This window comes from Cibotium barometz, chromosome 44 (genome assembly GCF_041138505.1).
Source record: "Cibotium barometz isolate CiBa-2024 chromosome 44, ASM4113850v1, whole genome shotgun sequence".
NCBI lineage: Eukaryota > Viridiplantae > Streptophyta > Polypodiopsida > Cyatheales > Cibotiaceae > Cibotium > Cibotium barometz.
The window spans coordinates 8,179,310-8,251,398 of NC_141089.1; the positions used below are offsets into that span (position 1 = coordinate 8,179,310).

The 72,089-nt window shown below is 39.2% G+C and overlaps 1 protein-coding gene across 1 annotated transcript; it reads right to left on the minus strand.

Moving 5' to 3' along the window:
- Nucleotides 1-24,642: 24,642 nt before the first annotated feature.
- Nucleotides 24,643-29,548, minus strand: LOC147612918 (cytochrome P450 90D2-like). Its single transcript, XM_086782189.1, has 9 exons — nt 29,094-29,548; nt 28,640-28,964; nt 28,251-28,400; nt 27,776-28,057; nt 27,213-27,299; nt 26,266-26,344; nt 26,009-26,115; nt 25,756-25,874; nt 24,643-25,641 (listed from the first exon to the last, which is right to left on the minus strand). The coding sequence occupies exons 1-9, from the start codon at nt 29,342-29,344 to the stop codon at nt 25,551-25,553; spliced, it is 1,491 nt and encodes a 496-aa protein (XP_086638315.1). The 5' UTR covers nt 29,345-29,548; the 3' UTR covers nt 24,643-25,550.
- Between the last annotated feature and the right edge of the window lie 42,541 nt (nt 29,549-72,089).

Here is a 72,089-nt window from a genome sequence, read left to right on the forward strand (position 1 = left end):
TGATATCATCAATGGTACTACTACCCATGCTTGCAAACTCCCACATTGGGGTAACACTTGTATGTAAGAACAACGACGAGGGGAAACTTTAGCATGATCCATCTACATGTTAACTAAAAGAAGTATGAAAGCTATTATGGATCTTGCATGAGCTACAATCATAGAGCTAGGTATCAAGATCCAATCCTAGTTTTGTTGTGCACAAACTACAGTTAATATCTAAGCTGCTTACGCATGCCTAAACTCATTCAAACTCAAGATATCATTCAATGCCAATTTTGAAACACATTAATTAAAACACATTGATAAGTATTAGTAGAATTATCTATAGGGAAATAATTATTTAGCTATACAATTATTATAAAATTCCTTTCTAGTTCTAGGTTGACCCTATATTCTGATGTTAATGCTTCTTAATTGTAGAAAATATTTCAAGTTACAGAATTTCTTAACATTCAAAGTTTTATCATATGGAGAAGTGCCAAAGTTAGTTCATATAGAACTAATGAGTTTTCAAAGCAAGCAATCTTACCTACACTTTCAACATTGGAAAAATTTGGAAATGGTCTTTTTATAATGCTTAAAGCCAAATTTTAATGGTGTTAACAACAAATGCTTGAAATAAGCCATGAAAAAAAGCATCATTATTTGTGGTTTCATACTTATGCCGGCGTGTAAAGTTACCCAGAGGATCCCCACATCGAAAAGCAAGATGTGAAAGAAAGACATGGTAACAGGAGCAAAAGGTGTCTCCTAAATGTGGGCTCATGTTGTGCATGGCTTTCGCGGGTGTAATGTCTCCATGGGCAACCTTCTCGCCAACTTTACAAGCCGTGCCATCTGCTCAATATGCATGAGGAAAATATTTGCTCACTAGTATATGCTTTATGATGAAAAGCGATCAAATAGGAAAACGCTAAATTCAACACTCACGACGTTGCCCTCAGTTTGTCTTCTGGCACTATGTGCTTTCACACCAAACCTTCAAGGGGGTACTTTATTTGGTAATCCAACATACGGCTCAAAAAGTTCCATGTATACAAAAGGCAAGACATGTGTTGCCCTACAAGTTCCTCATAAAAATGTGGTATCACTTGAGTGTATCGGAGATGACTTTTAAATTAGGTATACCTACGCCCGGTACACACTGGAGGGGCACCCACGTTGAGTGCCTAAAGCATGGGCATACAAAAATACAACCCCAAGGATGGGCACCCATGTCACACACTCACAGTTGCCCATCCAAAAAGTGTTGTTTCACAAGAAAAACAAAAAAACTGAAAAGGCTTTTTTTTTTGGTTGGGAAATGGGGTGCCCACCATCTTTGGGTAGCCTCAAGTGTGGATGCCCACCACAATTTTGAAAACTTGGGCAATAGGTGGCAGCCGACTAGGATTGAAGTCTAATATTCAAACTTGGCAGTGTGTAAGGGGAGGAGTGCCTGTCAAGCCTTTTTTTGAAACCTTATTGGCTACATCAAAAATTTCTTTTGGCAGGCACCCTCCAGTGTGTATCGGGCCTTACAATACTTATATAAGAGATGTCTTGACGTGGCCAATGAAAACCACAAGAAAGAGGTTAAACAATTAATCCAAAAAGTCAAAATAAGGAGACATCTTGGCATGCTTTTCCTTTCAAAAATTTACACTTGATTTTGTAACTAAAGTTTCCAAAATCTCAACCATTACTTTCAAAGTAAACCAAATTTTTGGCTTGCTTTTTTCAATCTTATCATTAAAAAATAAATTAAAGGACAATTTTTTTCTAAACTTTTCAAAATCACAGCCATTAATTTCAAGGCTAGCCGAAATTTCAATAGGTTTTTCTTAATCTTAGCCTTTAAAAATGTGCAAAATATCATTTTTCTTGCATTGCTACCTATCATGATCAAATAAAAGTAATTGTTCCCCTACTCTTTATCATTTTGGTTCCCACCACCAAGAAACCCTCTCTCTTTGCCCGCACCATCAAGAGATGAACTTTGCCCTTTTGACTTTGCTCCAACCATCATGAGATGAACTTTGCCTACATAATGTTTAGAAAACACGAACAACCTTTTTGGCCTATGTTTTTGGCCTACCATGTTGGACCTTTATAGTGATGAGTATCATTTTGTGCTAGGTCTCTACAGACTACGATAAAGAAAAATGTTTGAGCTAAGATTTCATTCTTAAGGGAAAGAGGACCACATGGCTCGTTAAGAACTTTTTTTTATAAAAGAATCGTCTCTCTCTCTCTCTCTCTCCCTCCCCCAAACCCACCTCCAATTAAACCTATTTTGTAGCTTTTTCTATTGCAGAGTAGGCTAAAATGAAACCATCCTACCTTTGAGTTTTTACCCTATGCACTTTCTACCCTATCTTGAGAGCATTGAGAGCATGAAAGATCATTATCATTTCCTTTAACGTCCACAAAGGGTATGCAATATGTATCATTTAAATATCTAATAGTGGCTCCACACGCGGGTTGGGGGGTCACTAAAAAATATGTAAGATAGCATGTGAGGTCAACAAAAGGGTTTTTTTCTCTTGTGGAGTTATAAAAAAATTACATACATGAGGGGATTTTTAATTGAAATGGTGAAATGTTTGGTACAGAACGGAAGGGGTGTTTTTAAAATTTGAAAATCCGTAAGTAGGGTTTGTTTAATATCCCTTGAGTGCAAGTGCTACATACAGGGTTAATAGAGTGACCCCCCTGAGAATAGTGGTAGAAATAAACATAATAAAAGAATTTCACCACATCAACATCTTGATTATAATAAGTAATCAATAGATCTTGATTATAATGAGAGTAATTTTATTTGAGTTTATGAAATGATATTCACTTTTGCACGTGTTATAGGCTTGCCATTGAGCCATAACATATGGGTTAAATGTCATTATATAGTTTAACATACAAGGAGACATGTAATGCAACAAATTACTAAGCTACTCAAGTGTATAATGACATGAGCATGCATTTTACATAAAGTAATTGTGTTTTTTTAAAAGCTCCATGATGAAAAAGTTTGAGATCAAAGTATTGAAAATTTGGCTTTTCAATTAACCACTCAAACCTAAGTTGAAGAATCAAGAAAACTTTTCTATTGTGATAAAGATGGTATTTGCGATATTATTCCATGGATGTGAGATCATCTAAGAAAAATATCTCTTGAAAACCTAAATCAAATCACCAAAACTTACCGTATCATAAGAGAATTCTTAAGAGAAACTCCTTAATATATAGTATACAACTTCAATAATAATAAAGAAAGATGGTTTTAGCACAAAAATCTATAAAGCCAATAAAAAATTAAGTGAGACATTTTTTTGAAATCACTGTAATTGATAGTAGGCTGGGCCATGATATAATGATGAAAGTGGATCGCTTAGTCAAATTGGTCTCTACCTTGTTTTAATACAATTTTGACATGTTAATCTTAGGCGCAGGATTGAGAGGATTTGTAAAGGATTATTCTCAAATATTTTTAAAAACTACAAGAAAAAGTTGCAATAAGGGTGGTCAAAAACCACCCTTCTGACCCACTCAAAAGGTGATTTCATGGCTACTCTTTCAGACCATTAGTTCTTTTTTTTAAAATGGCAACCTTTGATTAGCTACCATTTTCTCCCTTTAAAAAAAGGATGGCCAATGCAAGGTCACCCTTTCTACTTACCATGAAAAAAAAAGAAGCAATGGCCACCCTAAATATTCATAAATAGGTGATGTAGTTATGTACACAGTTTTGAGTGCAAGCCAATTAGCACTAGCTTCATCTACCATAAATCCTCTGAATTCTGGTATTAAATAATCATTCTTCAATATCTATGCATTCAACATTCTCCAAAAATACACCATGCCTCTTTATGCTCATATTTGAATTCACATGTTTGAATTGTAAGAAGTTCCCAAATGAAAGGATCATAAACATGGGCTCCCATTGCTTACCAACGTTTCACATGATGCACATGATCAAAACGCACCCATTAATCTCCAAGGATTCCTCCTTGATGTATTCTATTAGCTAGATCAGCCCCAGAACCAGGTCTAATACTGGACATCTTAAAAACATGGGGTTGGCCTATCATCTCCTAATTGCTTAATAGTGTGCTTTGCAAGAAAGGATACTTACACCTTTTCTTCAACTCAAGTAATGAGTCCAAAACGAGTGTCATCCCTCTCTATATCTATTATTACGAATTGCACAGCCCTTTGAAGTCTTCTTCTTTGAGCTAAAAGTGTGATTTATCCCAGTACCTCTTAAAGGCGAGTGCCATCTAATTCCTCCAATTTTTCATCATTATTTTCCATTAGCAGCATCCCCATCACCAAGTTGTTTATAACATCAACCTCAATGTTTTTGGTAGTAGTGTATGGGTTTAGCACGTGTTGACACCATACCATTTAGTTGCTTTACTCATACCCTTGAAAGTCCTATGCTGATACCATACCATTTACTTGCTTTACTCATACCCTTGAAAGTCCTATGTTGATAGGGTGGTCATGGACCCCTAAATGTAAGCACACCTTGTTGTGTGAAATCTCTCATTAGGAATATAGTAATATATTAATGCATGGCATGACATAACACACTCAGGCATTTCACCACAATGAAAACACACGAGATAATTGGACCAATTACTCATATGTAATTGGTCCTAGTGGTGGGCACATTCTCCTTAACTTTCCCTTCCAATGAGTTTCATTTACTAGCCCTACCAGTTCAAGGAAGGAATAATCAACATTGATACACCTTAGGTAACCACCACATCTACTCATTGTTGATACAACTCAGGTAACCACCACATCTACTCATTCTAACCACCCCATTGAATGTATCCATTGAAGACGTGTATTTTGTACACACATGGACACCATCAAATGTCTAGTCCATTCCCAACATGGGAGACCCCTTTGGTGTGGAAAGTAGCTCAAAAACAATTCATTGTAGCTCATAGGTATTTCTATAACTCTCTCCCATTGACTCAGCTGAAACATTACATTGTGTGTTTGTGTTGTGATAAAGATAGTTTAGCAAGGGAAGTGTTGCTAAATAAGATTAAGAGGAATTCCATTGCCTCTTTGGAAAACAAGTTGGAAAATCTATGTGGAGTTCTTTTGGATGTGTGTCCATTAGTGACCCCAAGGGATTAATCCCTTTTATATTACATGAATGACATTAAACTAGAGGGAAGAAAGCACATGTTCACTACTTTGAGAATGAAGGATATACCAAGGCATAGTCAAAGAATGCAATGCAAGGTGATGCATCAACTGTGAAGTCAAATGTTAAGATTATACAAGCAGTAAGTCAAGTTATATAAGTGTACACAGTGTCACATGGGTTCTACTTTGAATTATGGTTCCAATATGCATGAATGAAACTATGGTTGAATTATTGAATTGCTTTTTTGTTGATGTTAGATATCTCTCTCACTTGTTGGGAAAAAAAGGATTTCTGAGATGGCAAAGCAATGCACATGGTGGAAAGAAATATCTAGGCGTTGACTTGTTTGTATCCTACAAGCATGCATGGTCTCTCCGAATGGGAGTTGGGAAATTTTCCTTGGGTGGATAGACTTTACCCCATGACATGTGGAGAGGGGGACATGTACAAGTTGAATGCTACAAAGAAATGGGCCTCAATGGAAACTCATGAGAAGTCAAGAGAAATAAAAGGAGGAAAGGGGGCAATAAATAAAGACAAAATAGAACGTACTGTGTGCGTGCCATATAGTAATCCTACACAAGAACTTTAAAGTATGTTGCATATATTCAGTGTGGTGAGGAATGCTATATTCATTTTTTATGCATAGCTATTGAGGATGAGGATGCCCTAAATCACCCCTGACACATCAATCCATAGCATTAGTATAGGAGCTACTCAACAGATCCATGGGAAAGGAGATGGTATGTATTTCTTTTATGTCCTTTATTTGAGCATTATACATGTATTATGTCTTTTGCTAAGTTTGAAAATCTTCATGCATGCCAATTGTAAATCGTGTGGTATTGTCTTGAAGGTCCTTACCTTACCTAGGTGGAGCACTACATTAGAGTGCAGGACCTTGAGGCGGCTAGATAAGTTGTCATGAACGATAAGCTCCCTTTTGGATATGCCACATGCATTGGAGAGCTCTTGACAATGAGGACCCTAACATTGAAGCAATGTATTGTAGATGAATATGTTGAAGTAAGTGGCCTATTTATGAATACATGGGACCCTAAGACATTGTCATGATATGTAGTTGTGTGCTTCATAGTTATTATTTGTGAAGCATTTTTCTATGGAGGGAGGCCTGCCATGTTTATTGTAGATAGTTATTTAGCATCTATTTAACATGCATAAAATCATCCCATCAGATGATGTTTGGACACATTATATACTAGATGTCCACAAGACTACTGTACCATCGTCATCATAACCTGTTCAAAGAAGCTTAGAGAACTTTGCTAGTTTTTTTTAATGCATCCAAAAGTTGTTATGTGTGGTAGGTGGTCATGTGCTGGACATGGGGTGTGGGATAGCTCCCCTCATGAGAGCTTGCCAGACCTTTGGAAGGCATTGTTTATCCTTCAACTTGGATGCCTCTATAGTGTATGCCTTAGTGCTGGACATGGGGTGTGGGATAGCTCCCCTCATGAGAGCTTGCCAGACCTCTGGAAGGCATTGTTTATCCTTAAACTTGGATGCCTCTATAGTGTATGCCTTAGTGTAGGTTGTAGCTAGGAAGAGGGCAAGAGTTGAGGATAGGCAAGTGGATGAGGGGGATGAAGACTGTGAGAAGAGGCTAGTTGTTAGACCTTTTGACTAGTTAGACACATCTTCGCTACACTCACTTTTTTTAGACAATATGTTTATAGATTCTATTTTAGCTTGTGTGTTTGTTTACATTTGAAGTATTGTAGTGCCATTGAGGGCTACACATTTTGTATTGGTGCCTACATTGGGGGCTACACATTTTGTATGTCATTTAGTTTCTTGGATTGTAGATTGCAAATTAGAATCTTTTTGGAATGATGTAAGGAATGACCACTCATTAAATTATAAAATTCATGTTTTCATGTAGCAACCTCCAATCTATGTAGAATCCATGGGGATAACGAAATGGCCAACAAATAGGAGATATAATGCATGGAAGGGAGACCGACATCGAGAAAATTCATGTTTTCATGTATCTACCTGCCAATCTATGCATAATCCATGGCTAAAGAAATGGCCACCACGGATAGGAGCTATAATGCACGTGGAAAGGAGACCGACATCAAGAAAAGAGTGGCTTTATAGATGATGAGTGTGAAGAGGATCAAATGTGTTTTACTATTTCTTATTGATCATGAGTTGTATAATTTTGAAAACAAACATTTTTTGTTTATACTACACCTATGATGGTGTTACAATAGTTCTAATTTTAGTTCAAAATTATTGGAGAATTGTGAATATTTGTGATGACCGCATTTGCATGATGGTAGTGTGACATGAAAAATTGATATCTTTCATTATCAATTTTTTGCATATTTTGATGGTTTCTTAATGGTAATAAGGTGGAAGCTTGTCCAAGAAGATTGCAGCGCCCACAATGGAATAACGACGTGGTGATGCGGCGGCTTGGCGGCTATCCCAATAACAACATTCTATCTTCAAATATAATGGTTTTACTTGATTTAGGGTGCACACCTTGTAAATGCCACAAGTATGCTTGATAAATACTTTGGTATGGTCGATAGGCTAGTGATGTGGAAAATAAAAGTGGGCCTTCATGCTCACATGGATTTTAATTATATTATTAATATAGTATTCACCATAAGGCTACAAGTTGGGGAGTGTGAAAGGCATGTGGAGGAGTGTGTGTAGGTGCATAATTGGGAAAGATTCTTCTAGAATGCCTACATGGAAGAGGAGAATTCTGCCATGTGTAAGTGGGATCTCCACCTACATGCCACTTAGACTTGGCTATTATCTCATCACACTCTCAAAGTCAAAAAGTCTTCAATTTAATAATCAATAGAAGACTTAGCCTAAGAGGACAATTGATGGTGACATCTACCCTTATGTCACTGAAGGGTTGAAGATTTTTATGTTGTAATTTGTAACAATGGAAGAGAGGGTGATTCTCTACCTATAAAAGGAGCCCTCCTCTCCCTTTCAAATCAAAGGAATGAGCCTCCTCAATTGAGCATTTTGTGTCATTGCCATTCTCTTATCTTTCAAACCCTTATTCAAACACTCTCTTTACATGTGAATGTCTCATTTAGCATTAGCTCCTCATGCTTAACCATATTTTGGACCTCTTTGATGATTCATGATAAGTGGGATAAGGAGTTATTATCTTGGCGGGCCTGTGACTTCTCAAGGTAGCCCTTGCTTTATTGCCGCCCTCCTTTGGAGGTACCAATGGTTTTAGCGGTAATGAGCATGTGGAAAGACTTTGGAGACCATAGGTAAATCTTTACGATTGTCTGCTGAGCAATGTTAACCCTTACCCTCTAACTTGAATCATGAAGGAGATGAAAGGCAAGAGGCTGTGTTAAAATTGAGGTTTCATGCAAAGAGAGAGAAGTGCAGTTTTTGTGGTCCAATACCCAAATTTCAACCGGTAATTACTCATCACTCGGGTGTTGGTTTCTTAAATTGATTATATGGCTAGGAAGCTCTTTCTATATTCTTTCCATTCGTGTAACTAATTTCTTAATCCCTTACTTCATTGATGATCAGAATTTCTCCCAAAGTTGCTAATTTTTAGGCGAATTTTGGCAGTTTTATAGTCTTGTAGTAAAATGCTCATAACTTTTTGCTCGGTTGTCCATTTTTGAAAGTTTTATATGGGCGCGAAGCTCTCTTCAAGCTCTATGCACTTATATAATCCTTTTTTGCATAGCCTATATGGATTTAAAACTGCAATTCTCTGTGTATCTCTGTTTTTATAGAATTTTGGCAGTTTTATAGTCTTGCAGTAAAATGCTCATAACTTTTCGCTCGGTTGTCTGTTTTTGAGAGTTTTTATATAGACACGAAGCTCTTTTCAAGCTCTACGCATCTATATAATCCTCTGTTACAGAGCCTATATGGATTTAAAACTGCAATCCTCTGTGTATCTCTGTTTTTATTGCTTTTTGGCTATTCTTTCTTCTTAATCATGATTAATTTCTCCTAATCTCTTATCAAAAGGCAAACCCCATGTGTCTTATCGTCTTGTAAGTGATTGTTATATTTATTTTCTTTAATATGTTCCGTCCAAATCGCCCAATTCGAACGGATGAACCTTACCAATATTCCCCGTATGTTTCCGTTCACATAATCCTGAGTCGGAAGATTTTCTCCCAACAAACAATCGCCCTCTTGTTTGGAGCTGCAAGATTGGCAGAAATTCTTACTTCTCCGGAGCCTTTCATCTTTCCTTCTATGAATTATGATCTCACCTTTGATGTGTATATCTTTATCTTAACCTAGGGAGAGAAAGGGAGGTGAGGAGGCTGTGAGGTTTCATTCAAATGTGTTTTTGATTCTAAGAAGTGACCGAAGTCCAAACCCCAACTTCATGTCAGATCTTTTGGTGGAGTTGACGGGCAAGTTTTACTTAGAATTATTCTATTTCAACCTCAAGGTCCCGCACGATTAAAGGAAAGTTATTTTGAAACAAGTAAATTTCCCTTGTTGCTACTCATCTTTTGGTGCAAGATGTTCAACATTCCGGTGTTCCGAGGATCGAAAGAAGAAGACCCGGGGAGTTATCTCTGAGAGTTTAACCGAGCATGCCGCTTGATAGGTTGGTCTATGAAGGAGAGGGCAGAAATACTTCCAGATTTCTTGGAGGGTGTGGCCTTAACTTGGCATGAGGCTTTGCCAGAGGAGTCCAAGAATGATTGGGAAAGGTTGACCAAAGCAATGAAGGAGAGATTTGGGACAGTGGAGTCACCAAATGCTTTACTATTGCAGTTGGATCAGATTTTCCAAAAGGATGGAGAGTCAGTTTCTGCCTTTTCAGTGAGCTATGAAGCCTTATTCATCAAATATCAACAAGCTGCTTTACATGTTATTGCTTTTTCTTCTTCACCTTCTATGGAAGATTCAAAGAGTTCTTTAGCAATGGAGCACCTTAAGATGAGCAAGTTTATCAGGGCTTTGGATCCCCGCTTGCATGGAAAAGTTCTTAGCAAAGATCCCACTAGTTTTAAAGAGGCCCTTCGTATTGCTTTGAAGAAGGAGGCCACTCTTCATATTGAGTCCACATTCCAATCTTCTCCAAGTGTGCCAACCCCACCACGAGTAGAGATAGCCTCAACATCTCAGGTACAAGCTCCATCCTTGGATCATAACATTGCACAACTTATGGCAGAATTTGCTGATTTGAAGTTACACTTAGTCAATGCAAGGCCATCTAGGGTTCCACGAGCTGAGGATAAACCTAGGGATAGAAGTAGTGTCACATGCTATGAATGTCAAGAGAAGGGGCACTATCGCACTGAGTGTCCAAAGTTGAGGAAAAGTGAGGATAAAAGTTTAGCACTTTCAGAGGAAATATGCTCAGAAGAAGAGAAAACATTGATGCCATTAATGGCAAAAAGGGGTCGTAAAACTAGAAGCCAGGAAGAAGAAGAACAAGAAGATAAATCTGAAGAAGAGGAGAAAAATAAGAAGAAGAAGAAGTCGTCTAGGAGAAAAATTGGACAATCTGACTTTCCTCTTGGACAAGGATCTCTTAGTTATGACCTCTTAACAGATCTTAGGGAGAAAACAGCACAAATCACATTTGGGCAGCTTTTGGCACTCTCTCCAAAGCTCAGAAAGGAATGGGGTAAGCTGGCTAGCACAAGGGAATCTAAGAAAAAGAAGAAGAGGGATAATGGGACTCCTATGGTTCAAAAGGTGGATATTGATGTAGGAGATGACGTGCCTGTGAGATTGATGTCATCATTGAGGGGTAGACAATTTCTAATGCATACATTGATGGAGGTGCATCAATCAATGTCATGAGTGAAAAAACAATGAAAGATGTTGATTTAAAGTTGTCTTCTACTAACTCTCCCTATCGCATCAAACTTGCTGACAATACTAGGGTGAAAAACTTAGGAATTGTCAGGAATTTGGGAGTGGATGTATGTGGTATTTCTGTGCCTACAACTTTTTTGGTCATTCCTACAAAGCCTAATGCTAGGGCTTACCCATTGATATTGGGTAGGCCATGGCTTCGCCAAGTGAAGGCAATTCAAAAGTGGGAGACAGGTGATCTTATTCTACAAGGTGAGAATAAGAAGGTCCACTACAACATCAAGAGTCGTCGCAAGAAAGTGGTAAGAGGTGAACCTTCAACTTCCGAAAGTTCAGAGTCAGAGTCATCCGATGAAGAGGAGACAAGTGGTAGCTCCGAGGATTCCATCTCAGAAGGAGAGGTGGAGGGAGTTACATTTGGTCTTTCCCTGGGAAGGGATCGAGGGGATGCTGAAGACAATCGAGCCTTGGAAGGGGAAGCTTCTTCAACCATGTGCAAGAAAGGAGATGTGGACCTCACTAGTCTTCACCAACAGAATGAACTTCTTCTTGATGAGTCCATAGCACGTACTGAAAGGGAGGATTACTTAAAAATGTTGGATGGATTTCCTAACCTTTTTGCAAACAGCTACTCACAAGTATGCCAAGTTACCCTAGTAGAGCACAAGATTGATCTCAAGCCCCAAAGTAAGCCAGTGGTACAGCGGCTAAGGCATTTGGGAGTAGTGCAAGCGGAGGTGCTTAAGAAGGAGGTAACTAATTTGCTTGAAGCTGGATTTATTTTTCCAGTAGAGAATTCAGAGTGGATTTCCCCAGTTGTAGTCACTCCCAAAAAGGGTGGAAAATGGCGTGTGTGTGTGGACTTTCGCCCTCTGAATGCATGCACAAAGAGGGATTATTATCCTCTACCCTTTCAGGATGAGATTTTGGACCAAGTTGCAGGTCATGAGTTGTATTCAGTGTGTGTGATGGATACTCTGGATACTTTCAAATCTGGATTTGTGAAGAAGATCAAAGGAAAACCTCATTTATCACCCCTTGGGGAGTGTATGCCTATAGGGTGATGCCATTTGGCTTGACCAATGTACCAGCAACTTTTCAATGCTTCATGAGTCAGGTATTTGCACCTTACTTGGGAAAGTTTATAAGGGTCTTTCTGGATGATTTTTGCATTTATTCAAGCCGCATGGATCACTTGGAAAAGTTGAGGTTGGCCTTGCAAAGTATTGATGATGCAAAAGGGTGTCTTAATCCTGGAAAATGCCGCTTGGCACGAAGGAAGGTGGTTCTCTTGGGACATGTTATCTCAGAAGAAGGCATAGAGATGGATCCTGAGAAGGTGCAGGCAATTGTGGCCCTCCCACCACCTACAAATGTACGGGAGGTAAGGGGGATTTTGGGTAAAACAAAGTACTACCAACGCTTTGTTGACATGTTTTCTGAGAAGATGTATCCTATAAATCTGTTGACAAAGAAGAATGTTTCTTTCCAATGGGGGCCCGATCAAATTCAATTTTTTTGTTTGCTCAAGGAATGCATGAGTCAAAGTCCAATTGTGCAGCCTCCTCCTAGGTGGGGGGAGGACTTTTATGTGAACCCAAGTGTCTCATCACATTCAGCGGGTGCTATACTCTTGTAAAAGGGAGAGCAAGGGTGTATGCAACCAGTGTATTATGCAAGCCGACAACTCACTGATGCCAAGGAGAGGTATGGTGAAATGGAGAAAGGTGGTTTGTCTCTTGTTTTTGCAGTAAAGAAGTTCAAGTCATACTTGTTACCTCGCCCTTTTTTCTTCCTCGCATCTCAACCTTCTTTACAATTCTTGGTTCGTAAACCCAATCCTACAGGAGAGAAGTTTGCAAAGTGGATTTGTGAGCTTCAAGAATTCTCTTTCACTTTTATTACAGAAAACACCACTAGGGCCTCTCTTGCAGATTTGCTTACCAGGAAGGAAGAGGAAGAAGGAACAGGAGCAAAGGAAGAAGTGTCTGAAGATTTGGAGACACCACCAACTGCTTTCACTATGCATTTTGATGGAGCCTTTAGCCCTTCCAGGCAATGTGGGGCTGGGGGGATAGTTTTATTTGATCCAGGAGGAAAAGAGGTATGATGGCCATGTGGAGAAACCCCTCGATAAGAAGCTTCTTCGACGTTGGGAAGGCCCCTTCAGGATAAAGCAAAAGTTCAAAAATAACACCTATCTTCTAGAGGATGCAAGTGGCCAGGCGGTTCCCGGACGTGCCAATGAGTACCGACGGCGGCTAAGATATTTTACCCTCAAGCACCATGGCCAGCAGATCCCCAAGGCAAGTATGGAGGATCTGCTGGGGGGGAAAGATGTGACATGAAAAATTGATATCTTTCATTATCAATTTTTTGCATATTTTGATGGTTTCTCAATGGTAATAAGGTGGAAGCTTGTCCAAGCAGATTGCGGCGCCCACAATGGAATAACGACGTGGTGATGCAGCGGCTTGGCGGCTACCCCAATAACAGCATTCTATCTTTAAATATAATGGTTTTACTTGATTTAGGGTGCACACCTTGTAAATGCCACAAGTATTCTTGATAAATACTTTGGTATGGTCGATAGGCTAGTGATGTGGAAAATAAAAGTGGGCCTTCATGCTCACATGGATTTTAATTGTATTATTAATATAGTATTCACCACCATAAGGCTACAAGTTGGAGAGTGTGGAAGGCATGTGGAGGAGTGTGTGCAGGTGCATAAATGGGAAAGATTCTTCTAGAATGCCTACATAGAAGAGGAGAATTCCGTCATGTGTAAGTTGGATCTCCACCTACATGCCACTTAGACTTGGCTATTATCTCATCACACTCTCAAAGTCAAAAAGTCTTCAATTTTATAATCAATAGAAGACTTAGCCTAAGAGGACAATTGATGGTGACATCTACCCTTATGTCACTGAAGGGTTGAAGATTTTTATGTTGTAATTTGTAACAATGGAAGAGAGGGTGATTCTCCACCTATAAAAGGAGCCCTCCTCTCCCTTTCAAATCAAAGGAATGAGCCTCCTCAATTGAGCATTTTGTGTCATTGCCATTCTCTTATCTTTCAAACCCTTATTCAAACACTCTCTTTACATGTGTGTCTCATTTAGCATTAGCTCCTCATGCTTAACCATATTTTGGACCTCTTTGATGATTCATGATAAGTGGGATAAGGAGTTATTATCTTGGCGGGCCTGTGACTTCTCAAGGTAGCCCTTGCCTTATTGCTGCCCTCCATTGGAGGTACCAATGGTTTTAGCGGTAATGAGCATGTGGAAAGACTTTGGAGACCATAGGTAAATCTTTACGATTGTCTGCTGAGCAATGTTAACCCTTACCCTCTAGCTTGAATCATGAAGGAGATGAAAGGCAAGAGGCTGTGTTAAAATTGAGGTTTCATGCAAAGAGAGCGAAGTGCAGTTTTTGTGGTCCAATACCTAAATTTCAACCGGTAATTACTCATCACTCGGGTGTTGGTTTCTTAAATTGATTATATGGCTAGGAAGCTCTTTCTATATTCTTTCCATTCGTGTAACTAATTTCTTAATCCCTTACTTCATTGATGATCAGAATTCCTCCCAAAGTTGCTAATTTTTAGGCGAATTTTGGCAGTTTTATAGTCTTGTAGTAAAATGCTCATAACTTTTCGCTCGGTTGTCCATTTTTGAAAGTTTTATATGGGCGCGAAGCTCTCTTCAAGCTCTATGCACTTATATAATCCTTTTTTGCATAGCCTATATGGATTTAAAACTGCAATTCTCTGTGTATCTCTGTTTTTATAGAATTTTGGCAGTTTTATAGTCTTGCAGTAAAATACTCATAACTTTTCGCTCGGTTGTCTGTTTTTGAAAGTTTTTATATAGACACGAAGCTCTCTTCAAGCTCTACGCATCTATATAATCCTCTCTTACAGAGCCTATATGGATTTAAAACTGCAATCCTCTGTGTATCTCTGTTTTTATTGCTTTTTGGCTATTCTTTCTCTTAATCATGATTAATTCCTCCTAATCTCTTATCAAAAGGCAAACCCCATGTGTCTTATCGTCTTGTAAGTGATTGCTATATTTATTTTCTTTAATATGTTCCGTCCAAATCGCCCAATTCGAACGGATGAACCTTACTAATATTCCCCGTATGTTTCCGTTCACAAAGAATCACCCTCTTGTTTGGAGCTGCAAGACTGGCAGAAATTCTTACTTCTCCGGAGCCTTTCATCTTTCCTTCCATGAATTATGATCTCACCTTTGATGTGTATATCTTTATCTTAACCTAGGGAGAGAAAGGGAGGTGAGGAGGCTGTGAGGTTTCATTCAGATGTGTTTTTGATTCTAAGAAGTGACCGAAGTCCAAACCCCAACTTCGTGTCACAGTAGTGAGGATTCAATATGTCATAATATATTCTATATTAGGTAATTCTATTAATTCTTGATCTGGCAATGAAGTGGATCAAGAATCTCAATATTTATAAGGCTGAACAATAGTCTTGCTAGCTCTAAGAAGTGAAATTCCAATGCTCTTTTCTCAATTTTTGGGGTCGCTCGATTTCTATCACTCGGTTTATGATTGCATCATGAAATTGTAGATGCCACTATCATAAATGCAAATACAGAGACCACAAATGGTGGCCCAATAATGACCATGGAGGCCATAAATTCCATTGTTGGGCTAAAACCACATGCAGAGATCCCATGCCATCACATGCATGTGGAAGCAATTAGATACTACCCGACAGTCAAACTTAGGTAAGACCTTTGTAATGGCATCACGAACTATCATGAATATTGAGAAGTTATTTGGGAAAGCATGGCCACATAAATGAAGTAACTTCTGATGTATAAGAAGATATGGAAATTAATTAAGGAGAATGCACCCGCTGATCCATCTGAGGATTGGACTAAAAAAAATGAACAGGCACTGTCATTAATTGGATTGCACTTGGACACTAACCTTCTCTATCACATTGAAACAATGGAAACATAATCATGGGATGAGTTAAATCTTATATTTGGTTCCAAGGCCAAAAATCAGAAAATCCATTTGAAAATAGAATTTTATGGCTTAAAGATGGAATTTCATGAGTCACTAGAACAATTCATAAGACTCGGGGGGTTCACTATATGTAAACTCTCTATATCATGTGAGTTCAAGACCTAATTTAAAAACCACTTATATGTAATGTTTTCATGAATAAAACATACCCTTTTTATATTCAATCTGTAAATACCTCCTTTAAATGGTACCCTTATGTATGTAAAAAATTTTTATTGAAAAGGGATTAAAAAACCCCTTCTGTTGAACCCACATGCTACACTTACATATTTATGAGTGACCCTCCCTCCCCCCCCCCCCCTCGAGAGTCATAAGAAAAATGAGAAGCATCATGACCGAGTTGGATGGCATTGATGTAAAGATAGGTGAAAAGGATGCACTTGCCATACTTATAAAAAGCATGCACAAATGAATATGGTCCACTAGTGCCCACCCTAAAGAATTTACCTGAACCAATATTTGAGGGGTGTATTTTATCAATACTTGAAGAAGAGAAGTGGCTAAAGAATGGAACACAAAGTATATCAAAGGAACAAGTATTCTACACCAAAAAGGGCATAAAAGAATGCTACCACCACTACGAAAGGAAAGGACACTTCAAAAACGAATGCAGACTTAAACACATACCCAATTGTAGACATTGTAACAAACTTAGGCACAAGGAAGAAGAATGTAGACCGAAGAACCAGGAGGCCAACTACGTGGAGGCTTCATCAAGCAAAGAGAAGATCTCTGACAAGCATCTCTTCTAAACCAAAGCTACATCGACAACCCTCACCACCTTAGCCCATGATTTATAAAAGGTCACTGATGAGTAGACCTAGTTCTTTGTATTGTATTTTCTTATCACACCTGACCACCTTGAGAATATCAATTTATGCACCTAGGGGAGTGATAACATCTTGTAATACCACACTTGATCACCTTGATGAGTAGCATGTTACACTAAGGAGAAGTGATGGATCTTTTATAATTCACATCCAATCACCTTGAAATAGCCTACACTATTGAGATATTGATCTCAACTAGTGCTACGTCAGACATTGATGACCCGCCTAGGTGACAGCCACTAGCATGGCTGATGAGATTATGGTTGATATGCTGCTAGTGTGGATGACAGGCTATGTGACAACCACTTTGGAGTACTAGAGTTATGGCATAGTTATATCGCCAGCTCATATAGTCAGGTTCACACTATAGACTGACCATTTTGTATGTTGTTGTAGGAGAGTACTTTCCTATTTATGTATGTACTCTTATCTTTTAGTTATATGATTGTAGAGAAGAGAAGAAGATAGAAGCAAATTCTACCATCCATCTCTCTCTTGTATCTTTCACTCTCTTGTGTGTGTGTGTGTTTGCTTGCAAAGAACTCAAGCTCTCTATCCTCTCCACATTCTCTTTATGGTATCAGATCTCTGGTTCATGTGAGAGCTAAGGGGGAATGTAAGAGGAAAGAACAAGAAAGCAAGGAAGATATACACAGGTAAGAGCTTCATCATCTCTTTCCCTTCTTGGTTTAGGTACAATACCACTCAGTAGCTCTGAGAGCTACACATCTAGGATTGAGGAGCCGTCTACTTGGGCTTGTGTGGTGTGTAGCACTTTGTACTATAGTTTTTTGGCTAGAAACACATTTGGGCGTGTCTTGGTCTTCGTTTTGTCACTACAACAGTGTAACAATGTAATGTATTTTGGGAGTGCAGATAGTGTTTGCACATGTATTGTTGACATTGGGTGTATGTACATGTACTTTGGTCAAATCTGGTGACCTATAGATTGTGTTGAAGCTGCTACAGTAGCCAGAAAAGATACTGCTATGTTACACGTATGGTTGGCAAAGAAATCAAAATACAAATAACATAGAGTACTATTATTGTGGCAAACCAAGGCACATGGCAAAGGATTGCTATAAAAGGAAGAATGGCATTAAAAGTGGAAAGTTACAGCAAGGTAACTATGCATCATCTAGTAAACAAGGAGGTGATGTGTCAGAAGTGAGCAGTTGATGTAGCACATGCTGAGTTTCAAAAGAGAAGATGTGTCGGGATCTCAAGATACATGGTATGTGGACTCTGGTGCCTATAACCATATGACCAGTCATGTTGAGTGGTCATTAGGAAAAATTCAGGCTCCAAATGGGCCTCTCTCCTCCTGGAATCTCGAAAAAGTACAAAAAATAGTATTATTATATTGGGTTTCTCTCTCTTCTTTTCAAATCTAAATTCATCTTTTTCTATATTTTCTAAAGAGATTCAATGCTTGTTTTAATCTAATGTTCTTAAATTCTACGCAACTTCAACCACTACGAGTGGAAATTCATAAATGTGAAAAGCTAGTACTCTATAAAGTAAGAAAACAAGTATGAGGATATTTTTGACATATGTAACTATGCAACTATATTTCTGACATAAGTACCACATGGAATTAGAGGACTTTGATCGAAAATAGAGGCATTTTTTAAAAGAACTCGAATATATCTTTAGAAGCGAACTTAGTATTGTGTAAAGTTTGTTTTTTCAGTGTAATTAAACATGCTTAAGTTCTATTCTAGTGCATTTTCATGAAGTTATGGTGGTTTTCATTCGGTAATTTTTCTGATTCAATAGCCACTCTTCTCCATTTGAATTTCCCTCCATTAAAATCTTCAATCTCTCAAGGAAGCGTCTAAGCTTTCACCTGAATCTCCTCTTTCCTCACATACTATTTATGCATGGACAATAATGAAGAGAGATTTAGCTTTTTGGTCAGGGATTTCACTGACGTAAATGAGAACATGTGAACATGTTAATAACATATGTTAATAACACAAAAAATCTTGTGATCACATGTTATATTCACAAAGCTTTTACAAGGGCCTAAAAAAATTATCTTTGTCGGGCATAAAAAATCTTCTTAGGTGGCCACTGACCTGCTATTATGTGAAGATGGTAACATGAGAACATGTGAATAGCTTATTCCCATGTGTAGCCAAGCTTTTAAGGGGTTCCCAATGATGGCAAGTGACCTGTTATTTTGTGAACGGTAACATGAGAACATGTGAATAACTTGCTCACATGTGTTATTAACACACAAAATCTTGTGATCACGTGAATATTAAATCCCTGTTTTTGGTGTCTTCAAGTGGAACCAAAAAATTATATTTACCTTCATTGATTTTCTATACTCGATTATTTTGCTACCAAGAAGTGTTATTACATCAACAAGGGCATCAAGAAATGTTGCTACCGTGCTCAATGTAGGTATGGCATTAATTTTTATGTTATTTGAAATGCAAGTGTCTGAACTTAATGATAATGTTTTACTACACCATATTTTTTTGCAAAGAAAGGAGTTAGTTACAATTTTAGTATTGTCTTGTGGTCTGTAGAACATCAGAGATAATCCTAAGAAGTGATGTATGCATGTGGACTTGGATGATAAGTATGCTCCTTTCTATAAGAGAACAGAGGCTTCTAATGTCAACCCTTATGTCATGCAACAAGCCAGGGAATTAGGGAGAAAGCATGTTGATATATGGATGGAAGAATCAATTTACCCACCTGATCCCTTGACCCAACAACCACCTAAATTTTCAGGCCTAACTTCTTTGATTAAATATGTTTGTGAGGGCAATGCAGGCTTGCTTGGTTACACAAGGCTTACTAGTCAGGTGCAAAGCATTTGGATATCGTCCACACAAAGGATGCTAATGATGAAGGAAGCTTAGATCAGGTAGTTGAATGCTCAACTGTCTAACAAAGATAATGAATACAATGAGTTGGTAGAAGTTGTCACGCTCAGCATTTGCAGAACCATGAATCGGATAAAAAAGAAAAGGATCTAGAGGCAAAGAACAATAAATTAGAAGGGAGTTGTTTTATACAGGGACTTGGATCAAAAACACGACAAGAGCACAAGCTAGATGGACTACTTCAAGACCTTGCATGGGAGGACAAACTCTTAAGCACAAAGCTCCCTTGGAGGAAACTCTCTCACAACTACACGTCATTGGCCTAGGAGGTGGCTTTGTTGGAGGTGCTTGATCAAAGAGGATCAAGGCCTTGTTTTGGGTGTTGATTAGCTACAAAACAAAGATCCGCATGTAGGTATTTATCATGGTACTATGAAGGTGAAAAGGCAGTATAGCTTGAGATGAGTTAACTGGTAAAAAGGCAGAGATTAAGGTGTGATCAACATTTTGGGTTAATTAGTTAGTAATAAGGAGGGGTAATTAGTGAGTTGATTGGTTGGATACTAATTAAGGGGTTGGGTGAATTGGAGGTGGCCGTGTTGGAGGTGCACAAGAGGTGGTTTTTTTAAAGGAGGGTTGCAACCCTTGGTTGTGGGGACAAGGGTTGCGGGGACAGCTTATGATGGGATAGGATGTGGGGACACAGCTTATGATGGGATAGGATGTGAGGAGGCAGCATGCGCAACAAGAAGGGAGAGGGGATCATCACGGGCAAATGAGATAGCAAGGGGATAGAGGCTGCACCATCGAGGGGGAGAAGAAAAGAATGGCACTGCCCTTGCACAGAGGGGAGAGGACACGTTCTTGTGCATAAGTAAGGTGGTGCATGGTGCCTAGCAGAGCAGCAATTAGACAACATAGCACATAAGCATAACAAAAGCACAGTAGTATAAGTCTAGGGGCGCAGTCACAACCTTGAAGGAAGGCACAAAAAGAACGAACCCTGCTTAGCCACCACCTTGCACAAAAACGACCCTTGCGCAACAGCATATAAGCAGCACCTAGCACAGTAGTACCCGAGCTTGCCAACCCTGCGCATCACTATAATCAGCACCTTGTGCAACATGACAAGAAGAAGCAACCGTTTTACATCTGTAGGACATAACAAAGGGGCCAAGCCCATTCAAGCTATGTATGACCTAGTCATTGCCAACATACAATTTTCTCTTAAAGCTCTCATGTGATAGGAAAAAGAAACATAACAACCTCCCTTAAGGAAAATCTTTCACAACTACAGGCCATTGGAGTGTCCGTGTTGGAGGTGCTCGATCAAAGAGGTTCAAGTCCCTATTTTGGGTGTTGATCGACATGTACGTATTTATCGTGGTACTATAAAGGTGAAAAGGTGCTGCAACTTTAGATGGGTTAACTAGTGAAAAGGCAAATATTAATTTTTGGGTTAATTAGTTAGTAATTAGAAGGGGCAATTAAAGTGGGTTGATCGGTTGGATGATGGGCAATTATTATTATGAGATACTAATTAAGGGGTCGGGTGAATTGGAGGTGCACGAGAGGTGGTTTTTTTTAAGAAGGGTTGCAACCCTTGGTTGTGGGGGCACAACTTATTATGGGAAGAGGGAATGATGTGTTGGATGGGTTTTCTGGAGGAGTGGATCCATGGTGTTTCAGGAATTTACTCGGCCTCTCATAGTTAACCCATCTGAAGCTGCAATGCCTTTTCACCTTAATATTTGTTGTCTAGTTGAGACTTTCTAGTGGATCCCGAGGGGAACTCCACTCCGTTATCTTGGATGCGAGGTTGGCAACGATATCTCCCCAGAGCATCAATTAACCTCTCTTCTTCTGAGCATTTGGAAGAAGCTTCGATACTAGAGTTCAACAAGTCTTTCTTTAGCCAACCGAGTGGTGGGGGCAAACCAGGTTCCTCTTACCATGTGGAATATTACTTCTTGATGGGTCTTCTCCCGGGCCTGCATCGGTTAGGCTCAACGAGATGGATCCACAACTCTTTGTGGGATTTGGCAACGATGATAGGAGGCCTACCCAGGCCAAGGTGGCCTTTAGAGAGTAGCACCACAGAGGGTGCCTAGGCATCATTGACCCACCATTCAAAGCCATGCCCTTTTGGGGAAGCTGATTGTTAGAGGACTTTTTCCAAGCGGTAATCCATTATCTTGGCTAAGATATTCGCTCATACACTGAGTTTGGGAGGGGGGAGGGGGGGTGGGGGGGCTTGGCCACCACAAAGCACTAGATGGATCTTTATGGAGATGTAGGACCATTGTTTTAGCCCAGCTTTTGAGGACGGATTTTCAACTAGCCTATTACGAGCTTGGGACTACCTCGGGCCATCCTTCTAATTGTCTATTCTAGTAGCCTCTGAGGAGCACCTCTGCGATAGCCCTTGATTTGGAGCCTAGTGATCTGTTTACCTAGTGGGGTCACATTCTAGGGGCTCGACCTCATGTATCATGTGGGAAGCTTTAAGCACGGGACCTATTAGGTCCCTTGGAGATTGATTTACATTCAGATAGCTTCCCTTAGTGGCTCAAGAGAGAGGACTTACTGGGATTTGGGGCAAAAATAAATAGCCTAGACCTTGACTCTGCCATTCCTCCAGAGTGGCTAACCCTAATCATTGACCCTATTCCCCCATAGTGGCTGGGAGTATTTATCAGGTATGACATTATCCTTGTAGTTCAGGGTGCAGATGAGAGCTCTCCCTTACTCACTTTTTTGATTCGGCTTGATGGCAGATTAGTGAGATCAGAGCCCCCTTGGAGAACTTTAGTGGATGCACGTTATAGGGGGTGAGGGTGATCAGATATTCCATGCACATGAGTGGCACATTGACCCACCACTGGCCAAGGTAGCTAGGAGAGACTAGCATTTTAAGGATTCGAGAGAGCCCGACCCATCATGCACCTCTAGTGTGGGACCCAGCCTCCCAGGGGAGTGGACTTGGTGTGATCTTGTAGATAGGGAGGAGACTCTGGGTACCTTGTTTGGCACATGCACTGCATGGCTTGGCTGTAGGATCCAGATGCCCGAGGTTGAGGGCACTCGAGTTAGTAGCAAGTCACTGGAAGTCTCAGCAAGGCCTGTCTCACTGCACTTTCTCTTAGATTTGTGGAAGAGGCTCTGGGATAGTTTTTGACCTCGGAAGATCACCCTCTTTTTGTGGTTGCCACAGCACATAGAGTTTGGCAATTGGCATGTGGTTGGCCACCATTAGCGGTAGACCAATAGCATATTCGAGATGTGGCCATCCCTAGGAATCTGAAAGACATTGTCTTTTGGATTGCTCAAAGGCTTAGCAGGTTTGGTAATAGATTCTATACATCTTCACTATGGATAGGGCTTGTTCCCATACTATTACATGGGGCACTATCACTTGCGCCACCCACTGAGGTCCATGTTATTATGTCTTATAATGAGGAAGGTGGAGGGCTAGCCCTTAAGGTCTCTCACCTTTGCATTGCGACAGTGCTAGTCCCAACCCCATCTACTAGTCTCACTAGACTCCTAGTTCAAGCCAAACATGGTAGATTTGTAGCAGCATTGTTTCATGGCACATTTGGAGAGCTCGTTATAGCAAAGTCATTGCAGGCACCCACACTACACCTACGAAGTCCATTAGGAGCATCTGGCTCGACATCATTCATACCCTCTATGGTTAGTGTGGGAGAAGCTTTAGGGTAGCTCTGACCATATGCAGAATTGTCAAGAAGCCTTCCTGAGGCTCTGGCGAGACCTGGTTTTTTTCTCACAAATAGTGGTGGTGAGCCCGCTTGGCATTATATACCACTTGTGTGGTTATTTCCTCCCCCACTCCTTGTACGAGATAGTCTTCTCCTCATAGAGCAGCGAGCCGGAGGAGAAGTGCATCCTTCCCTCCCTTTTTGTTCTTTGATCCTTGTTCCATACATGCAGGCGAGCTTGTATCTAGCCTTTTGAGGATTTTTTTTTGTTAACTAATAGAAGGATCCTATTTTTGGGGAAAACAAAGAATATAAGAAGAGAAGTATCGTGTAGTAGTATAGTATATAGCATATAAGAAGAGTAGAAAGGGAGAGCTACCACATGACAGCTCCCAAATAAGTATCGTAGCATAGTATATAGTATAGAAGAAGAGCAGTAGTAGTATAGTATAGTATAGAAGAAAAGAAGAAAGGGAGAGCTACTAAATAATCTCTCTCTCTCTCTCTCTCTCTCTCTCTCTCTCTTAACTCTCTAATCCTCTATATATATATATATATATATATATATATATATATATATATATGATAGTAATATAGTGGTATAGTATAGAAGAAGAGTAGTAGTAGTATATTATTTAGTATAGAAGAAGAGAAGATATCGTGATTTGCCATGTGGGGCAGTTCAAAGCAGCCATGTGGCAAGTCCCAAATGAGATATTATATAAGCATTCTATAGAGTGTCCACTATAAAGTCATAAACCTTAATGAATCAAAATGGAGTAGGGAAAATTTGATAAACATCCCACTTTTATCCTTTAATCCCTGAGCACCCTACACGTTACATGATCTCAAAAAATAGGTGCATAACTTTTGTTCAACCTTCTAGACTTTAAAAAAAAAAACATTCATCTTTAACTTGAGAGTTCAAGCTATGGAATGTATGGATAGAATGCTGTTAAGAAATGGTAAGTTTTGTCAATGAGATCAATGGTGACAACCTCGGCTTTTAGACATGTAGATCTTACATTTGAACCTTGGCACTAACATAGATATAAGAATAAAAATAATCAAACTCTTAAAAATAATGTCAAGCCTTCCTGTTTTGAATTAGGTTTTCAATAAATGTTTTGATTTATGCCCAAGGTCTATCAACATACACCTTAAAGTTTCTTACATGCATGGTTTCTTGACTTTTCCAAAAGTGAGAATACCACTATGTAAATCTCTGTCTTTTCATCATTGACAATGTTTTGAAAATCACTTGTGGCTCAATCTTGAGCCATGTTTAATACATGTACGAAAAGGGAAAATCATTTTACAAAGTCAAATCAAATTAATCCATATGGTCAAGAGGTTTAAGTTATTTGTGCTTGCCAGCACAAGTTGGATGTTCAAAGAAGAAAATTTGCATTCTCTTTGTGGAAGTCAAATAAAGCGGCATTGATCTTTCAAGGTCTAAATGCTCTCAAGCCAAGGTGGGGAATGGGGAGTGGAAAAGTTTCACTTTCTCTCACACCATGCAATTAGAAAAGTACCCAAATAGGTTTTGTTGCAAATATATATATATATATATATATATAGATAGATAGATAGAGAGGGAGAGAGAGAATATTCCAAAAGTAGAAGCTGTTAAACAGGTACATGAGGTCCTCACTCCTTGCACTTCTTTGGGGGTAGAGTTTGAAATAGTAGTTAAAACTTTTCCTCACTTCTTTGACTATAGAGACTTACGCACAAAACCATACTCAACCCAAAAGCCTATAGTATGGCTGGCCAAAAGGTTGTTTCTGTTTTTCTAAACATTTTGTGGGCAGAGATCATCTCAGAGGGTTGGGTAGATGGGAGGGTGTCTTGGTGGTGGGGGATGGAAAGGGCAAAGAGAAAGGGAACAACAATGATTCTTTGGCCTTGGTAGGTGAGTCTTGGCTTCTTTTTTCTTTGAGCTATGAAGGCTTGATCACAGAGAGAGACACATAGACAAGCAAAAACACATACACATATACACACACACACACCTTAAAGCAAGATTGGAAAGAAAACGCGGCTCATGGCTGTATGGCGCAAACAGTTGGTGTCTCTTTTCTCATTGAATGCTTTTTTTTTTTTTTGGGCATGTCTTGTGTTAGTGTAATGTCTCGATTATGATGGGCAGCCTTCTCGCCAGCTTTACGAATGGGAAATTGGTCACCGTGTCTCTCTCCGCCAACTCCCACCTGCTCGTGCATGGAAAAAACAAATTTGATCACTGATATATTTTGAGGAAAATTGATTAAATATCAAGGTTATACGCTTTGGGTATTATTTTAACCTTTAATTATTAAGCTTACTTGTACTTAGTCACGAGGTGATGCAGGAAAACCACAGCTTCTAGGCGAGCTATGTCGATTCCGGCACAGTATCTAGGGCCGCCTCCAAATGGTGTGAAGTGCGACAAGGAAACTTTCTCCTGGAATGCATTAAACTGTTGTTAATTAAGCATAGAAAGGATTTAATATTGAGAATGTGTGTGATTAGTGTGTGTGAGAGTGTGATTAGTGATTAGTTTAGCAATATTTAGCCTATTTTTACAATGAGGGTCACCTGCCATCTCCACGGGTTGAATTTATGGGCGTCCGGGTAGATATCTTCATCCAAGTGAACCCCTCTGAAGAGTGGAAACACCGCCCACCCTTTGGGTATCACAAAATCTGCCTTGGACAAAATTTAAGAAGATTTTCTTCAATCAATATAAGACAACAATTTGGATTCTTTTTTCTTTTTTTTTTTTGGCTAAGCTCACACTTTGATCTATGAAAGATTAAAATCTTAGAAGAGGGTTATGGTTGAAGAAAATTAACCTTTAATATGGACGTCTACCAATGCCTTTCGAATCACCCCTTTTACAATGTTTCCCAAACGTAACGTCTCACTGAGTACCTGTAAGATGGGAATTACTTTAAGAAACAATACAGTGAAAAAATACAGTTGCATTGCATTAAATGATAAATTGAGTGCAATAAAAAACTTGGAGCAATCAAAGACGTTGAACTTGTTCACTTTTTTTTCTTTCTTTCTAATCCAACAATTTGAAGCCTTTAGAGGGCATCAAAGCCCTTCAAACTTTTAGAGAATGTCTATTACAATAATAGGGTTGAAAAAAGGTCACCTCTAAATTTTGCACAAACATATATATATTTTAAGGTAAACCTAGTTTATGGCCTTTAAATTGAAGGTTCCTTCAAATTGGCTAGGATAACCCTAGTTTATGGCCCTCAAATTTCAGCTGTGAAATCTACTTATTTTTTCCCTTATCCAACTTAGGATCTCTTGAATATTCCCCCAACCAAAAAAAAAACCTTTAGTGTATTACATGTATTTACAATATTTACATATGCACAAAATATCGAGCATGCTAAAAAGAAACTATAAATAGAAAAGAAAAACAATTGTATTTATTTACAAAAACCATGTGTATACACCTACTTTTCGTTACCCTCGCATCAAAATGGCATGGTGATTTCTTTTTTTTTGTAAGAATAAAAATAAAAATTAAAAAAAGGACAAGAAAATATGTACAAAATGGCTCAGACATGACATGAGAGCCCAATATCCAGTCAAACTACACATGGTGATTTCTAAGAAATCTGATGACAATGATTTCTTAGAAATGAGGCCCTAGGCTGAAGATAAATTAAGCCCTTTTTTATTTCTTTCTTAACACTTTCATAGGGGGGTGCATTTCACTTTTGATTAAACAATATTGAAATAGGGGTCTATTTTATAAAAGAGGCTTAGAGTACTTTACACTGTGGGTGAAGGGTAGTTGTGATAGGTAATGCCTCCATGTGAGCTTTTCTCCTTTGTTCCTCACTATGAGCTCTACATTTTCTTCCTGCATGCAAAAGCATACTTGTTTATTGCACCAAAAGCCACCAAAGTGTCAGCAAGTAATCATATGTAAAAACACCCTAGATTCTAAACCACCACCACCACCACCATAGATAACATACTCTAGTGCACACAAACGTGCCATCAACTACACACAAGTGTGTGGGAGATGCTTTAGGCCTTATTTTGTATTTTGGTCCTCCTTTTGCAATTGTATGATTTAATTTTGTTTTTTTGTATTAAATTTTTGTCAAATGGTCTGTATTTTGGTTCAACTTTGGCAATGGCATGCTTTAATTTATTAGGACTTTTAGACATCCAAATAAGATAAGCAAATACCCAAGTCTGGTCTCATGGAGATAATCAAATGTAATAATTAGCTAGCACTTTTAATGATTTTTTTAAAAGCAATTTAAGGTTATCGATGCAATTTGAGCATAATTAATACGCAACATTTTGATTAACGGTTTGTAAACTTACCCTTAATTGTTGTAAGGCCTTGGGGCATTCTGAGATGTATTTGACTGCAAGTGTCATGAGCATGGCCACGGAGTCTTCAGCGGGAAACAAAAAGCTAACAATGTTGTCTGTGATGAACTCAAGAGGGTATTGATCGCCCCTTGCATTCCTCTCATCTAGCAAAACCCCCAGAATGTCTTGGGGTTTACATGCCTCACTGACATCTTTATAATCACTGCAATTCTGGCTTAATTTCCTCTCACTTATGATCTCTTTGATCATCTCCACCATTCTCGCCCTGGTCTGAATCAAGCATCCAAAGAGTCCTACTAAACTCACTGTTGATATTAAGAGCTCCTTTGAGGGTTACCATTAATCAAATTTTAGCATATGATTCGTGCCATAGCGTAATTGAGGGTGCAACAATATTAAGCCCTTATAAGATATAAATATTAATCAACAGAATTGCTTGATTAAGAAGCAGGAAAATAATTACTTGTAAGGATTTGTAGAAGGTGGTGCCCGGAAGCTTGATTGGGACCGAGACTACTCCAGCAATAAATTTGTGGAATTCTAATCTCAAAGCCTTTGTTGTTGCTCCGGGGTTGAGGCCTAGAAGGACCTTAACTGTCACATTAAAGCTGATCTGGAGTAATCAAATTGCAATCGAAATATAAGGGGTTCAATAAGGCTAATACAATCCACACAACAATAAATTACTCCATAAAATCCAATCGATTTTAAGGCCTTAGACTAGGGGTTCAATAAACCTATTGTAATTAACCACATAAACAATTGCATTTATTAATGCTAACCTAATATATAATCCACATAACAATTGAATCGATTCTTACTGCTGGCAATAATTATGATATAGAGGCTTGCCTTTTTGGTTTCCTCCTCCACATAGACCTTGGCCTTGTTGCTCCAATTCTGCATTGAGTGGCTTATGAAGGCTTCTATGTGGTGTAAGAGGTGGTCTTTGAGCTCTTGGGATTTGAGAAGGGCTGCAACTAATCCATGCACTCTCTTGTGCAAGCTGCCTTCAAGCATGAGGATCGCCCACTTCCCCCACAGCTCTTTTAGCGACGTCGGATAGTCCGGCACAAACAGCCGCCCGTCGCTGTTCAATATGAAACGGTTCACCTCCGCATCCACACTCACAACAGTTGGCTTCCCAAACAGATGCGTGGTAAAGATCCGCCCATACCTGTTGATCACGCACCTCATTTAACTTAATCCCATCACTAATCATCCCCACAACACTAATCGTCCCCACAATCCCTTCTTGTTGGGCATTGATCCATAAAGAGAGCTATGATCATTAACGAGAGCTTACCGGGAGCGTCGATCTTTGACGAAGCTGTCCGGATAATCGTGCGATCGGTACGAAGCGATGAACTGCAGTGACTCGCCCACAAACGGCAGCCCAAAGCTACCAGGAGGAATTAATTTACCACTTAATCCCACTTGATTACCGATGTAATTAGAGAAGGAAAGCTGCTTAATCCACCGGATTAACAACACTATTATAAGTAGAGACAGTATGCCTAACACGGTGATCAACAAATCCGAGTGGTGGTTCGACATGATGAGCTGCTGCTGCTGCCTTACGCAGCAACTGTGCTATAAACTACGTATACAGTGTGTAGTGATCAGCTGCAGGTGCATGATGGATTGTTCTATGAATTATTAAGGGGAGCCAAGGCAGCTAATAATTATAAGGCTTTCTATGATCTCTTTCTGATACTCTCTAGTCTATCGCTCTCTCAGGGCGGCAGATCGAACTACCGCGAGTCAATATATGTCTACTGCAATCCTATCACATGCTCCCTCAGTGGTACTGCGTGCTCCGCGGCTGCGCAGCACATGGGTCCAGGATGAGAGGGCCGGCCAGGCTAACCGTTTCCACGATGGACAAACTAAAGGTCTTAGATTGCTTTTGTCTGGTCCCTTCGCAGCCCAAGTCCAATTTTGAGGATTCCGTTGTATATTTCGTAGTGAATTTTGTCCCCTCTCTCTCTCTCTCTCTCTCTCTCTCTCGCACGCGCAGACATACATCACACACACTCTCCCCCCGTCTCTCTCCCTCTCTCTCTCTCACACACACACTCTCTCTCTCCCTCTCTCCCTTCACACCCCCCCTCCCTTTCTCTCTCTCTCTCTCTCACACACACACACACACACACTCTCTCTCTCTCTCTCTCTGGTTGAGGAAATTGTTGTTTTCTCTCTCTCTCTCCAACAACTTGAGCAAGGCCAATCACATCGTCACCCCAAAGGCCCAGACATCGAATATCTGCCTTCTAATTTGCTCTCGCGGCCGGCTGCAGTACCTCGAAACTGAATGCGCGGCCGACCTACTTCCTGCTTCCGAATGCGGACAAAAAGCTCTCACTTCCTGTCCTTCTCCATGTCTCTGTCTGCCTTGTCTCTTGTCCCCCCGGCCCCGTCCTTCACTACTCAAGCCTATCTACGCGTTGCAACCCCATTTCTTTTTCCTTCTCAAAAATGTATTTACACTTTCACTTCACCCAACATTTGGCTTATGGAGAGGGGAGAGAGAGAGAGAGAGAGAGAGAGAGAGAGAGTGTCACGGTTTAAACGTGTGTGTGAAAGAGAGAGAGAGAGGGGGGAGAGTGTGCCCTAGAGGGTAGCACTGTAGCGCACACAGAGAGAGAAAGAGAGAGAGGAGTCGGGAGAGAGAGAGAGAGAGAGAGAGAGTGCCCTAGAGGGTAGCACTGTAGCGCACAGAGAGAGGAGAGGAGACTGTACCTAGAGGGCAGCGCTGTAGCGACGTCTACAGCACTTGAAAGCACCCTCATGGAACCCGCGCATGCCACCTGTATGATGAGATCACGGGTCCAGATTGCTTTGATAGAGAAAGAGTGACGTGACAAGGGTTTCAAATCACAGCTTCCACTTGGAGCTAAATTAATCACTAAGCCCATTGCAAACCCTAAAATCCCATCATACTTATACTTTAGTTACCAGTCTCCAATCAGTGAGATGTCGAGAACTGTACTCGAGCATCTTCAAGGAAAGATATCAAATGGTGCAGTGCCAACCCATACGCACAATCACAATGCATTCAAACACTTTTCCTAGAGTTATGGATGGGAAAGTTCCCCCATCCATCAACATGGGCAATAGGGATAACCCCCAATCAGAACTGAAATTTGAAGGCCATAAACTAGTTTGACCTGCAAAATATATATGTTTGTGTAAAATTTAGGTAAATTTTCAAAATAGTGGCCAAGAGGCCTTCTTTGAAGGCTTTTAATGCCCTCTGAAAGGCTTCAAATTTCAGCACTACACCCAATCCTTGGGGGTACGATGAGTCCGTAAACATCTCAAGTGAGTGTAATGCCATAAATCTTGTACATATAGTTTAGCTAGCTTCACATCATGATAGGAACAAGCTTCACATCATGATAGGAACAAACTTCACATCATGATAGGAACACCCCTTGGTGAGGTTCATGGTAACATAGTTATTGCTATATCTATGGCTTATAATTAGAGAGACAATATTCATGAGGAAACTTCTGGGAGATAATTTGGAGAATCTGAAATTGGAATGCTCAAACTTGTTACACTAATCTAGATTAGCTTTAGTGAAAAGAAGCGCGTAGGAATGCATACCAAGGAGGTCTACAGACTTCTAGCACAAATTTTGGAAATGTGCTGCAAAAAAATAGGGTGGGCATGGAGATGAATGGGGAAGACTCCTTGTCTATGAGGTTGGGAAGGGAAGACCTCCCCCAAGATGTCGGATTACCTCGCCTTTTGAGCATTTTTTTTGGGGACACCTTTGATGTATAAAGACCCTAAGACATGGCCATATCAGTGTTTTCACTAATGTTTTTTTCTAGATCTCTTATGTCTTTAGTTGAGAGAGAAAAGTTCCCTATGTTCTCCAAAATTTTTTACTTTAAAAAAGAAAGAATAGTTACAATTTAGTGAGGTAATCCAATCCAATCTATGCCCACATGCAAGATGAAACCCACAAGAGATTGCTTGAATAATTTTTGTAGTAAGGCTCTTACTTTTTGCAGAGACTTGTTCACTTACAAGCATCTCTTGGTAATCGGATGTTAAGAAAAAGTATGGTAGGTCAACGAACCTTGGATCTTACAAATTGTTTAATAATCCCCTCCTTATGAGAGAAGTATTGAGGTGCCTTTAATCTGACTTCTATGAGTAGGGTCAAACCATTCTTGCATTCAACACCCACCCCCCACCCCTTCATTACATGTACTACATGCCCATATCACTTTTATCCATGTGCATTGTTCTGACCTTTCAATATGTTACGCCGTTCCAAATTTGCTTCATGACTCTACATTAGAAAACATAATAAAAAACATTATGATCACATTTATTTTTAATTCTATGTTTATGTATGTGCAATCCAACCTTTCAATAACTTATATCTTTTCATGACTCTACATTAGAAAGTAGAATAAAACACATTATGATCACACTTATGATAGCTTATATCTTTTCAATTTGCTTCATGACTCTACATTAGAAAATATAATAAAATACATTATGATCACACTTATTTTTTTTCAATGTTATCTATGACTCTACATTAGAAAACATAATAAAATACATTATGAATACACTTATTTTCAATTCAATGGTTATGTATGTGCATATATGTAAAACTATTTTCCTTAAAATGGAAAAATTACCTACATACATTTTGTTTCTCTTTCTTGGAAAAAAATGGATTGTATACTGGGCTCATGTAGTAGAAATACTATGTAATGGTTTGATATTTTAATATACCAACCATGAGACTGAGACATCTTTCAAAATGTAATAAGATGCTTAAGATGTATAAAACATTACTTATACCTATTTGGATAGTGGTTTGAAAAAGCATCTAAACTTAGTGCTAGCATTAAAATAGATAGTTCCTTCTATGTTTTCATACAATAATTTAAAGCACACAATCACAAGTTTTTAAATTAAATGAGAATGAATTTTCTTTGAATCATGTTTTTTACTATACAAAGAACCCACCTTATGGAAATTACTATAGTTTGGAATGCCAAAAAACTAGAATAAGATTACCAAGACCACCACCCACCTTTTTTGTTTTTCTACACATACTTGAATATAAATGTTATTTAGAGAACTTGTTCCAAAATTATCCATAAATAGATTTTGCATTCACATGCCAACAATATTTCATATAAACTAGTCATATATAACTACAAGAACTTGTGCCAACAATCATGAGATTTCACTCAGCTTATTATTCTTTATGAAGGCACTCTTAAGATAATGCATATGACCTAGTGGTGTGTAGAAGGATGCAATCACCTTATTCACCCGTATATCCTCCCTCTTTGATAAAATCCAACATGCACTCATTGTAGGATTACTTTGCGTGTCAATAGATTGTGGGCCATAGAGCTTCCATCCTCTGAACTTACATCAAATCATCTCGTGAAGCCTTACTGCCTTTGTCACCAATCAAGTGCTCCCAAACAAAGAGTAGTACCCAAATTTTTAAATATGTGAATTAAGTTTAAGAAAAGGTTAATTATTAGTAAATATTCCAATACGAGAGCAGTTGATAGGTCCAGTATTTTTATCCCATCTACTCTTTTTGCCAAATTTCCATTCACTCTCCATGATTCAAACCAATCACTACTCTTCATTCTTGGAGGTGGTTGTGCAAGGTTCCCATCTCGTTGTGGATGATCATTTGAAAGGTATCTAATATGGCCTTCATATATCATCTTCTTTAAAGCTTGAGAATGGTGTGGAATCAAACAAGGTCCACAAATAGGACATGCATGATATCCACTTGTAACAAGGCCTGAGCACTCACCATAGCCTGGAAAGTCATGAATTGTCCACATCAATATTCCCTTTATGTTTTCTTACCTGGAATTAGGTTCTTTAGATATATCATGTATAAAAGTTCATGTCCATAAGGTTTGGAGCTTATCTATTAATGGTTTCATATAAACATCCATGTTTTTCACTTTGTACTTTCCAGGTACCAGCATACGAATGCCTACCCATAAGGTTTGGATCTCATCTATTAATGGTGTCATATTAACATCCATGTTTTCACTTTGCACTTTCTAGGTACCAATAAACCAAGTAAGAGATGTCCCTTCTTAATAATCACTCATGGTGGGACATTGTAATTTACCACAATACCACTGGCCATATACTCCACATTGTAGAAAACAAACCAAAAACCATCCATTGCTAGTCCAAGACATAGGTGGTAAGTCTCCTCTTTAAATTCTGGCCACATCTCCTCTATATGTCTCCATGTAGTACAATTAGTAGGATTTCTTAAGCTAACATGAGCAATTTCTAGCATGTCATGTCATTAGCTCTTTGCATTAGGGCTACCTTGCAGGCTTCCCTCTATGCATGCCACAAATATGGCGTGCATATGGTCATGCATAGAGGGCTACCCACCACGAGTAGCCCAAATGCACTGCCCTCTTTCATTAGCGCTAGTCTAGAGACTTCCATCTATACATGCCATGCATAGAGGGCTGCCCACAAGTAGCCCTAATGCATACATGGTGGCCCTCTATGCATATAGCATCTATACATTGGCCATGGCCAATGTAAAGATGTTATATATCGAGGGCTTCCCTCTTTGCATTAGGGCTACCGTGCATAGAGGGCCTCCCCCATGGGTAGCCCTAATGCATAGAGGGCTGCCCTCTATTTAGGCCCATGCATAGAGGGCTGCCCTTTTTGCATTACCCTAGAGTTTACTCTCTATGAATATATGGCATGCATAGAGGGCTACCATGGGTATCCCTAATACACTGGGGGAAATGAAAACGAAATCGTTCTCTAGGACAGCTTGTGGAACACTTGAGAAATTCAACACATTAATTCAACCATGAAAACACATGCTTTGCAGCTGCTGCCGCAAGTTTCAACAAAATCAAATAAATTAAACAAAAGCATAACAAACATAATACTTAGCTCCAAGACAAACATGCTGGGTGCAATCTTCTCCCCCTTGTGCGTGGCCTTCCCCATACAAGAGTATTTTTATTATCTTCCAAGCAAAAATAGGCCATAGCCCCCAAAAATATACAAAGTGTGCTTTTAGAGAGCATGACACTCTTCCACAACAAAAATAGAGTGTCCCAAAAATTGGGGCTAGGTTAAAGTCTTTAGGCTTTAATAAATTCAACGTTATAAATGTATTTTTTTCAATGTATCAAAATGAAAAAATCAACTACTAAGGTTACTAAATATGATGCGCATACGAAACATTCTCCTCGACATTATTCATCAATCCTCATAATCTTCATCACCTGAAAATATAAGTCCAATTAATAATTAAATTAATCCCATAAATATTAAACAGGCACAAACCATAACCAACTCATGACTACCAGGCGTAAGTACTCCAGGAATCACCCTGCCAATACAAACCTAACTGAAATAATCATAGATGGCCCCAAGCATACGTCATATACCGCACGTATTAATATTTATAGTGGTGTCACCCACGATATTAACCTAGCTGGCATGACGCAAGAGTAACCTAGGCGTCCCCAAATTACTCAAGAGAGAAAAATAATATTCTTAAAGAGGACTTAAAATATATTCTCATGACATCCCTCTTGCTTGAGTTTGCAATTGCCCTCAATTGCGGGTTTGCTGGGTCTGAAAAGAACGAAGGATGTCAGGATAAGCTCGAAAAAATTTCTCGGGCATCCATTTTGCATCTTCTTGAGGATGGTTTTTGAATGTCAAAAGCTATTTGATGTATTGGTTCTAAGTTCTTGTTGTTGTCGTCTCTTGATCAATAATAGTATCAAGAACTAAGATTTCTTCCTCTCCTTCAACAAGAGGTGGTTCCTCATAAATTCGGTGAGAAGGAAGTGTTCCTTGAAAGGGTTTCAAGAGATGAATATGGAAAGAGTTGTGGATATTCCAATTAGATGGCAACTCTAGTCTGTAGGCCACATCGTTAATCTTTTCAATAATTTTAAATGGTCCATAGTATCTAGGTGCAAGTTTAACTGCAGGGAATTTTTCCACACTCTTCAATCGTCTCTTCTCAATTCTCAAAAGTACGTAATCACCTTCTTGGAATGAAAAATCTTTACTCTTCCTATTTGCTTGAATTGTATACTTCTCTTGAGCTCTTGCAATACAATCACGCACTTCAGATAAAATGCGATCAAAGTCTCGAGTATATTGGTCAGCAGCTTCAATCTTATGAGAGTCTCTAGTAGCCGGAATAGGCAAAGCTCTACCATAGATAATCTCAAATGGTGCTCGACCAATAGTAGAATGAGAAGTATTATTATAATCAAATTGGAGTAGATGTATGTACTTATCCCATGAACTAGGTTGCTGTGGGAAACATAGGCTCTAAGCATATCCAAGATAGTGCTATTCGTGACTTCGGTCTGTCCATTTGATTCAGGATGAAAAGCCGTAGAAAAATCTAACTTAGTACCTAAGTTTGAGAAAAGAGCAATCCAAAAGTGACTACAAAATTTGGAATCTCTATCAGAAACTATTACTTTGGGTAGACCATGATGAACAAAGATTTGCTTGACAAATATGGTCGCAGCTTGCTGAGAAGTCAGTGTCTTTTTACATGGAATGAAATAGGCTTGCTTACTAAACCTGTCCACTATTGTGCAAATCATGTCATGATGACTGGAAGTAGTAGGAAAGCCTGTAATGAAGTCTATAGACACTTGTTCCCATGGTTGGTCTGGAGGAATGGGTAAAGGCATAAGCAATCCCAAAGCTTTGCCTTTGTAGCTTTTAATTGATTGACAAATGTTACACTCAGCTACAAATTTTGCTACATCATTTTTCAAATGAGGCCAAAAGAATTCGCGAGAAACTACTTGAAGTGTTGCGGAAACTCCTCTATGTCCCATGAATGGTGATTGGTGCATCTCTTCCAAGACAAGTTGTCTATAGGATTAACGCATAATCTTTTCTCACCTCAAAGAAAAGATAGCCATCATTATGAGAATAATTTCCTTGAGGTGTCCAATTGTTTTCACGCAATTTGATCCATATCTCAGAAAAATCTGGATCTACAAATGGTTCACTTTCAATAGCGAAAATGTTGTTGATGTGAGGTCTTCTACTTAAAGCATCGGCAACAACATTTTCCTTTCCAGGTTGGTATTGAATCATGGGTTGGGAACTTTGTATGAAAGATGCCCATTTGATGTGCCTATCTGAAATAAGGGGTTGCGTAAGCAAATGCCTAATGCTTTGTTGATCAATCTTGATAAGAAATTCTGAACCCATTAGGTAATGCTTCCAAATCTTCAAGGCATGCATAACTGCTGCTAATTTCTTGTCATATGTACTATAATTTATTTCAGCAGGTTTTAGCTTTCGACTCTCACAGGCAATAGGATGGTTGTCTTGCATAAGCACAGCACCAAAACCTTTGCCACTAGCATCAGTTACTACCACAAAGAATGGTCTTTGAAAGTCAGGTAGTGTAAGAACTGGTGCATGAGTTAATGCATCCTTGAGCAATAGAAAAGATTTATGTTGACTTTCGGTCCAATGGAAAAATGTAGTTTTCTTGAGAAGTTCCGTCAAAGGATGTGCAATATAAGCGAAATTCTTGACAAACTTCCTATAGTAACTACATAGACCTAGAAAAGATCTAAGGTCATGAATGTCTCGAGGTGTAGGCCAAGAGGCTATACACTTAATCTTCTTAGGATCCACACGGATTCCTTCAGCTAACACTATATGTCCTAAGTATTCAATCTCTTTTTGAAAGAAAGAACTCTTTTCAGGATTGACATACAATTCATTTTCTCTCAAAAGATTAAACACTTGCTCCAAGTGTTGCTCATGCTCTTGACGATTCTCGCTGACTGAAAACAAGAATATCATCAAAGAACACCACAACAAAGCTTTGAAACTTTAGGAAAATGCGATTCATCATACGACTGAATGTAGCTGGAGCATTGGTCAAACCAAATGGCATAACCAAATGGCCAGTCTAGGTTCTAAATGCAGTCTTGAATATGTCTGATGCAGTCATGCGTACTTGATGATAACGAGACTTTAAGTCAATCTTGCTATAGACCTTTGAACCTTTAAGCTTATCAAGTAAGTCATCTACCCTAGGGATAGGGTATCTGTTCTTGACAGTGATTTTGCTCAATGCTCGGTAGTCAACACACATTCGGAAAGTTCCATTCTTCTTCTTAACAAGAAGGAATGGAGCTCTAAAGGGTGAACTACTAGGTCTAATAAGGCCTCTTTCTAATAAATCCTCGATCTATTTTTGGATTTCTTTTTTCTCTAAATTGTTGACTCTATAAGGAGCTTTACAAGGTGGAGAGGTGCCTGGCAATAAGTCAATACTATGGTCTTCAGGCCTAGACTTAGGTAATCCTGGAGGTAAATCTTCCATAAAACAATCCCTAAATTTGGAGATATAAGGATCAAGTTTTGGACTTTTGGATATGTTAAACTCAGCGCTAAGCTGGTTAACCCAAACCATATAAGTCTTCTCCCTTTTCCTAAGAGCTCACTTTGCTTGAGTATGACTCAATAAAGGGCTCGTCTCTCCTTTGATTAGACATTGGAGGAAAATATTTTCATTATCCTTCCTTACACAAATGCTATGTGTATCATAGTCTATAATAGGGTTGTACATATGTCTCCAAGGCATTCCCAATATTACATCTACACCTTGTAAAGGTGCAACTAAGAAATCCCTTTTTTCTGTTAAGAAATTGATGCTTAAAGTTAAACCTTTCACCTCTTGCATGCAATTATACTTGGTTCCAGTAAATGCAGCTTTAACTCTATAATGTGTAGGCAAAGGTTGAAAGTTTAAAGCTCTAATTACCTTTTCAGAAATAAAGTTATGAGTGCTACCATCATCATGCAAAACAATAACTTCATGCTCATTAATTTTTCCTTTTATTTTGAGTAGCGAATGAGCTTGAGGTTTACCTTCTGCTTCTGAATAGTCGGGGTCAGAGTTACTCTCTTGCTTGAGCGATTCTTCTTCATTGTCATCCCCTTCAAGCATATTGACTCGTGCCGTAGTAGGTGTCTGATTCTTTGCATGATCTGGGCAATTTGGTGCTATATGTCCTTCTCTATGACATTTAAAACATTTGATTGGAGGACCTTTGGGCTTGCCACTGTTGACTTTCTTTGAATTTGATTCGCCTTTGACCATCTCCTTGCCTTTGTCAAACCCTGGCTTATGAAAATTTCTTGAAGCATGAAAAGGTTTAGAGTGGTTACTCTCAAATGACTTGGCCTCTCTAGGAAAACCATTTTTGCGTTCGGAATTTGTTGCCAAAGATATAGCTATAGAAAGTGAATGAGGTTTAAACATATTCACATCGGCCCTAATTGTAGACTTAAGACCCGAAATGAATTTTCTCTTTTGGTCCTTCTCATTGACTTTCTCCACAACTTGTACCTGTAGTAATGTATTTCAAAACTTCTCCACATATTGAGACATGCTTCAGTTTTAAATTGTGAAGGTAAGAAATGCTTTTTCACTAGCCTTTGAAACCTTTTCCATGAATCCGATTTGTCACGTCCGTGCTTGATGACGCTCCACCATAAAGCTGCGCTATCCACCATGTGATTAGCCGCACATTTGATCTTGTCCTTCTCGAAAAATTTCTCCCCCGAAGAAAAGTAGTCATCCAATTGACTAAGCCATGCCAAAAGGACTCGAGCATCTTTCTTGCCATCATAATTCTGAAATGAAAAAGCTTTACGACTGATTTTAGAATCTTTCCGTGAATTTTGTGCTTGAAGTGTAGCATTGACAGCTCTTTGGATGGTGTCGTCTTCGTCATCATAAGATGGGAAAGAGTCACGCTTACGCCATCGACTCGTGAGCTGTCGCTCCAATTCAATTCGCATCTCTCTCTTCTACAATTTATTGTTGTAGAGATTGGAGTTGCTCTTGAATTGAAGGTGGAATAGGAAAATTTGCCATAGTGCTCATGCAAACAATGTAAATAAGTAAAATTGATATTATTTGATGTATGTAAATAAAGCAAATGATTGTACTTATCTCAATTCTCCCGCAATTTGATTTGTGTTGAAACTGAACAAAGACTTTGGTTCAATGGTTGGGTCGAATTCCCTTCGTTTCGCACGTCCCGAGCAATTCCGAGTGATTTAGGAGACTTGGGCTAGTCGAAATGCTGAAGAAATAATTTTCTGCACCTTGAACACTGCTCAAACAATTCTAAAAACTTGGCCAAACCTCAGTAATGATTTCTGAGAATTTTTAAACTTTTTCAAAAATTATTTTGGAATTTTTTGGCATTTTTAAGCCTCTTTGAGCCCTGAAAAATCAATTTTCTGCACCCAAAAATCTGAAAATTGCAATTCTTTGGAATTTTCCTTGAAATAGGAAAATAGGTAGTATGAAAGCTCCAAAAGTTGATGTGACCACCTGGGGAATGGAAAAAAGTGAAATTTAATTAAGCTTAATTAACATTGTTAAGCTCTTTTGTGAGCTTAAGTCTTAGAAAGCAAACGGCGATAATTCCCGCCCGTCAGGTTGCATTTCGGCACATCGTTTTTGCTTGAATATATATATTTTTCATGGCTAAAGCTCACATAGCATGCAGACCGTCAATTATAGAATTTTGGTAGCTTGAATCTTTGCAAAATCTGAGCAAACCACATGAGGTTTTTGGCTATGGGGAATCCATCTGTACGGTTAGATCTGGAATTCATGAAGCTTTGAGCAAAACCACTATTTGATAAAGAGGAATGGTTTTGGGAAGAGGTAAGAGGGTTTGAGAAGTAGAGCTAGTTTGAGAATTTGAATTTTTGGTTAAAGACCACAAACCCTTCTTTCGCCCACTGGTAAAAGCCTGCAACTTTCTTGAGAGTTGTGTTGATGAAGACCTTTCCCACCTTTCCACAAATCTCCTAGCCCAAGCTCTGATACCATTGAAAACGGAATCGTTCTCTAGGACAGCTTGTGGAACACTGGAGAAATTCAACACATTAATTCAACCATGAAAACACATGCTTTGCAGGTTTCAACAAAATCAAATAAATTAAACAAAAGCATAACAAACATAATACTTAGCTCCAAGACAAACATGTTGGGTGCAATCTTCCCCCCCTTGTGCGTGGCCTTCTCCACACAAGAGTATTTTTATTAGCTTCCAAGCAAAAATAGACCATAGCCCCCAAAAATATACAAAGTATGCTTTTAGAGAGCACGACACTCTTCCACAACAAAAATAGAGTGTCCCAAAAATTGGGGCTAGGTTAAAGCCTTTAGGCTTTAATAAATTCAACATTATAAATGTATTTTTTCCAATGTATTAAAATGGAAAAATCAACTACTAAGGTTACTAAATATGATGCGCATAAGAAACATTCTCCTCGACATTATTCATCAATCCTCATAATCTTCATCACCTAAAAATATAAGCCCAATTAATAATTAAATTAATCCCACAAATATTAAATAGACACAAACCATAACCAACTCATGACTACCAGGCGTAAGTACTCCAGAAATCACCCTGCCAATACAAACCTAACTGAAATAATCATAGACGGCCCCAAGCATATGTCATATACTGCACGTATTAATATTTATAGTGGTGTCACCCACGATATTAACCTAGCCGGCATGACGCAAGAGTAACCTAGGCATCCCCAAATTACTCAAGAGGGAAAAACAATATTCTTAAAGAGGACTTAAAATATATTCTCATGACAGGAAACCCTCTATGTATAACATCTATGCATTAGCTGTAGCCAATGCCATACATATAGGGCTACCCCCTTTGCAACAACAGGGCTACCCTGTAAGTAGCCCTCAATGCATGCTATGCATATGGGCATGTATAGAATGTTGCCAGTCCTAATGCATAGAGGGATGCTCTCTTTGCATTAGGGCTACCCTGCAATTTGCCCTCTATGCATGCCATACATATGGTGGGGCATGCATATATGCATGCAAGCTGCCCTTTATGCATGCCACACATATGGTGGCATGCATATGGGTATGCATAGAGGGCTACCCTCTTTGTATTAGGGATACCTTGCAAGCTAACCTATATGCATGCCATGTTTATGGGAATGCATAGAGGGCTACCAAGGGTAGCTCTAATGCACTGCTCTCTTTGTATTAGGGCTACTTTGCAGGCTTCCCTCTATGTATACCATGCATATGGGCATGCATAGATGGTTGCCATAGGTACCCTAATGCTTAGAGGGTGGCCCTCTATGCATCTATGCATTGGCCAACAACCAATGCATCGATGCTATGCATCGAAGGGGGCACCCTCTTTGCATTATGGTTACTCTTTGCACGTTGCCCTCCATGCATGCCATGCATATGGGAATGCATAGATGGTAACCCTAATGAGTGTGCTGCCCTCTTTGCATTAGCATTTCCCTTTATACATGCCATGATTGTTTCAAGTCTATGCATATAGGGAATCCCTTAAGGCTTCCCTAATGCATAGAAGGAAGCCAAGAAATGGATTAGGGTCATACCATTTACATTTTTCTAGTGTATTATTTGTTTGATAAAGGATTCACTATGATACATGTCATGTTTAAGTATTTTGGTAGAATATTTTCTATGGTGTAATAACACAAGGATATCCTACTAGAGTAGATGGAATGCAATATATGTTGATTCTAGTGAAATTTTGATCAATTATAGCATAATATCATAAACCTGCACTGTGGACCGTATCGAATTGCAACAAGAAGGAGATTTGCTTAAATAATTCAATTTTGCATAATTTTCTAAGTTATTATTTTTATGATTACTTATCTAGTGAAGTGTGCCCTTACCTTCTTGCATATATACTCTAGGATTGTAAGAAAAATGCCAACTTTGTTGGTAGATACACGTTTTAGCTAAATGGAAAGACTAATAGTTAGCCTTCAAAATTAATAAAATTGATTATTATTCTTTTGCAATTTGTGGTGGTAAAGCAAGCATTCACATTGTGAAAATGTAGTTTCTTAAAATCTTTATAACTTCCTCTGCACTCCATAATATGGTGTATTTTGATTTTTGAGTGGCATTGATAATATTGTTCAAATTTCATAGTAGTTTTAATTACATATGTTTAATCGCTTCTCTAATGTATCTATCATTATTCCCAACCTGGTGTATAAAAAAGTCTAATTTGACATATTTTTTGTTTTAAATGAATGAATTTTGCCAATTTCATAATATTGCCCAAATTTCATAGTAATTTTAATTACATATGTTTAATCACTTCTCTAATGTATTTATCATTATTCCCAACTTGGTTTAATGGAAAAATGTCTAATTGTTACATTTTAAGTATTAAATGAATGAACTTCACTCTATATGGCATTTTGTGTATTTTAACAAGTTTGTGCAAGAGCTCGAGGTGCACGACACCCACCACACATAACTTTCAACCATCCGTGGCTTAGGCACACATGCCTTGGCAAGTTGGCCCATTCATGAAGCTTCACACCTAATGAACAATTTTGGAGCACTATCAAACCAATTGATTGTACCTAACGTACATGGATGGGATGCTCTAGAACTGCCCAACCTTGTCATTGATAACTTCCACAACGTCCAGGGCCTTGACTTCCAAGAAGTCCTCCTAAACTTCACTCTCGAGTTGATATAACCTCGAGGTGCTACCTCATCCTTGTACCACCAAGAGGATAAGCAATGGGGTGTCGAAGATTATTCTCTCTATCCAAGGCACCACCACACAAAGTAAATTTTTCACCACACACACACACACACACACACACACACACGCGCGCAAGTATGCATGCATGAAAAGACACACACGCATGCAGGCGTGCCTAAGCACACGTGTACTTTTTTTTTCACATATTTCTACATGCAAATTATTACCTTCAAACCATTGTATGTTTGAAAGAAGACTTTAATATGGGTCCCAAATGTTTTTTTACATTAATGAGCTGGAGGTAGTGAGGAACCTTAGGAAATGTATACCTTAATTTGATTAATTTTTTCAATTTGGGAGGATGGTGGCAAAATGACATTTGGCAAGGGCTGGAGACATCTGGACCCTTCTATTGCTCGACCTTTCCGGCATAGAGACGGTTATAAAAAGGGGAGACAAGCTTGCCATGCTTGAGGCTTTGTGCCTCCATGAGAGAGTGAGAGGTGATACGCGAACAAGAGAGAGCCTCTCTAATATGTAAGAGTGAGAAAGATGGAGAGAGAGACGTGCGAGGTAGAAACATATTAATTAAAAAAAACATAATGCTCGTCTCGCTGACAGGAGGGACACAATGGCTAGCAGCCTAAATATGTGTAGTGCCTGATAGGCACTAATTAATTAATGATAATGTAAGGTTTTGACCTTCACTTCTCTCTCTTCACTCTCATAGGCTCAGATGCCCTCTTTCCTCCTCTCTCTTAGGCTCCCCCACCTTGCATCTCCGTCTCTCTCTCAAGCTTGTGTGCCCTCTTTCTTCATTCTCTCAGGCGGACAGGCCGTCTCTCTCTCCACGCTCATCTCCTCTCTCAAGCTCACTCCGCATCTCTCTCTGTTCGCATGCTCTCTCCCTCTCTCTATTTTGATTTTCATTTCATTTCGTTTTGATTTTGATTTTGATTTTGATTTTGATTTTCAGTTCAGTTTTCGTTTTGATTTTGATTTTGATTTCAGTTTCAGTTCTAGTTTCACACATTTCAGTTTTATTATGCTTTCGGATGAGGCTCCCGAGCGTATCGACTTATGTATTCATGTATGTTCAACATGTGTCTCATAGACCCGTTATGGTCCTTCGAAGACAATAATAAAATTTCATTTCATTCCATTTCTCAAGGTCGTTTGCCCTCTTTTTCTCTTCATGCTCTCTCTCCCTCTCTCTTGGGTTTACATGCCATCTGTCCCTTTGTGCTCATCTCCCCCTCTGTGAAGGTCGGTTGGCATCTTTCTTTCGTCACGCTCTCTCCATATCTCCCAACCTCTCTCTTACAAGTTTTGCACGGTAGCCAAAATATTTGAGAGCTGGGGCCCTCTCAATGCCACACGTCAAAACTCAAAAAAAAAAAAACTTTTCAAATCATTCACCTATACCTTAGACCCACCGACGATAACAAATTAAAACCAAAAAAAAACTTTCAAATCATTCACCTATACAACCATATTGACATGACATATTAAGGCTGAATATCATAGTCCTTTTGATAGCGTTCCAAGTTGGATTTTTGTAATAATAATACTTACCTTGGATACTTCCTGCTGCTATGAAACCAACACATGGCTATTATACTTGTAGGTGATGTCGTCTGGCAAAGCATTAATTTTACCACCTCCGTCCAATGCCTACATCTACTGTGGCAATGCATTAGAGCTTATAACCTCCCTCTGTTCTTGCCATGCCTGCACCTACCAGGCGGCTGTATCTACGAGCCACTTAACGCTCTCTCTGTAAGAATAAACTACTGGTTTCTTTCTTCACCTTCATTAAAGCTAGTTATTCTTCATGGAGGAAATCAAGGTATAATGCCTCTGTCTTTGATCCTCCATGCAACATAGATAGCAACAGAAGCATGTTGTTAACACTTTGCACACCTTAGACTAACCAAATATTGTTTGACACCTTAGACTAACCAAATATTGTTTGTGTTGGTGTTTAGGTGGAGGTATCGATATGCTCCCTCAGGGTTCATCGAAGTTTTCAATATACTTTTCATGGTGGCATTCTTCCTCTAGCTAGTTATCAATGTGTTGCTTTCAATTCATGCAACGACCTCGCCTCATTCATCGCTTTTATAGCATGCATGTGCATGGGAGAAAGCTCCCTCTTCATAAGCAGAAATGACTAATTCCTGCCTCTTATAGGGTCTTCATCATACCACCTCCACATGGCCTGGTGGGGAATTGTGCTTTAATGCCTCCCTCCCTCCTTCCTTCCCTCCCTCACCAAAGAGGAGGCACATGCTGTCCTAGCCGCTAACTTTGAAACTCCCAAAGGTCGGACTGACCTCTGTACTACTCCATTTATACCCCCTCAAGCTAAGCTTTGGAAGTTATGCTCGGTGATGTTGGCCTGGCAACATGTCCTTCATGGCCCCCTTGGATGAAGAGCTGCTTCTTATCCTAACCAATGGCAAGGATAAGGAAGCCCTCAGCATGGAGACCTTTGAGGCTCACAGAAGTCCTTGCTCATTTGGAACTACCTTTGGTGTCAAGAGACAAAGAGCAAGAGAGATGTCACGCACAGATACATGCAGAAGCAGAGGAGTGCACAAAGCTGCCTGATTGCTTTTGATTACAGAGCTCAGTACATAAAATAAGCAGTACAATACTTAGCTATGAAGAAAGGCACTCCTTAACTCGACCCTCATCTCCAAGGCTGACACCCCTCCTGGCCCCTCTGTACACATCTCCTTGGTGTGATGGTGAAGCAACAAAAGGCCCAGAAACCTTCAATAGAGGTCGTGGTCCTCGCTTTAGGGCTGCCAGCTCAGCTTCACAAGCCTCAAAACAAGACTTTGTTAACTGTGTAACCTCACGTAACTCTGTACTTTTCATGTAGCCTCACGGCCCCTCACCGAAACTCTTTTTACTGAACCTTCCACCTTCCATGAATCCTTTTTGCCCATAGTTGTTATTTGAGCAGGCATTTTCTTTCTATTTTCTCTAAAATTAACTAAATTTTTGAGGGGTTTTATTTCTTCTCCCATAATTTTGAAAAGGTTTTTCCTAAAATAAAGCAAGTTCTAGGCCAAGTAGAGCCTATCTTTTTCCAAACCCGCCCTCATGCCGAAATGCGTGGTGTCTTCAATGACAGTTGCTAGCCCACAATAAGGAACTTCTTTAGAACTAAACGATGCTTTTATGCAGATAGAAATGCATGGATGCATGAAGCTATGTAAGCCAAAGATTAACGACAATTCTCCCTTAATCTACCACTTCAAGTAGTAATGAAATTAGTTTTTTTGCTTTGGGTTTTGTGTATATATGTCTCCATCATGGAATGGATGGAGCTACACTACAATAGACCAGGCCTACACCGACAGCAGCGCCAACGGCTTTGAATTGGAATTTCATTTGTTTCGAGGACACTTATTGTCGGTTTCCACGTTGGAGCTTTCATTGGTATGAGATTGTTAGAAAAAACGTTACAATCGCAGTGACATAAAGGTCATCGAAGAATGTGTCGGAAGCTTTAAATATACCATCATTATAGTATAGATAAATGTCAAAAGATTGAACATGGATCCTCAAGCATGCATGGTTATGGTATGCTTAATCCTAATTACAGAGATTAATGAATACTAATCCTATGGTGGGTGTAGTCTAATTAACAACATATGACTCTAATACTTAATCAAGCTTGACTCAAGCAACACAATTAAGTTATAAGATGGAAACTTGTACTCATAAAGAGGCTTGAGAGCTACTTATCTTCATTGCTTGAAAATTACCCTTTTTATATGAGGAGAGTACACCTCTTACAAATGTACTCAAGTAGGATAATGCCCAAGTGTGATATGGCTCCATGCTCGTGATCCTAGCCCTCTATTCATAACTTGCTCTTAATGGCACCACAAATTTCAACACCCCCCTTGGTGCCATGGTGTATAAAGAGAATGTGGGGAGGAGAGAGACCTTGAGTTCCTTGCAAAGCAAAAACACACACACACACACACACACACAAGAGAGTGCAAGACATAAGAGAGAGATGGATGGTTGAATTTTCTTCTATCTTCTTCTCTTCTCTACAACCATATAACTAAAAGATAAGAGTACATACATACAGAGAAAGTATTGTTCTACAACAACATACAAAATGGTCGATCTATAGTATAAACCCGACTATATGAGCTAGCGCTATAACTATGCCATAACTCTAGTACTCCAAAGTGGCTGTCACACATCCTGCCATCCACTGGAAGCATATTGACCATAATCTCACCGACCATGCCAGTGGCATCATAAGTGCAGAAGCTATCACCTAGGAGGGTCATCAATGTCCTCCGTAGCACTAGATGAGCTCGATATCTCAACACTCCCCCCTCGAGCTCAACTCCACACACTACACTCCAAGTAAGCTCCTAAACCTGTGGAGCTTCTTATGTCCAATGTGTTCATGAAGATGTCAGCCTCTTGATCCTCTGGTGCGCTGACATATACTAGATCTATATCACCTGCTAGCCTCATAAAGTGATAGTGCACCTCAATGTGCTTCGTTCTAGCATGGTATATTGGGTTACTGGCCAACTGTATGCTACTCATGTTGTCACAATAAATGACAACTACCCTATCTACGAGCTCATCCATATCACCATCGCAACACCCATGTACTCTGCCTCTGTACTCAACAAGGCAACTGTTAGTTGCTTCTTACTGCTCCAACTCACAACAGCACTCCCAAATGAAAACATAAAACCACTGGTAGATCTCTAGTCTGCAACACTACTAGCCCAATCAGCATCGTTGTATCTGTGTATCAATGTAGACGTATCTCTATACCAACCTCATAGAAAAGTCCGTAATCAACTGTGGACTTTATGTACCCGAGAATCCCTCTAGCCGCATCTAAGTGTGGCTTCCTAGGGGCTTGCATAAATTGACTCACAAGCCCAACAACATAACTCAAGTCTAGCCTAGGAATGGTCATGTAGATCAAGCTACCCAGTATGTGCTTATACGTAGTAGTGGGGTCCTCGAAAAGCTCACCTGTATCTGCAAAAAGTTTTGTGTTCTGCTCCAATGGCACTAAAATAGGCTTATAGCAGCATGTCGAAGCCATATTGCCTTTGCAATTAAAAAATGCCATGAGAGGTGATCTCACCACCTGTATATGTCCAAGCAATACCGCAGCTTAACCAAATCCTTTATCTCAAACTTTTGCTTCAAAAGCCTCCTCACAACATGACTATCACCAGTGATAATAAAGTCATCCACATAGATGACTAATAGCATGATCCCTCTATCTGTCTTTTTTACATAAGGTGAAAATTCTATATTAGATATCTTAAATCCGATGGTAACAAGGTACTCCCCGATCTTGTTTGACTATGCTCTTTATGCCTGCTTCAAGCCATACAAGGCTTTGCGTAGCCTACACAGAAAATATTAGTGTGCATCACTCTCATAAAACGTGGTGGCTGCATCATGTAAACTTTTTCTTGAAAATCACCATGCAAGAAGGCATTGTTTACATCCATCTGATGTCTCTTCATAGTCAATGCCATAAGTCTGCGCATAGCCTTTGGCCACCAATCTTGCCTTATACCTGCTCACTGAACCATCAGAGTTATGCTTAACTTTATAAACCCACTTACATCCAATTGCCTTCTTTTCCTTAGGCAAAGACACTAACTCCCATGTTGCATTTAAATCCAATGCTACCATCTCCTCATTTATGGCATCCTTTCATTTCTTATTTCCAAGTGCCTGCTCAAAATAAAGGGGCTCCAATTCCTGTATTGCTTAATCATGTAAGAATAATGATGGGTTGTATATCTAACATATCTATACCTGTCAACAGGGTACCTAACCCTTGTAGACCTGCATACACCTAGATCACTGCTAGGTGTCCTCAAAATATCCCTCATTCTCCTTACATTGGGAGTAACCACACATGGAATGCCAAGCTCCTTATCAAGGTTTTGCTCAGAGCCGCTAGAGTCACCATTCACATATGAGTACTGGCAGATGGCAGATCAGGTATGAAAGGTTGATCTACCTTTTCTTTCCCTTTGCATGATACATGTGTACCTACATCTGTGCTCAACCTACCTGACCATGAACTAACATTGGATCCACTACTAGAAACACCATATTGGGGAATATGAGAATTTCTTACAAGTTTAGGACACGTGGTCAAAAGTTTGGATTAACCATAACTTGAACACCACTAATCCAAAATGAGCGCTTTATAGCTCTTTAGATTCCATTTTTCAAGCGCTTTCCAACGATAGGTCATATGATAGGGTTTTGAGAAACTTACAAACATGTTATCCATCCAGGTCCACCAAGCACCTTTGATTGCTACTCTACATGTGCTGCAGCATCAACACCTTGTACATCTACATCTTCTGTTGCCTTCTCACTGCTGCTGGTACGTTCTAGCTACTCATCTCATCAAAGATAACATTTCTGCTTACTCACAGCTTACGAGTGGTAGGGTTATAATATCCATAGTCTTTCTGCTCCCATAACCCATAACTTGATGCATTTATTTGCCTTTGGATCCAACTTTGTTCTCACTTCATTAGGAACATGCACATATGCAATACACCCAAACACTTTCAAGTGAGACACATGTGGTCTTATGCCTGTAAACTTCTGTTCAGGCATCATACCATGAACAGCTACAGTGGGTGTCTTTTTCATAATGTACATAGTAGTTACTACTGTTTCTACCCAAAAATAATGTGGCATATTCTTTTAAGCCATTAAGGCACGTGCCACTTCTGCAATGTGTCTATTTTTTCTTTTACAACACCATTCTCTTGCGGAGTGTACCTACATGTAAATGGTCTCTTGATTCTGTGCTTCCTCAAGAAATCACTAAACTCACTAGAGCAATATTCTCCCCCACCATCTGATCTCAGGAATTTTATTTACATGCCTTTTTTCTTCTTGACCAAGCCTTTAAATCTTTGAAAGTGAGCAAACACCTCACATTTCTCTTTCATAAAGTAAACCACACTTTCCTAGTGTGGTAATTAATGAATGTAACATAATACCTGCAACCTGCAATTGTTGCAATCATGGTCGGTCCCCATACATCTGAATGTATGACATCTAATTGCCTTGCACCACTGATATTCTTTTCATGTGAAAAAGCATGTTTGGCATGCTTACCAAGCTGGCATGCTTCACATACTTTGTGCATACCATCAACCTCAAACTTTAGCAAACCTGTAAACAACAATATTTTGGGCCTACCTAGCCTTCATTCATGTACATTAACATGGCCAATGCGCTTGTGCCATATGTCAATATCTGCAATGAAACGTGTTCCATGCGTAAACATGTCTCTTTACTTCATGCATGTTCACATCCAAAGTAAACATTTTGTCATTTCTGTTACCCTTTGCAACCAAGAAACACTAATTTTTGAACTCTTCCACAAAAAATCCTTAAGGATAAAACCTCTCTTGCAGACCCTACTCAACCGTTTGTCCAACAGAAACCAGGTTCTTTGTAATATTTAGAACATGAAGTACATCTTTCAAGTACTTCATTTTGCCATCCTACATAGACAATGTCACTTTACCAACATGCGTAATGGGATGCATAGTATCATCACCACTCGTTCTACATAACCTAGTTTTTCTATTTTCCACAAAACATTCTTGAGGATTAAACCTCACTTACAAACCCTACTCAACTATCTATCTAATAGAAACCAAGTTCTTTGTAATATTTGGAACACGAAGTATATCTTCTAAGTACCTCATTTTTGCCATCCTTCATAGACAATGACACTTTACCAACATGCACAATAGGATGTGTAGTATCATCACCCATTTCTACATATTAACCTGGTTTTTCCATTTTCTACATGTCTCTAACATTAGAGAAAATTCAGGCTCCAAATAGACCCTTTTAGAGCCCATTAAAATAATATAAGGCCAGCCAATAAGAGTGCTTGGATTCTAGATCCATGTAACATGAATCTTTTTCGTCACAATGGTCCCCAAAATTTCAAGCTCAAAAAAGAGAAATAAAATATATTGGCGTAAAACTCAAAAAAAGAAGAATGTTAGGCCTGAATACCACCTACCAAAATGTATGTTACAAGGAATATCACGAAAAGAGGCCAAAATGATTGAAAGCTAGTCTGATCGAAGTCTTTCTCCGTAATTTGAACTTAGTTCTCTTCGTTTTTCGCCTCTTACCTACAAGCGTCACTTATTTTCGCCATATTTGCTTCATCTCTTCTTCTTTTTCTCTCAGCCTCTTTTTTTATTCGATCTTAATAGTATGGTAAACTTCATTAAGCTATGTTTGCTAATCATGAAAACATCTAGATTTCAACATTAAGCCATAACAGGCTATTATTTACATACGTTACTTTAAATTCTACATAGAAGTCTACATTAGTGCAATATAGACCTTGCATAGTGCAAGTCAGTACAACACGATATAAGGCCTCTCCTCGTATGCGTCCAATGTAAATCGCGTTGTAGTGACTTGCAATATACAAGGTCTTTTTAGCTTGAATATAGAATCCTATTCCATATCTCTGTCTCTCAGAGTCATGTTTGCTTAAATTTTAACAATGCAAACTTAGTATAGCTTGAATTCAAAACCGTGGATAACGAAAGGAACATTTAATATAGAGACATTACTATAAAGTGAGTTCTCTTAGAGATCATCATTGCAACATGGAGATATAAAAATACCTTGTTAAAATTCGGCATGACAAAATTTTGAACATGTCGAGAGTAGTTAATACAAAGAACTTACACATTGTTAATATAAAGTTACACATTACACCAAAAGTGAATGGGTTGACACATAATATTATCGTTGTAGGGAAAGCTTTCTCTTACTGTGCAGGATAGTGCTCTTGCTATGCTTTCTCCCTCTGAGGGGATGGCAAATCTCCAAGGTGGATCCACTCCCTGCTGTCAACTGGCATTTCTAGATATTGTTGGCAGCTACATCGGTCTTGGCCGTCGTGGAGGAGGCACATATGCATATGGCATATCAAGCTCTCGTTGCCCAATATTGTTAATTAGAGTCTGAATTGTTAATTAGAGTCTGAATTGTTGTGGCACGCTATAAAAATAGATGTTCTGACCTTCTTCATCAATGAAGCCAATGCATTGATTGGCAGGCTGGAGAGATGAGTAGGACCTGGAAACACTACTACGGTACCTAGTCAAAGATTTCTAAGCAGCAACGTATTGCTAGTATGGTTCTTGCATCGTCTGAAAACTTCTTCATGGAATGGCTCTGTTCTAAACCTGCCTTTGTAGGACAGTGAAATTCCACCTAACAGAGGCAGAGAGAAGGCTTTTCTTAGGCACGTTCAGTCAAACGTAACGCAAGAGATAGCCCAATTCGGCGCTAACTAAGATGGAAATATTTCTTCTGATGAGTTAGGTGTTGTGCTGCAGTCGCTAGGCAACCAACAGGGATGCTTCACTGCCTGGTTCAAGAATCACACACTTCTATTACAAAAAGTCGATGGCAGTCGTCGCCGTTCCTGCAAACAAGGACATGGTAGGAACGGCTTTGCCAGTGGTACACCATGCCAGCAAAAGCCACTTGGCTGACGATTGGGAGGCGAAAGTCGTGTGCTCCTGTGTGTGACCAAGTTGGTGGCCTTGAAGCCAGGGTGCGTGACTAAATCAAGCCATTTGCGCGGTTGCCAGGAGTACGTCGTGGGCAGAGAAGCAAAGCGGCGTTATGGAAACTGGATTGTCTCACTGAGCATCGTAAAACATCATGCATTCTTAAAACAGGTCGTGTTCTTATGAAGCAAGTAGCAAGCAAGAGCGAAATTCTCACAGGTCCGGAGAGGGACTTCCATCTCTTGCATACCAAGGCACACCGAGGCAAAGCTTGGAGAGGCACTCGAGCCAGTATCCCCCACAGTATTTCTTCATTTTCCATCCTGCATTGATGCTTCCCCAATATATATGGTCGCCTTTATAATCTAGCCACGAGCTTTTTTTGTTGCTTTCTATGTCGACTTGAATGCATTTTAAGCTTTGTAAAATGGATCTATCTAATTGAAAGCTCTCATTTTTTGGGGAATCATGCGTGAGTTCGTGAGGAGGCCTCTGAAAACCAAGTCTTGATGGATTGGGTCGTAGGGAAGATAGAGGCAGCCGGCATCCCCGTGGATTTCTTGTTGAGAAGTATCTGCGACACTTTACTTGTGCCGCCCAAGAGATGAGCTCGCCCACTGAGCTGAGAATGTTCTCTTGAGAAACAGTCATAACACCCCAAGAAAGAAGCTCCTCAAGCATGCCCTCTTTAGGCTTAGCTATTTGATCAAGCTGCCTTGATAGTCATTTGCAGGAGAATCTTTGCCTCCATCTTAGTTTTTTCCTGATTTGAATGTTTTTTTTATAGATTGCGGTTTTGGTTATGAGGTCATCGATAACTCATGTGCACAGACAATGATTATAGCTCTACATTAATCAACGATCATGAAACAATATCACATGAGACTCTTCACATCATCGACTTCAATATCGCAGGCTGACAAAGGTATTCCTATTTTTTTGTCCTTTATATTCAAACAAACTAATGGCCACTTTCAACACTGAAGGTGTATCTTTGGTCCACTTTCGATACCGAGAGTATTATTTAGGAAACAGGGGAAGGGCACGTTCCCTTATGTTTATAATATTTTGGGGAGGACTGTGCCAACTTCCGACCATACTTTATGTATGGTTTTTTTTATTACACTCGCACAAACAAGCACAAAATTCATATGACTTGAACAACATATAACTCAAATTCAGATGAGTTAACCAATTTGTAATTATTCCTTTTGCGAGGTGCTTTAAGAACTCCATCGATCATAAGTGTAGGTATGCAGTTCATCTCGATAGCAGCGGATGTGTCTCTAGCACCCTTTCCAAGTATGTTTACAAATTCATGTTTGTTTGATCATTTCAAGATATTTATAAGTAAAACTGCAAGGTTGTATATTTCTTAAATTTTAAACTTTTCCTTCGAGATATGTTAATCAAAACTACCAAATATTTGCTATAGGTAACATGGCAAACCGATACTTGGGAAAGACATGCTTACAAAGAAGATGTGCTGCAAAAATTAGGACTTTGAGAAAAAGAAAACAACTACTAATGCCAAACGTTTTCACGTGGTATAACATAGAGATGTTATATGAGCAATGGGGTTCTAAGTGTGATATTGTTGCCAGCAACATTGCACTATGTCTTGGATGTAGCGTGTGTTCATTTATGCAGCATCGTACTGAAAGTGAAAGGTACACGACTAATGTGAAGCTAGCAAGTGCATTGTTACTAGATAGACAAATACGATGTTAAAGCACACTGGAGTTCTACAACTACAAAAAGGATATAACTAGGCAAGCAAGTATAATGCCCCTACGTCTAGATTACATTCGTCGAGACTGCTAATAGGAAACCAACTACAGAACCAACTTCTTAGAATTATAGATGTGTCAATAAGCATCACTTCCACAATGAATGCCATCCCAAGAGGCATTATTGAGAGAAGATATATACTAGACAACTCCCTAATCTGTTGATCGACTGATTTCGACGGGGCCCACATATTAAAAAACATAGCCTCTGGACGAGTTGCAAGCATACTTACATACAATATAGTGATGAATAGTCCAATTATAAAGAAGTAAAAGACACTCCTAGAATGTCCTCACACAAGGCTAGGCTTGTGTGTACTTGTACAAGCGGATAAGGCTACCAAAGCATACTAGTTAGGATCTCATGGTCCTCTTTTGCAACCTCAAATGCAACAAACCACCAGATTTCGTTTTCAGATTGCACACTGAAGTACTAAGCATCACCAGGCTTTATGGAAGGATCCAATGCCCTGTTCATCAATTTCAAAGTTACTCTTTCTATCTTTTGATTCCTTATAGTTCCACTCTCATCATCAAGTTTTAATATAAATTTTAGTGTGCCAACACATTCTTGAGCTGACATATCATAGAACTTCACCATTGCAGCTTGCAATATTTGCACACAACCAAGACAAAATTGTTGTTTGGATAGATTCAAATCAAAGGTCACTTCTTTAGCACAATGTTTGAATACATGTGAGTGAACTATGTGTTTCGGCTCACTAATGAGTTCAAGGACATTATTATTCAATTATTACCTTGCTTTTCTGACACTATAAGGGCATGACAGTGGAGTTACCCTTTTGTTTTGCAACTCGAACTTGAAACTTGCATCCATTTGTCTATAGATCATTGCATAGGATTCTCTACTTAAACCAATTTTGTCACAAATACCTTGAGCTTCAGTTGTAGTCAATGCATTCTTCACATGTTGCAATCATGCATGCACGAGATCATCACTAATTGTTATGAACTTTGAATGAGAAAGTGTAGACTTCACCATCTGTCTTGAGAAGACTTTTGAGAGTCCTCCACTATCTTGTTTAAGGTTCTTTAGCTTATCGATCTCGACATGTATAATACGACGTTTATAGTTTTCAATTTTTTGACAATGAAGTAAGTGGTCTTTTTTCTCTTACTTGTTCATGTGCCTAATTTAGGTGGGCCCATGTTTGACTATCTTCTCTAACACCCCTTCTAATTTATTGTTCTTCGCCTCTGGATCCTTTTCTTTTTTATCCGTTTCATGGTTCTGCAAATGCTGAGCATGAACAACTTCTACCAACTCATTGTATTCATTATCCTTGTTAGACAGTTGAGCATTTCACTGCCTGATCTAAGCTTCCTTCATCATTAGCATCCTTTGTGTGACGATATCCAAATGCTTTGCACCTGACTAGTAAGCCTTGTTGTGTAACCAAGCAAGCCTGCATTGCCCTTACAAACATATTTAATCAAAGAAGTTAGGCCTAAAAATTTAGGTGGTTGTTGGGTCAAGGGATCAGGTGGGTAAGTTGATTCTTCCATCCATATATCAACATGCTTTCTCCCTATTTCCCTGGCTTGTTGCATGACATAAGGGTTGACATTAGAAGCCTCTGTTCTCTTGTAGAGAGGAGCATACTTATCGTCCAAATCCACATGCATACATCGCTTCTTAGGATTATCTCTAATGTTCTACAGACCACAAAATAATACTAAAATTGCAACTAAGTCCTTTCTTTGCAAAAAAAATACGGTGCAGTAAAACATTAACATTAAGTTCAGACACTTGCATTTCAAATAACATAAAAATTAATGCCATACCTACAGCTTTGTGAAGAAGATTCCTCACCACCTAAAGACTTTTCTTCTATAATCAGCATAGACACCAAGTCCCCAAATTTGGGAATATTGAATGGCTTGTACTCTTTGCCACAAGACCATTCAAACATTAACTTATCAAAAAGTCATCATCTTCCATCGATACATTGATAGACCCAAGGGATTCAACAATTCCCTTAATCTTTAAATCATACTCATTGATAAACATGCATTTCTTTTCCATTGTATGCAGCTCTTGCTTTAGTTGCAATTTCATTGCATTTGTGTTTGTCTGGAACATCTGCACACCAGGTTATGTCATGCAACTGTTGAAGTGTTGGCATCTTGTATGTGCCCTATCATCATGTCTGTCACACTAATTGAAAGCCAATACATGACTTTCCTTGCACCGTGGTTCCAATCCTTGAATGCCTTTATGTCTGCTGGAGTGGAATTCTCTTCAGACAACTTAGAAGTCTCCTCATTGTCTCCTTCGACATAGTCCGAAAATGCTTTACCCACCACTAATAAGGAAATTGGTCATTATGAACTTCCAGGCATGGAAGTTGTTCTTGTCTAGATTCTCACACAATTTGATTGATTCCATCGCCAGACATGTTTTCTTGCAACAATCAAAGCATTGCAATAGACAATTTCTGTATGTAACGTGTAACACAGCAGTAACTTTTGTGGCTACTGTAGCAGTACTTCAACACAATCTATAGGTCACCAGATTTGACAAAGTACATGTACATACACCCAATATCAACAATACATGTGCAAACACTGTTTGCACTCCCAAAATACATTGTTACACTGCAATAACCAGATTTCAACCAGAGACAGTTCTTAACGAGAACCTCCCAAAATTGTCAAAAATACCTTGTAGTGACAAAACGGAGACCAGGACACTCCCAAATGCGTTTCTGGCCGAAAAAATATAGTACAAAGTGCTACGCACAACACAAGCACCTCCAAGCCCACATAGATGGCTCCTCAATCCTAGATGTGTAGCTCTCGGAGCTACTAAGGGGTGTTGTACCTAAACCAAGAAGGGAAAGAGATGATGAAGCTCTTACCTATGTACAGCTTCCTTGCTTTCTTGTTCTTTCCTCTTACTTTCCCCCTTAGCTCTCACATGAACCAGAGATCTGATACCATAAAGAGAATGTGGAGAGGATAGAGAGATTGAGTTCTTTGCAAGCAAACACACACACACACACACACACACACACACACACACACACACACAAGAGAGTGAAACACACAAGAGAGAGATGGATGGCAGAATTTGCTTCTATCTTCTTCTCTTCTCTACAACCATATAACTAAAAGATAAGAGTACATACATAAATGGGAAAGTACTCTCCTACAACATACAAAATGGTCGGTCTATAGTGTGAACCCGACTATATGAGCTAGGGTTATAACTATGCCATAACTCTATTACTCCAAAGTGGTTGTCACATAGCCTGCCATCCACACTGGCAGCATATCAACCATAATCTCACCAACCATACCAGTGGCATAAGTGCGGAAGCTGTCACCCAGGTGGGTCATCAATGTCCGATGTAGCACTAGTTGAGCTCGATATCTCAATAGTGTAGGCTATTTCAAGGTGATTGGATGTGAATTATAAAAGATCCATCACTTCTCCTTAGTGTAACATGCTACTCAAGGTGGTCAAGTGTGGTATTACAAGATGTTATCACTCCCCTAGGTGCATAAATTGATACTCTCATGCGGTCAGGTGTGATAAGAAAATACAATACAAAGAGCTAGTTCTACTCATCGGTGACCTTTTATAAATCATGGGCTAAGGTGGTGAGGGTTGTTGATGTAGCTTTGGTTTAGAAGAGATGCTTGTCGGAGATCTTCTCTTTTCTTTTGATGAAGCCTCCACGTAGTTGGCCTCCTGGTTCTTCGGTCTACATTCTTCTTCCTTGTGCCCAAGTTTGTTACAATGTCTACATTTGGGCATGTGTTTAAGTCTGCATTCGTTTTTGAAGTATCCTTTCCTTCCATAGTGGTGGTTACATTCTTTTATGACCTTTTTGGTGTAGAGTACTTGTTCCTTTGATATACTTTGTGTTCCATTCTTTAGCCACTCTCTTCTTCAAGTATTGATGAAATACACCCCTCAAATATTGGTTCATGTAAATTCTTTAGGGTGGGCACTAGTGGACCATATTCATCTGGGCATGCTTTTTATAAGTATGGCAAGTGCATCTTTTTCACCTATCTTTACATCAATGCCATCCAACTCGGTCATGATGCTTCTCATTTTTCTTATGACAACTCGCGGGGGGGGGGAGGGGGTCACTCATAAATATGTAAGTGTAGCATGTGGGCTCAACAAAAGGGGTTTTTTTAATCCCTTTTCAACAATTTTTTTTACATACATAAGGGTGCCATTTAAAGGGGGTATTTACAGGTTGAATATGAAAAGGGTGTGTTTTAGTCTCATGAAAACATTACATATAAGTGGTTTTTAAATTAGGTCTTGAACTCACATGATATAGAGAGTTTACATATAGTGAACCCCCCGAGTTTTATGAATTGTTCCAGTGACTCATGAAATTCCATCTTTAAGCCATAAAATTCTATTTTCAAATGGATTTTCTGATTTTTGGCCTTGGAACCAAATATAAAATTTAACTCATCCCATGATTATGTTTCCATGGTTTGGAATCAATGTGATAGAGAAGGTTAGGGTCCAAGTGCAATCCAATTAACAGTGCCTGTTCATCTTTTTTAGTCCAATCCTCAAGTGGATCAGCGGGTGCGTTCTCCTTAATTAATTTCCATAGCTTCTTATACATGAGAAGATACTTCATTTATGTGGCCATGCTTTCCCAAATAACTTCTCAATATTCGCGATAGTTCGTGATGCCATTACAAAGGTCTTACCTAAGTTTGACTATCGGGTAGTGTCTAATTACTTCCGCATGCATGTGATGGCATGGGATCTCTACATGTGGTTTTAGCCTCTACAATGGAATTTATGGCCTCCATGGTCATTATTGGGCCACCATTTGCGGTCTATGTATTTGCATTTATAATAGTGGCATCTACAATTTCATGATGCAATCATAAACTGAGGGCGATAGAAACCGAGCGACCCCAAAAATGGAGAAAAAACCATTGGAATTTCACTTCTTAGAGCTAGCAAGACTATTGTTCAACCTTATAAATATTGAGATTCTTTATCCACTTCATTGCGTGATCAAGAATTAATAGAATTACCTAATATAGAATATATTATGACATATTGAATCCTCACTACCATCATGCAAATGCGGTCATCACAAATTTTCACAATTCTCCAATAATTTTGAACTAAAATTCCATTATTTACGAACTATTGTAACACCATCATAGGTGTAGTATAAACGAAAAATGTTTGTTTTCAAAATTATACAACTCACGATCAATAAGAAATAGTAAATCAGATTTGATCCTCTTCACACTCATCATCTATAAAGCCACTCTTTTCTTGATGTCAGTCTCCCTTCCACGTGCATTATAGATCCTATCCATGGCCATTTCTTTAGCCATGGATTATGCATAGATTGGCAGGTAAATACATGAAAACATGAATTTTCTTGATGTCGGCACTGTAGCAACACTTCTTGATGCCCTTGTTGATGCAATAACACTTCTTGGTAGCAAAATAATCGAGTATAGGAAATCAATGAAGGCAAATATAATTTTTTAGTTCCACTTGAAGGCACCAAAAAGCCAAATCTCTCTTCATTATTGTCCATACATAAATAGTATGTGAGGAAAGAGGAGATTCAGGTGAAAGCTTAGAGGCTTCCTTGAGAGAGTGAAGATTTTAATGGAGCGAAATTCAAATGGAGTGGCTATTGAATTAGGAAAACTGCCGAATGAAAACCACCATAACTTCATGAAAATGCACTAGAATAGAACTTAAGCATGTTTAATTACACTGAAAAAAAGAACTTTACATAATACTAAGCTCGCTTCCAAAGATATATTCGAGTTCTTTTAAAAAATGCATCTATTTCCGATCAAAGTCTTTTAATTCCATGTTTTACTTATGTCAGAAATATAGTTGCATAGTTAAATATGTCAAAAATATCCTCATACTTGTTTTCTTACTTTATAGAGTAATAGCTTTTCACATTTATGAATTTCCACTCGCAATGGTTGAAGTTACTTAAAATTTAAGAACATTAGATTAAAATAAGCATTGAATCTCTTTAGAAAATATGAAAAAAAGGTGAATTTAAATTCGAAAAGAAGAGAGAGAAACCCAATATAATAATATTATTTTTGTACTTTTTCGAGATTCCAAGAGGAGAGAGAAAGCCCTTAAAGGGCCCATTTGGAGCCTGAATTTTTCCTAATGTCCACATACCATGTACCTTGAGATCCCGACATATCTTCTCTTTTGAAACTGAGCATGTGCTACATCACAAACAGCTGCTCACTTCTGCCATCACCTCCTTGTTTACTAGATGATGCATAGTTACCTTGCTGTAACTTTCCACTTTTAATGCCATTCTTCTTTTTATAGAAATTCTTTGCCATGTGCCTTGGTTTGCCACAATAATAGCACTCTATGTTATTTGTATTTTGATTTCTTTGCCAACCATCTTGGCCTCTTTGTCTCCCCTGCCTCTAGACTGACCTATTCCACCTCTGTATGATTTGCTGCTGTGAATCATTGGACTATTGTTGTCCAGAATTGTGATTTCCTTGTCAGCTATCACCTTGTCCTTGACCACAACCTCTACCTTGTCACCTTGTCACCTTGTCTAGAATTTTGATTTCCTTGTCACCTTGTCCTCGACCACGACCTCTACCTTGTCCAGAATTATGATTTCCTTGTCACCTTGTCCCCTCGACCACGACCTCTACCTCTGCCTCTCCTTGAACTGGAGTAGAAGCCCACTTCTAATGTGTTTTGTTCGTTTCAGTCCACTTTCGGGTGCCATGATAGATTAACAGACGTATGCGAAAGAAGAAGTGGCAGAAAGTGGATGACTGGGCTAACCGCTTTTGTGGATCAAGGAGGGAAGAAGAAATGAGGGACGGTGTGTTCTTTTGGGCGCCAAAGATGTTTCGAGATTCAAAAGTGGAACCAAGTTGAGGGAATAACCGGGAGAATGTGTATCTATCTATTCCAAACATTCAAGCTTCATTAGTTCTAGGGGTGATGGAAAGAATTTTTTAGTGCTCCACGTCTAACCTCCCTTCCATGCATTATATCTCCTATCTGTTGGCCATTTCGTTAGCCACCCCATGGATTCTACATAGATTGGAGGTAGCTACATGAAAACATGAATTTTATAATTTAATGAGTGCTCATTCCTTACACCATTCCAAAAAGATTCTAATTTGCAATCTATAATCCAAGAAACTGAATGACATACAAAATGTGTAGCCCCCAATGTAGGCACCAATACAAAAGCTAAGTAACTAAATGACGAACAAAATATGTAGCCCTCAATGGCACTACAATACTTCAAATGTAAACAAACACACAAGCTGAAATAGAATCTATTCATAAACATATTGTCTAAAAAAAGTGAGTGTAGCGAAGATGTGTCTCACTAGTCATCAAAAGGTCTCACAACTAGCCTCTCCTCATAGTCTTCATCCCCCTCATCCACTTGCCTATCCTCAACTCTTGCCCTCTTCCTAGCTACAACCTACACAAGGGGGAAAACTAAGCCATACACTATAGAGGCATCCAAGTCGAAGGATAAACAATGCCTTCCAGAGGCTTGGCAAGCTCTCATGAGGGGAGCTATCCCACACCCCATTCATTCTAGCCTACCATGCAACAGAAAAAGCTACAAAATAGGTTTAATTGGAGGTGGGGGTGGGAGAGAGAGAGAGAGAGAGAGAGAGAGAGACGATTCTTTTAAAAAAAAAATTTTTAACGAGCCATGTAGTCCTCTTTCCCTTAACAATGAAATCTTAGTTCAAACGTTTTTCTTTATTGTAGAGACCTAGCACAAAATGATACTCATCACTATAAAGGTCCAACATGGTAGGCCAAAAACATAGGCCAAAAAGGTTGTTCGTGTTTTCTAAACATTATGTAGGCAAAGTTCATCTCATGACGGTTGGAGCAAAGTCAAAAGGGCAAAGTTCGTCTCTTGATGGTGCGGGCAAAGAGAGAGGGTTTCTTGGTGGTGGGAACCAAAATGATAAAGAGTAGGGGAACAATTACTTTTATTTGATCATGATAGGTAGCAATGCAAGAAAAATGATATTTTGCACATTTTTAAAGGCTAAGATTAAGAAAAACCTATTGAAATTTCGGTTAGCCTTGAAATTAATGGGTGTGATTTTGAAAAGTTTAGAAAAAAATTGTCCTTTAATTTATTTTTTAATGATAAGATTGAAAAAAGCAAGCCAAAAATTTGGTTTACTTTGAAAGTAATGGTTGAGATTTTGGAAACTTTAGTTTCAAAATCAAGTGTAAATTTTTGAAAGGAAAAGCAGGCCAAGATGTCTTCTTATTTTGGCTTTTTGGATTAATTGTTTAACCTCTTTCTTGTGTTTTTCATTGGCCACATCAAGACATCTCTTATATAAGTATTGTAAGGCCTGATACACACTGGAGGGTGCCTGCCAAGAAATTTTTGATGCAGCCAATAAGGTTTCAAAAAAAGTCTTGACAGGCACTCCTCCCCTTACACACTACCAAGTTTGAATATTGGACTTCAATCCTAGTCGGCTGCCACCTATTGCCCAACTTTTCAAAATTGTGGTGGGCAGCCACTTGAGGCTACCCAAAGGTGGGCACCCCATTTCCCAACCAAAAAAAAACCCCTTTTCAGTTTTTTTGTTTTTCTTGTGAAACAACACTTTTTAGATGGGCAACTGTGAGGGGTGCCCATCCTTGGGCCCTATATTTTTGTATGCCCATGCTTTAGGCACTCAACGTGGGTGCCCCTCTAGTGTGTACCAGGCGTAGGTATACCTAATTTAAAAGTCGTCTCCAATACACTCAAGTGATACCACATTTTTATGAGGAACTTGTAGGGCAACACATGTCTTGCCTTTTGTATACATGGAACTTTTTGAGCCGTATGTTGGATTACCAAATAAAGAACCCCCTTGAAGGTTTGGTGTGAAAGCACATAGTGCCAAAAGACAAACTGAGGGGCAACGTGAGTGTTGGGCCTCACTCAATTTAGCGTTTTCCTATTTGATCGCTTTTCATCATAAACGTGATCAAATATTTTCCTCATGCATATTGAGCAGATGGCACGGCTTGTAAAGTTGGCGAGAACGTTGCCCATGGAGACATTACACCCGCGAAAGCCATGCACAACATGAGCCCACATTTAGGAGACACCTTTTGCTCCTGTTACCATGTCTTTCTTTCACATCTTGCTTTTCGATGTGGGGGTCCTCTGGGTAGCTTTACACGCCGGCATAAGTATGAAACCACAAATAATGATGCTTTTTTTCATGTGAATCTTTGCTTATTTCAAGCATTTGTTAACACCATTAAAATTTGGCTTTAAGCATTATAAAAGGGCCATTTCCAAATTTTACCAATGTGCAAGCGTAGGTAAGATTGCTTGCAAAACTCATTAGTTCTATGAACTAACTTTGGCACTTCTCCATATGATAAAACTTTGAATGTTAAGAAATTCTATAATTTGAAATATTTTCTACAATTAAGAAGCATTAACATCATAATATAGGGTCAGCCTAGAACTAGAAAGGAATTTTATAATAATTGTATAGCTAAATAATTATTTCCCTATAGATAATTCCACGAATACTTATCAATGTGTTTTAATTAATGTGTTTCAAAATTGGCATTGAATGATGTCTTGAGTTTGAATGAGTTTAGGCATGCGTAAGCAGCTTAGATATTAACTGTAGCTTGTGCACAACAAAACTAGGATTGCATCTTGATACCTAGCTCTATGATTGTAGCTCATGCAAGATCCATAATAGCTTTCATACTTCTTTTAGTTAACATGTCGATAGATCATGCTAAAGTTTCCCCTCGTCGTTGTTCTTACATACAAAGTGTTACCCCAATGTGGGAGTTTGCAAGCATGGGTAGTAGTACCATTGATGATATCAGTCTTTTTGCAATATAGTAATGTGCAAAAAGAAACAATGGTACATTTAATGTAAGGCCTTAAACAATTCTTACATGAAAAGTTTTATTTATTCCCTAACATGCCTTGATATTATAACATATCACATATCATAACACATGGCATTGTAAAGAGATATTTCTAACAAAATACATTGTTGTTGATAATAGATAGCCAAAAGGAGATTAGAAAAGTAGCATGATAAAAATATGTTCAATGGAAATTGAACACAATTGTGTACCATTGGTTTATGGACTTGAAAGAATATGTGATCTTTTAAAAAGGTGGTTTTTTTTAACAACACTCTTCTTAAGTTCTTTTAAAAAACACCTTTTTCAAAAGGGAATATTTTGAAGCTGCCAACTGTTTCTCTTCATTAATAGGTAATATTATGAGCAATCAAACTGTAATAGTGTCCTTGGAGGTAAATACTTTTTAGAAGAGGTTTCTAAATTTTCATGGTTTCACTACAAAAGATATACCCTAGTACAAAACATTTTCTAACGATGTTTTAAATAAGATCTTATGGGCCTCGATATTATAAATGTGCTAATAGACATCATTAGTATTATCATCATTATATACTTTGGTATATGCATCGAAATGTGTGTCGGTGTGTTCATTGGTATCTGAGAATAAAATTGCTCACTATGTTTTATCAAAAATATTATTGAATACATTTGATTTGAGAATATAAAAGAAATGCTATAATTGTTAATCATGTACAAGGCCCATGGCTCCAAAGAGGTCAATTTCTAATGTGATCTTTATATCTCCTATATCTTTAAACATAGGATTAAAACAAAATTCATTACCATCCATAGAAGGATTTGAGGTTGTACTATCAGTAAGCTCACTAGATAATGGTGAACCCTCTTCATCATACTATCAGTAAGTTCACTATATGATGAAGAGCCTCCTCATGTTGTATGAATTGATTCTCAATGCATCATCATCCACAACATTTACATTATGAACATCTCTTTGGTTATGCTCCAAAGCATTAGTGACATTATCACCTTCTTCCATTTCTTCCTAAACATCTTTCTCTTCAAATATATGTTCGCTTTGAGGTGTAACTTGTATTACATATCACCATTTTGATTTTTATGAAGATAGTTAGAAGATTACTTTCTCCATATTATAAGATCTATTGTATTTTTTCCATTTCAATAGCAACAAAAAGCTAATACATAAAAGAAAACTAATACACATTTTCTTAAAATTATTACTTGCTCACAATGTTGTGGGATATCGAGCTCAACTAGTGCTGCGATGGACAATGATGACCTACCTAGGTGATAGCTTCCGCACTTATGCTGCTGCGGCATGGTTGGTGAAATTATGGTTGATATGCCGCCAGTGGATGACAGGCTATTGGATAGCCACTTTGGAGTACTAGAGTTATGGCATAGATATAGCGCTAACTCATATAGTCGAGTTCACACTATATACCAACCATTGTATGTTATTGTAGGAGAGTACTTTCCCTTATAGTATGTACTCTTATCTTTTTAGTTATACAATTGTAGAGAAGAGAAGAAGAAAGAAGAAAATTCAGCCATCCATCTCTCTCTTGTGTCTTGTGCTCGTTCTCTCTCTCTCTCTCTCTCTCTCTCTCTCTCTCTCTCTCATGTGTGTGTGTGTGTGTGTGTTCTCTTGTAAGGAACTCAAGCTCTCCCTCTCCCCCATATTCACTTTTTAGTATCAGATATCTGGTTTGTGTGAGAGATAAGGAGGCAAACTCGAGGCAAGATCGAAGTAAGCAAGGAAGCAGTACATGGGTAAGAGCATCATCATCTGAAGTTGGACACTGAGGTGATAGAGAACTTCATTGAATCCCCTAGATCCATGTCATTGTGCTTTGACAAAGCCAAGGAGACTGAATCTTCTCTTCCCACACAGAGCTAGAATTTCAAAGTCTTCAAGAGAAGTTGGGAATTACTGAAATGGGAAGAGAGCCCATGCCTAACCAATGTCTGTAGGGAGTGCTTGAAATGTTCCAGTAAGGCTTCGTAAATGGTTTCTCCTCTGCCAAGTTGGAAGGAAAAATATCTGCAACCCAAAAATAAGATCATTAAACATGAAAGATGTAGCTATCGTAATATTGCGTGCCTCCTTTCTTCACTATTACACTTACAATTGCATGGGAATTGAGTTTTTTTGTTGAGATATCGAGCTCATCTAGTGAGGCGGTGGACACTGAGGACCCGCCTGGGGGATAGGCCCCACACTTACACCATTGGCATGGTTGGTGAAATCATGGGTGATATGTGGCTAGTGGGATGACAGGCTATGTGACAGCCATTCTAGAGACTGGCATAGTTATAGCACCAGCTCATTTAGTTGGGTTCACACTATAGAGAACCCTAGTATGTATTTGGTTGAGTACCTTTCATATAGTGTGTACTCTTATCTTTGTATATGGTGTGTTGAGTGTTGAGTGAAGAAGAAGAAGATTTTTAGCCTCTCACCTTGTGTGTTCTCTTTTAGGGTTTTGTGAGTGTGTGTGTGCTTGCAAGAGCTCAAGCTCTCTTCTCCCCTACATCTTTTCATGGTATGAGAGCTTGGTTCATGCTAAGGGATGAGCTATAAGCAAGAGAAGCACAGGAAGGGGTACGAGGGTAAGAGCTTCAACTACTCTTCCCTATTTGTGTTGGCGACTACACCCTTGTCGGGAGCTCTACGGGAGGCACCGACAAAGGATCTCTGATTGAGGAGCTTTCTTCGCAGGAGTAAAGCTATAGAGCAACTATTCTGTCCTATTAGACTTTTTTCGGGCCAAAAAACGCGTTTCAGATGCGTTACGACCTCCATTTTTCAGAAAGCAGGCGATTTTGAGCACTACGAGTAAGTCATCGATTCTATGCAGAACTCTGTTCCGACAAAGTTTGTTAGGCCAAAAACGCGTTTCAGGTGCGTTACGACCTCCGTTTTTTCAGAAAGCAGGCAATTTCGAGCACTGCGGGCAAGTCATCGATTCTATGCGGAACTCTGTTTTAAGAACTGCAGGAAGACAGATTTGTTGTGCAGACATTGTGTGTGCTGCAAGGAGGTCAACAGTTGCCATTGGGTGTATGTATGCACATTGAGGTCATTGGTTGTGACATTTGAGTGTAGTATAGTACCGCTGCAGAAAATACATCAGTTTGTGCAGGACAAACCAGAGTGCTGTTTCTGGTAAATTTGTGTGTCTGGCAAGATATCAAATGATAGCATAAACCAGATTATTGCTGAGAAGCTTGATAAGAATAACTTCCATGCTTGGAGGTTCAGGTTGATGAATTTCCTAATGGGAAAGGGTTATTGGGACTATATAGAAGGTGAGCATGAAGAGACACCGGAGATATGGAAGATCAATCCGACTGCTCAAGGATTGGAACCAAGGAGCCAGAAAAGTTATGTATTGGCTCTCTATCAGTATACAGGACACCATGATTGGGCACCAAGTCCCCCAGGGAGGCGTGGGACACCTTGGTAAAACTTTATGAAATGAATACCAAGGCACAAAAGATACAGCTGAAGAATGAACTTCATACTGTGGAGAAAAAGTTCATTCTACTCTTGGGTGAAGATCAACAGTCTTCACAAAACAAAAGATACAATTGAAGAATGAGCTTGGGTGAAGATCAATAGTCTTCATAAAACAAAAAGAGCAACAAGCCTTCTACACAAGTTCAGGAAGAGGACGAGATAGAGGAGGCCATGGATGCAGCCAAGGAGGTGGCCGAATAGGTAATCAGAAATATGGCCAGCAAGCAGCAACAACAACAACAGTCCCAGAATTCACAACAACAACACGCAGGTGGAAGAGGCCAATTCAGAGGGCAAGGGGAGTCAAAGAGGCCATGGAAATTGCAAAGGCAGTATAATGATACACGTGGATGCTTTTATTGTGGTAAGCCTAGACATGTGCAGGCAGATTGTTATAAGAAGCAGGCTGACATGCAAAATGGGAAATTGCAGCAAAACAACTATGCATCCTCGAGCAGAAACAATGAGGATAATGAAAGGTTGTTTGTTATGCAGCATGTTGTTAATGCCATGTCTGAAAATGTTGAAGCAGCACATAAAGATGATGTATGGTACATTGATTTAGGTGCTGTGAACCACATGACAAGTCATGGTGGGGAGTGGTTCAAGGAGATGAAAAACCTTGAAAGACCAGGTTTTGTGGAAACAGGGGATGACACTGCTCATTCAATTACCCATGTTAGAGATGTGCCATTGTCTATGCAGGATGGCAAAAGGAAGTACCTTACAGATGTACTTCATGTTCCAAACATGACAAAGAATCTGGTTTCAGTTGGCCAGATGATTGAGCAAGGTTGGCAGGTTTGGTTTAACCCTGATGGTTGTTATGTTGAAGACTTTAAAGACAAGTGCAGGTTGGTTGCAAAAGGCAACAGAGTGGGCAGAATGTTTACATTGAATGTTTACATTGAATGTAAACATACCTGAAGTGAGTGCTACGATGTTTGCAAATGGTTCAGGAATTGTTGCAGACACAGACATTTGGCATAAAAGAATTGGACATGTGAATGTGCAGAGAATGAAGTCTATGCAGACTAAAGGAATTGTGACAGGGCTGCCAAAGTTTAAAGTCAAAGGTATGTAAAAAATATGTGAAGCATGCCAATTTGGAAAGCAAACAAAGCATGTATTTCCACGTAACAGAATTGTGAGCAGAAATGCACTAGATGTTGTGCATTCAGATGTATGGGGTCCTACAAAGACCATGTCTATGGGAGGCTATAGGTATTATGTGACATTTATTAATGACCACACAAGGAAAGTGTGGATATAAAGGAGAAGGGTGAGGTGTTCACTCATTTTCAGAATTTCAGAGTTATGGTTGAAAAGAAAACAGGGAAATATGTAAAGTGCCTAAGGTCAGATGGAGGGGGAGAGTATTTCTCCAATGAGTTCTCTGAATTTTTGAAGAAGAATGGTATTCAAAGACAGTTTACATGCAGATACACTCCACAACAAAATGGAGTCGCTGAGTGGAAAAATAGGCACATTGCTGAGATTGCACGAGCATTGATGGAAGTAAAGAATATATCGCATAGCTATTGGGCTGAGGCTGTTTCTACAGTAGTTTACATCATGAACAGGATTCCAACTGCAGCCATACATGATGTAACTCGAGAGGAGAGGTTTACTGGCATAAAACCTGATTTGCCTCATCTGAAAGTCTTTGGATGCATTGCATATGTGCATGTGCATGAGCTGAGAACTAAGCTGGATCCAAAAGCTGAAAAATGTGTGTTTATTGGATATTCCCTTGAGAAAAAGGGATACAGGTGTTATAACCCTGCTACACATGAGTTGAGAGTAAGGAGGGATGTTGTTTTTGATGAGATGAGCAGCTGGTATGAGCAAGGATGTTGTTTCTGATGAGATGAGCAGTTGGTATGCTGCTGAAAAAAAAGCTGTTGATGTGAGTGGAAATGTGGTTGCACAGAATGCAAGTCAGCAAAGTCTTTGAGTGGACCAGGAGAGTCCTCATCTAGTGGTTCAGTTGATAGACCATGGAGTGGCAGGCTACGTCATAATACTAGTCCTGCAAATGTGATTAGTACATCACATAAAGGCAAAGAGAAAGTGGTTGAGCCCTTTAGTATGGGTGACATTTCTGTAGGGCATTCTCATGTTGATGGAGAGTCTAGTGGCTCAGAGATGAGCCTTGATGAGGAGCTTGGGATACCAGCTATGAGAACACCTGGTGTAAAGAAGGCTATGGAAGCCATGAATGCAAAGATGCGAAGATCTGGGAGAGTGAAGAATCCTGTGCAGAGGTTTACCTCTGATGGTTATGTGGCACATCACTATGCATACATGACAAAAGTTATACAAGTTGTAGAGCCCACATGCATTGATGAGGCTGTTGGAAATGTGTGTTGGGAGAAAGCTATGGATGAGGAGATGGATGCACTATATGGAAATGAGACTTGGAATTTAGTGCAATTTCCTGAAGCCAAGAAAGCCATTAGATGCAAGTGGGTGTACAAAGTAAAACATAACAGTGATGAAAGCATAAGCAGGTACAAAGCTAGATTGGTAGCCAAAGGATATGCATAGACATATGGCATTGATTATGAGGAAACTTTCAGCCCAGTTTCCAAGATGGCAATAGTGAGAGTTGTGATATAGCAAGGGCTGGGTCAAAGCAATGGTCTTTACATCAGATGGATGTAAAGAATGCATTCTTGCATGGGGATTTGCAGGAAGAGGTGTATATGCTGCAACCACCTGGTTATGAGGATGTGAGTCACCCGGAGCATGTTTGCAGGATGAAGACAGCCTTGTATGGTTTAAAACAAGCACCAAGAGCATGGTCTGACAAGATTTTTGAATATCTTGTCACTATTGGCTTTCATGTAGCCAATGCAAATTTCTCGTTATATGTGAGACAGTGATAGAGGGGTTGTGCTTGTTGTCATCTATGTAGATGACTTGATCATTACGAGAGACAATGATGCAGAGATATTTGATGTAAAGATCTTGCTTAGATAGAAGTTTGAGATGAAGGATCTGGGGGAGCTTAGATATTTCTTGGGCATTGAGGTGATTGGGTCATCACATGGTATTGGATTTTGCAGAGACAGTAGACAAGTTGTCCAAGTATGGTATGACAGGTTGTAAGCCTATCTCAGTGCCATTGGATCAGAATGGCAAGTTGAGTGTGTAGATTCAGGAGAGATTTTGGAGGATCCTACTATGTATAGGTGCATAGTAGGAAGCTTGATCTACATGATGATCACCAGGCTAGATTTGAGCTATGCTATTGGGTTGGTGAGTCAGTTTATGCAGGTTCCTCGAAAGCCACATTTGGATGCATTGAGACGCATACTGAGGTATGTGAGGTCTACTTTGCATTGTGGACTATTTTATGAAACTGGGACAGAGATATGTATACATGGGTACACAGATGCTGATTGGGCTGGTAGTAGTATCTCAGATAGAAAATCTACTAGTGGATTCATGTTTTCTTTGGGGAGTGCTGCTGTGACTTGGAGGAGCAAGAAGTAGCCTACGGTTGCTCTATCCAGTACTAGAGAGTCTGAGTACAGAGGTGCTGATATGGCAGCATGTGAGGTAGCTTGGTTGAGAAAGCTACTTGTAGATCTGGGTCTATCAGTGGATAGACAAGTTGTCATTTTCTGTGACAACATTAGCAGTATACAGTGCTTCATGCTCGCATGAAGCATATAGAGGTCCACTACCATTTTGTCAGAGAGAAGGTTTTGGCAGGAGACATTGACCTTGTTTATGTTAGCACACAGGATCAGGTCACTGACATTTTCACCAAAGCATTGGGTATAGACAAGCTCCGCAGATTTAGGGCT

Bases quoted from the DNA above. Each gene is read 5' to 3' on its own strand.
- LOC147612918 (XM_086782189.1), bottom strand. From the start codon at position 29,344: ATGTCGAACCACCACTCGGATTTGTTGATCACCGTGTTAGGCATACTG. The intron at 26,116-26,265 runs GTTAATTTTCTT...TGTCCAAGGCAG, and splicing joins GGTAGACGTCCATATTAAAG to ATTTTGTGATACCCAAAGGG. The intron at 25,875-26,008 runs GTGACCCTCATT...AATGCATTCCAG, and splicing joins TCAACCCGTGGAGATGGCAG to GAGAAAGTTTCCTTGTCGCA.